Below are 72,089 nucleotides of genomic sequence, written 5' to 3'. Positions count from 1 at the left end.
CTTCTCTCCTTGGTTTTTTTCCCCACATGCATCAAGGCCATTAGGAGACATGGACAATGAGTCAGTCCACCTCACATCTTCACAGAACAACTGTCTTTATTTTGTTCTAAGAAAAAATATGTTTTGATAATTTTTAAGAAAAAAAAAATAACCCGTATCTTCTTTCTACCAATTGTTCCTGCCTGATGATAGCGTGCTTAGGAAAGGGATGAAAATTTGGGGGGTGCAATATGCAAATCTTGCATGTCTTTAATTATAATGTGACCAACAGTAGGGCTATCATAGCTGGTCCGAAAATTTTTCAGGAACTGCTGTGTGGTAATAAATAGATCCAGAAATGTCTAGTTTGATGAAAAGGTGGACTAGTGGTGACATGATAGCAATAGTCCAATATCTAAGGGGCTGCTTAGATATTCTTCAAGGCGCCTGAAGGCAGGACAAGAAGCAATGAATGGAAACTAATTAAGAAGGGAAGCAACCTAGAACTAAGGAGAAATTTCCTGACAGAACAATTGATCAGTGGAACAATTTGCACCCAGAACTTGTTGTTGTTCCATCCCTGGAGGCTGGACAGCCACTTGTCTGAAATGGTATAGGATCTCCGGCTAAAGCATGGGGTTTGACTAGAAGCCCTGCAAGGTCACTTTCAGCTCTGTTATTCTGTTATATTAAATTCTGTTTTGACCTCTAGTATTTATCTGGATTTTTGCTGCCCATATCTGGTAGTTCTATCCAAGGCAAAGGTAAAGATAAAGGTTCCCCCGCACATGCGTGCTAGTCGTTTCCGACTCTAGGGGCCGGTGTTCATCTCCGTTTCAAAGCCGAAGAGCCAGCGCTTGTCCGAGGACGTCTCCGTGATCATGTGGCTGTCATGACTAGATGCCAAAGGCGGATGGAACGCTGTTACCTTCCCACCGTAGTGGTCCCTATTTTTCTACTTGCATTTTTACGTGCTTTCAAACTGCTAGGTTGGCAGAACGTGCAAATGTCTTGGTTTTCATTGTTTGGTTTGGCAAAGAGTCTGAAGACCCCCCCTGAATTGCACTGCTTCAATTCACTCCCAATAAGAAGATATAATGCAATAACCTTCTGGGCCTTTTTCTGATGAGGGATTGTTAGCAACCAGGAGTCTGCAGACTCTTAGAAAGATTTGTAGTGGAAAACAACTTTATCACTAGGAAGTGGTGTCTACCAAACCCACCAATAAAATCTTACAGTAAACCTTATCAAGTTCTCTAACAATGTGGTACAAAAATAGCATTGATGATGTTGCCAAGCTGGGTAATGAAACATTTGCAACCCAAAGATGATTTTTCACGAGGCAACTGGACTATCTTGTTTTCCTCTGAAGACGTTTTGCTTCTCATTCAAGAAGCTTCTTCAGCTTCTGTTCCCCACCATCCAGTCAGGGCTGAAGAAGCTTCTTGGATGAGAAATGAAATGTTTTCAAAGAAAAACAAGAAGAGTCCAGTTGCCTCATGAAAAAAAACCACCTTTGGGTTAACTATGGTCTGGATGACTGAGAATCTCCATCGAAATATCTGCAAGAAAACCATCTGCAAGCTCGGAGAGCACCAAGGACACCACAGGAATTTCTTTCACGGGGGAAGGAACATTTTTGAGAAATACTTCAACACCTCATTGTTTAGTTCCCTATTGCAAAACAGTTTCCAAGCTATTTTCTGCACTTTCAATCTGTAGTTCCAAGGTAGCTAGAGATTGACAGCTTGGGAGAAACTGTGCTGAAGTTCCAAAAATGAGACAAGCTTGATCCTTCATTCCCTTATCAACTGACAGGGCTATCAAAAGTTGGCCATTTCACTCTGCTACATCTTTTACATCTCCCCGACTTAAGTAACAGTTTTCACTTCCAACTCTAAAATGATGCCTCTCGGTCCTGGCAGAAAAAGGTGACAATGGCTTAACTCCAGAAATTGGACTGTCCATCAAAACAAATTGAACTTTATCCTTTCTTGTTCCTCTGCTCCGATCCTGCGGCGCATCTCCTTCTGTGGCTGAAGGATACTAGTTGGCAGATGCCACGGGTTTATCATAAAGCCCAGCATGATTTCCATGGTTTATTTCAGCCCTTCTAACTTCTCTGTACCGTAAGGAATAACAGCAGGTACAATTAACATATGTCTGCAGCAGAATCAACAATTCATTCTGATTGCTCTGGGTTTAGCTCCATAAAGGTAGTCTTCAGCTTACAATAATTTGTTTAGTGGCCATTCAAAGTCATAACAGTGCTGAAAAAAAGTGACTTATGACCATTTTTCTCATGTTAAGTGTGTCATGGTTCTGACAGATGAAACTCTTCAAAGAACTTCGAGGCATTGTTTACCTTAAAGCATCTTCGTTGGAGTAGCATAGCATCGGCACTAACACAATCGAATCCAAAAATTGAATTCCCCTCCCCTGAGCACATAGTATCAAAGCACAATTCCCTCCTCCAGTTAACAGTCATAAATCACATTCCCCAATTAGTTTGTAGCTCAGGCTTCCCCTCCAGCTCTCCAGCCCGCCAATTCTTTATCATCTCTTCTTTCAATAACCTTGGTTCTCACACTAGTTTCAGTATTGTTATGTTTAGCTAGACTCTCATGCACATTCCTCCTCCCTCCAGCATCATCTAACTCTACAAGCAAAAAAGAAGAAAGTGGTTGCATCTCCATCTGTTGTCAATGCAAAAACATCCGATGTTAGCAGCGTTGACCAAGTGAGTTTTGTCGCATTTTACGACCTTTCTTGCTATAGTTGTTAAGTGAATCACTGTAGCCTGTCCTCAGGTGATTACCTTTTGCAACCTGCTAACAAGCAAAGCTGATAGGGGGAGGAGCCAGATTCACTTAACAGCCAGGTTACTAACTGAACAACTGCAATGATTCATTTAACTGTGAATCTGTGGCAAGAAAGGTCATAAAATGGGCCAAAATTCATTAACAGCTGTCTTGCTTAGCAACAGAAATGTGGGGCTGAGTTGTGGCCCTAAGTCAAAAACTACCTGTATGTCTGTCCTTACTGGCCTCTGTGGTCTATTTCCTCTTAGTTGGGATGTAACGTTAATCCCAGCTTTAACGAAAAGAAAACCAAGAACAAGTGTCTATGCCAGGGGTGTCAAACTCAATTTCATTGAGGGCCGCATCAGCATTGCGGTTGCCCTCAAGGGGCCGGGTGGGTATGGCCAGGATGGGCGTGGCCTACTGGGTGGGCGTGGCTAGAGTGCATATGGCCTACTGGGTGGGCGTGGCCAGCTCTACATCGTTCGCATCAAGGGTGCCTATGGAGGCCTGGGCAGGAGTGGGACAGATCTGAGGGTCTCTGGCAGAAGGAGGGTCTCTGGGCCAGGGCCAAGGCAGTGGGGGCCGTTCCCTCACTGTTTCCAGGATGGCTTCACGGGCCACATGAAACCACTTCGCAGGCCGGATCCGGCCCCCGGGCCTTGTGTTTGACATGTCTGGTCTATGGTATTCTGTTCAGGAAGGTGTCCCGAAATATTCAGCGGTGCTCTTGTTCTGATGGGTTTCCATAGCCTACAGAAATGGATTTAGCAGATGCAGAAGTAGACTAAAACATGAAAACACAATTCTTTTGCAGATAAGAACATGTCAGAGCCAGGAAGAATGTTTTGAATGTTGTCGGGAAAACAAATTTAAATAAGAATTTTTAAACAGGATCTATGATGAGGCAATCAAGATGATCAGTTAGAAAAGAAGCTTTATATTGATGTGGTTATTATTTGCAGAAATATTAGGAAAAATGTCTCTATTTAATTGTTAGTTATCCAAAGAATAAGAATAGTATTAATTCAAGGTTGGCAAAAGAATATTTTTGAAAGAGAAAATCAAGCAAAGCTATTATGTGGACTATAGAATTATAGAAACTAATTGTTATTGATTTTTTAAAAATATAAACCCAGACAACATGCTGTTTACCAAATATTAAGGCGTTTATGTTAAAAAAAACAATAAAACATTTTTTTTAAAAGAACATGTCAGGATCAAGTACAGGTAATTCTCAAGTTACAACCCATTGATCTAGAGCAGGGGTAGGCAACTTTGGCTCTTTTATGACTCATGGACCTCAACTCCCAGAATTCCTAAGCCAGCATGGCTCAGCTTGGAAACCTCTCCCTTTTCTCTCAGCATGGCTGGCTCAGGAATTCTGGGAGTTGACATCCACAAGTCATAAAAGAGCCAAGGTTGCCTACCCCTAATCTAGTGATTGTTTGAAGTTACAACAGCCCTGAAAAAAGGGACTTATGATCATTTTTCACACGACCATTGCAGCATCCCCCCATGGTCATGTGATCAAGATGTCAAGGCTGCTAACATCAGATGTTTTTGCTTTGACAACAGATGGAGATGCAACCATTTTCTTATTATGCTTTTACTTCATAGAGTTAGATGATGCTGGGGGGGGAGGAGTGTGCACGAGAGTTTAGCTAGACATAACATTACTGAACCTAGTGTGAGAACCAAGGTTACTGAAATAAGACTGAGTGCCTGTGCATACCGGCATCTCGGACTAACCAGTCCATTCCATCTCTAATGATGGGGGGTGAGGTGTTACCCCCCCCCCCGTCAATAGGGCTTGCAACTTGGGCGTCCTCCTGGATTCGTGGCTCAGTTGTTGTTTTTTAATCCCATTTATATCCCACCCTTCTCCGAAGACTCAGGGTGGCTTACAATCTAAGCACAAACAATGTGCTTAGCAATAGCCTTCAGTGATGCCCTCGACGTGATGTCCCGCTGCCTGGAGGCGGTCTGGGTCTGGATGGGGAGGAACAGGGTTCGACTCAACCCTGACAAGACTGAGTGGCTGTTCGTGCCGGCATCCCGGGAAATTCCGATTATTCCATCTTTGGCCATGGGGGGGTGAGCTATTACCCCCCTTAGATAGGGCTCGCAACTTGGGGGTCCTTCTAGATTCACAGCTCTCTTTGGAAGAGCATATTGGAGCTGTGACTAGGGGGGCCCTTTGCCCAGGTCCGCCTGGTGCGGCCCTATCTAGACCGGGATGCCTTGCGTACAGTCACTCATGCGCTCGTGACTTCTCGTCTAGACTACTGTAATGCTCTCTACATGGGGCTGCCCTTGAGGTCCACCCAGAGACTTCAACTGGTGCAGAATGCAGCCGCGCGAGTTGTCTTGGGGGTTTCCCGATACTCCCATGTTACACCTTTGCTCCGCGAGCTGCATTGGCTACCGGTTGCTCTCCGGGTGAGGTTCAAGGTGTTAGTGATGACTTACAAAGCCCTTCATGGCATGGGTCCGGATTACCTACGGCAACACCTGCGGCCGGCGTCAACTTCCCTCTGTCCAGTGTGCTCCCACAAAGAGGGCCTCCTCAGGGTGCCTCCGATCAAAGAATGCCGATTGGTGACCCTCAGGGGGAGAGCGTTCTCTGTGGGCGCGCCAGACCTTTGGAACAGCTTACCGGTCAAGCTCCGGACGGACCCCAACCTTTGCTCCTTCAGGCGCGATCTCAAAACCTTCTTTTTCGAACAAGCTGGCCTGGTCTGACGGGATGGGGTTGGGTTTTTATAATTAGTTTTAATTTTTAATATGTATTAATTATTACGGGCATAATGGTTTAATCACTTTTTAATTTTTGTATTCTGTTTTTTATTATGTATTGCCCTGTTCACCGCCCTGAGTCCTTCGGGAGAAGGGCGGTATACAAATTAAATTATTAAATTAAATTAATTCTATGTATATGCCTGCTTATTAGGGCTTTTTCCCCTCAAGCGGCATTATTACAAAGTCAGCTTAATTGCCCCCAACAATCTGGGTCCTCATTTTACCTACCTCGGAAGGATGGAAGGCTGAGTCAACCTTGAGCCTGGTGGGATGCGAACCTGCACTAATTGCAGGCAGCTGGTGTTACTTAAGGAGGCATTAGCCCACTGCTCCACCATATAGGACCATAGACCATATAGGAGCCGTGACCAGGGGGGCTTTTGCCCAGGTTCGCCTGGTGCGCCAGTTGCGGCCCTACCTGGACCGAGATGCCCTATGCACAGTCACTCATGCTCTCGTGACCTCCCAATTGGACTACTGCAATGCTGTCTACATGGGGCTGCCCTTGAGGACCACTCAGAGGCTCCAGCTGGTGCAGAATGCAGCTGCACGGGTTGTGATAAGGGGTTTCCTGATACTCCCATGTAACATCTCTACTCCGCGAGCTGCATTGCCTTCCGGTTGCCCTCCGGGTGAGATTCAAGGTGCTGGTGATGACCTGTAAAGCCCTTAATGGCTTGGGTCTGGGATATCTGAGGGAACACCTGCTGCTGGCATCAAGCTCCCTTCGTCCTGTGCTCTCCCACAGGGAGGGTCTTCTCAGGGTACCGCCGGTAAAATATTGCCAGCGGACAATACCCAGGGGGAGGGCTTTCTCTGTGGGTGTGCCAGCCCTTTGGAACCAGCTGCCTGTAGAGCTTAGGACTGCCCCTGACCTTCGCTCATTCCACCGGGACCTGAAGACCTGGCTCTTCGAGCTTTCTGGCCTGGACTGAGAGTGTTAACTGGGGTTTTAATTCTATTTTAATTGTAATTGGGGTTTTTAGTTCAAGGTTAGTGTAATCATTTTAATTGTTTTTAATTTTTGTAACTTGTTGTATTGTTTTTAAAAAACCTTGTGAACTGCCCTGAGTCCTACGTGAGAAGGGTGGTATATAAGTCTAATAAAATAAATAAAATAAAAATAAAATAAAATAAGAGATGATAAGAATTAGCAGGCTGGAGAACTGGAGGGTTTGATACCTCTGGCCTAGATGGAAGTGAGCCGAATAATACAAGGGGCCTTGTGTAATCTTGCAATAATATTTTTCTCTTTTTTTCTAATATTTTATTGATTTTCTAATTTTACTTTTAAGTATTTAAAAAGCAACGTGGTGGCTGGGTTAATCAATAATTCAATAACATAAAAAATATTTAGTACAACTCTCAGACTACCACATCAAATATTTCCTGTCCTTCTCTCTTAATATCTGCTGTCTCATATTTAAACTAATTCTTATTATATTCATTAAGTAAAGATAGTATTGTTACATTTATCAATACATTTTTAGCTTATACATATCCTAGTTACTTTAACATTCAGTATTTATAAACAGTCAATGTCCTGTAGTTAGTTTTTCCCAATTATTAGTTTCCCATCAATATTTAAATTTAACATTTGATATTTATAATTTCCAAATTTTTGGTAACCAAAGTTTCCTTTGTCACTATTCTTAATAAAGTTTAATATTCAAAATACACATCTTATCTATTTGAGTATATTCTATTTCCCACCATCTTACATCATCTAATTAATAATACAATATAACATTTCTTATTTTCAACTAGTTTCCAAATGTTTTAAATTTAATGACCAAAATTTCCCCTATTTCAACATAAAATATTTCCTCTTTTTCTCTTGATGTCTACTATCATATTTAAGCTTACTATTCTTATTATCTCAATTAAATAAAAACATAAGTATTACATTTATCAATAAATTTTTAGCTTATTACATATCTTAATTACTTTTACATTCAATCTTTATAAACAATCAATATACTATTTATTTGTTTTCCCCAATTTTTAATTTCCCATCAATTTTCAAATTCAACTTTTTAGTATTTATACTTCCAAGTTTTAAATGACCAAAGTTTTCCTTATCTCAATTCATAACAAAATCTGGTATTCAAAGTACACATTTTGTCTATTTAAGTATATTCTATTTTAATTAGTAATATAAAATCCTTGCTGATAAATCAAAACCCCAATTTTCTTCAGCCTTATTCTAGCTTTCTTCTTTTGCCATCTCACCCTCCATGTCAGTGCTTTTAGGTCATCAAATAGATCTCCCTCTGTTATTATATATATATTATTTGAAATAAAAGAGACTATCTAGTTGCTATTTTTTTTGGAAGGGCTAATAAATCGTCTCTCTATTATTCCAGATCCCCATAATTGTCCTGGTATGTTTACCTTCCCTTTGGTCTCTTCTTCTTGCTCCTCAAGTTTCGTCTGATTTATATAGAAAATCTTTTCCATTTTCAATGTTGTCAGTCCCTTTTCTGGACTTTCCATTGACTGTATTTGTTGGTCAATTGAATCCTCTGTAGTGTGTTAAATTAAGAGCTTTAAAGTCAGAGAATGAAAATAATTTTATAACTGATTATAGAACACAGCTGAGCTTTTCACAGCTGATAATTGTCAAGGTTGAAAAAGTCTTATCTGTAGTCTGGGCTTCCAGCCGAGTCTTCTTTAGACAAGAACAAGTTGTACTATCAAACATAGCCATAAGATGTCACCAATGCCATTTAAGGTTTCTTAAGTCCAGAATTTTTATAATTCTTTTTTTCAATTTTATTTCTTTCTTGTAAATAAAAACCAAGGTCTTCGATAAATCGTTTGGCCCTCAAATTCTAGAAGCATATAAATCCAGTTAGATTAAGGTTATTCTTTCAGTGTCTTAACTCCCCTGGATAGTCAGTTGCCACTATTCTTAGAGAATTGGGATAAAAGTTCCCTTCCCTCTCTCCTCGCAGGGGGGAAGATACTTTGGGCAGCTTTTGCAGGAGAAAAAAAAATAACTTGGGATTAAAGAGAGGTTCAGATCTCACCCAGTCTTATCCGTGCTGCTTTGGGGGTGCCTAGTGGTAGGTTTGATTTCGGCTGTCTGCAGCCTAGTGACGAGCCATATTTCTATGGCCAGTCTTTCGTCTGCCAGTTTGGAGGGCTGCCCCAGATCGAGTGGAAGGGCTACCGCAATCAAGCGGAGATCCCCTCCTTGCTGGTCACCCCTACAGGGTGACTTTTGATCCTTTACAGGGTCCCCCAGCGGTGCGAAATCGAACACGGAAAACGGAGCTCACCTTCCAGCATCCGCGGTGGCCACGATGGCAAACCGGAAGCCCTTGCAATAATATTTTCAAAGTATGCATAACAAAGAATGTTTGATGATGGTCAACCTTGTTTGGTCACTCATAACATGCCAATATCATTGACCAGTTTCCTTCTTGTTTGTTAAAGAATTAAAGAGTCACCGGACAGATTTTAGAAGGGACAATGCCCTTGTCGTGCTGGAGAAGGAAATATCTTGTCAATAAATCAACTTTCTATTTTTCTAAGAACATTTTTTACAAGAATGTGTGTCTCTCTCTGCTGTAAAGTTAAGACATTCTTTTCTCTGTAGATATGATAATAATGACTAGACAGCATGGGTAGAGATCAAGTTCTCTCTACCTGAATATGCTTTAGGTAAAAAAAAATGGAAGAAAAGGCTGGAGATAAATTCAAATTCTTACCCAGATTACATAAATGAGGATGGACAGCTTTTCTTGAATGCAAGCCCATGCCCAAATGTTGTTCCAGCACAGCATTTGTTTGATTTAGGATTTATTTCCTAGGATGTTTCTATTCTGTTCCTGTGCTGGCCAAAAACTCCTGGCAGTTTCCAAGGACATCAAAGATTGGATCACAAGGTCATTAAAACAGCACTTCATCCTAGTCCTCCTGCACAAATAGTGGAAGTTTGTGATCTACTTCTCAAGGTTAATTCGACTTTGTTAAATACAATCCAAGGGCGGGAAGGTGAATATCCTGGTTACAAGTGGATAAATAACAGAAGTGAGATCAGAGGAAGATGGGTTTATTCCTGGTCACACCTGAAGTGCCTGAGGGCTCCTTATTTTTAAATTCAGGTAAGCCTCTGGTAATGGTAGCCAATGCAATAGTCCTCTTTTGAATCCTGCTCAGATATAGTGACAAGTATACTGGATCACCTTATTAATTGCTCACCATTGACAACAGCACCTTTCCTGGACCTTGGATTTTTCAGATGTTTTAAGACCTAAACTCCCAACCACGCTCACAACACTGATAGGGCAATCCATTAGGACAGAGGTCCCCAACCTTTTGGGTACTAGGAACCGGTTACATGGAGAGAGGTTTTTCCGCGGACCGGAGAATGTGTGGTTTTGTGTGCTGCCTGCATCCCGTGGATGGGGCTTTGCTTGTTTGTGTGGACCAGGGGTTGGGGACCCCTGCATTAGTATATAAAATGAAAGCAAACCCCACTCTCTACTAGCACTGATGATGCTAGCTATTTGGGTTCATTGAAACGTTGCTCTTATACCTTCAATTCTACGTGGGGAAAAACCCGAATGACCAAAGAGATTATATATATATATATATATATATATATATATATATATATATATATATGTATGTATGTATGTATGTATGTATGTATGTATGTATGTATGTATATATATATATGTATGTATGTATGTATGTATATATATATGTATGTATATATATATATATGTATGTATATATATATATATATATATATATATATATATATATATATGTATATATATATATATATATATATATATATGTATATATATACACACACACATACATACACACACACACATTATATATATATATATATATATATATATATATATATATATATATATATATATATATATATATATATATATATATATATGGAAAGTTGACTAATCTGCTGTTGAGCTATTGCTTTTCATAAAATCTAAGCCATGAGAATTCAGCATTTTCTGAGCCATGAAAATAATAATAATAATAATAATAATAATAATAATAATAATAATAATAACAACAACAACAACAACAACAATAACAATAACAATAACAATAACAACAACAACAATAATAATAATAATAATAATAATAATAATAATAATAATAATAATAATAATAATAATAATAATAAAGTTGGAAGGGACCTTGGAGGTCATCTAGTCCAACCCCCTGCTCAGGCAGGAAGCCCTATATCATTTCAGGCAAATGGCTGTCCAGTCTCTTCCTAAAAACTTCCAGTGTTGGAGCATTCACCACCTCTGGAGGCAGGTTGTTCCACTGGTTAGTTGTTCTAACTGTCAGGAAGTTTCTCCTTAGTTCCAGGTTGCTTCTCTCCTTGATTAGTTTCCATCCGTTGCTTCTTGTCCTGCCTTCAGGTGCTTTGGAGAATAGCTTGGCTCCCTCTTCTTTGTGACAGTCCCTGAGATATTGGAACACTGCTATCATGTCACCCCTCACCCTTCTCTTCATTAAACTAGACATACCCAATTCCAGCAACCATTCCTTATATGTTTTAGCCTCCAGTTCCTTAATCATCTTGGTTGCTCTTCTCTGTAGTCTTTCTAGAGTCTCAACATCTTTTTTACATTGTGGTAATTTTATACAGGCTTTCCAGTAGACTGTCTTTTAAAATAGTTTTCATTGATAATATCTCAGTTGACATAATTAGGCTTGTGGCAAACACGATCATCAATATGGGTTTACTGCAACAAAAGGGAAGTCAACGTAAGTCATAGGCGTACTGGATTGAGACAAAATGCTGTTAAGCATAGGATCCAAGCAACTGAAGGGTGAAGGTAAGAGGCACAAATTAAACAAGAAAACATAGAGGGTAACAAGTCTGTGTTCAGTTCTGGTCAGTGCCCATGATGTTGAGATTCTAGAAAGAATGCAGAGAAGAGCAAGAAGATAACTAGAAGATAACCAAGGTCCTTTCCAGCACTAGGATTCTAAGGTAGAAGTTTAACCAGATTGAAATGTGGACATTCAGGATCCTTGCAATATTGTTCCAAGAAGGAGGAGTTATAGCAATAGCATTTAGACTTATATACCGCTTCATAGTGATTTACAGCCCTCACTAAGCAGTTTGCACAGTCAGCATATGAACCCCAACAATCTTGGTCCTTATTTTACTGACCTTGGAAGGATGAAAGTCTGAATCAAACTTGAGCCAGTCGGAATCGAACTTCTGGCAATCGATGAGCAGAACATATATGGGAATGGGCATCTTCTGGGGAAACCAACACTTAACTGACTTATAACCATAATGAAGTCTAGAATTTTGGTTGTAAGACATTGCAATTGTAAGCTGAGGCACCATGTGACCAGACTCGATTTTTTACAACAGTGCCCAGACATGCAGAGGCAACTAGAAGCAACTTTTGAAACAACTGCACGAGCCTGGAGAATGATGAAGCTGCTTTCATGATCTGGTGCTTCTTACACAATCCTCTCTGTTTTGAAGAACCACTTTTGAAGGTCTGCACAGCCTTAAGATATATGCATTTTTCATGGCTTTCTGAAAGTGTTACAGAAAGTATCTGTGGAAAACCGTCCATTCTCTGCCTCTGCTTCCTGTCTCATTGGCCAAAGGGAAATCCTGAATGTTGGGATCCAGGTTAGTTACTACAATTAATAGGACAGGAGCTATAGGTCGCTTTCTACTCTAATCATAAATCTTGGCTTTGGGTGAGCCTCACTACATATCCAGCTTCAATTCAACCACTGTCACCCTTTCCAGGAAAGTCTTCTGAGGATGGCCCTTGAGAATTAGGATAGAAAAACAAATATGGGTGTTATGTACTGGGCTTTTGGAATATCACCACGTGCGTTGCTGGAGAACTAACGATTCTCCAGCAACCCAGACAGGACATCTCCGGTCCTGTAATTGGTCAACTTTGGGTGGCAAACATGGGTTCAATCCGATTGGTTGCTACCAGAGGATCTGGCTATATATTGAGGCAGGGTGACTCCCAGTGCTTTTTTTGTAAAACAAAAAGGTGCCAGAACTCACACATGTTATACAACCTGCCTTGCCTACCCTACAAGGTTCCATCCAAAAAAGGTGCCGGAACTCCGTTCTGAGCATTCTATGAGGAAAAAAGCCCTGGTGACTCCAAATCCTCAGTACAGTTTCAGCTTAAATAAAGAATGAGTTTCTCTGTACTCAACTGCGTGTCTTCATTCCTGCTCATCAGAGCCTACGACATAATAATGGCATTTTTTACTGGGGGCACAGTGGTTAGAATGCAGTCCTACAGGCTACTTCTGCTGACTGCATTTTGGCGGTTCGAATCTCACTGGCTCAGCCTTACATCCTTCCCAGGTCCGTAAAATGAAGACCCAGATTGCTGGAGCCAAACAGGTTGACTTTGTAAACTGCTTAGAGAGGCCTGTGAAGCAGTGTGAAGCGGTATATAAGTCTAAGGGCTATTGCTATTTTTGTCCTTTGTCCTTGAATTCCTCTCCAAAGCAAGAGAAGAGCAAATGCAGTAAAAGCTGCAACAAAACCTTCATTTATGGGGATTAAGCTGCCAATATCTCCTTCTTTTATGCAGCCGGCACTCTAAAGAACAAGGTGTCCTATTTTAGTAATCCTCTTAATTTCAAGGAATGCAGACAATTCATCCTCCCCCCCCCCGCCTCGTCTGCTCTGACTCTTCTTTTTAACAAAATACATCATTCTGTCTTCCTTGAATGAGTTGAATGCCTCTTGACATTCACCACGAATCAATCTCCAGACTTGGAGTAACATAACGGTGGTCTTCAAAAAGGTACGTCAATTAATTTTATTTGTTTCCTGAGAGCAACAACCGGACTAAGTATCAACTGTGAACCAGGAAATAATACAGGTAATCCTCAGCTTTGTTTAGTGGCTGGTCAAAGTTACAACAGCACTGAAAAATGGGACTTAGGGTGGTTTTTCACAGTTAAAACTTTGGCAGCATCCCCGTGATCATGTGTGATCAACATTCAGATGCTGGGCAACTGGTTCCTAGTTATGACCGTTGCTGGGTCCCAAGGCCAAGGGATCCCTTTTGCGACCTTTCTACCACAACTTAGCCCAACATTTTTGTTGCCAAGCAAGATGGTTGTTAAGCAAATTTTACCCCATTTTATGACCTTTCTTGACACACTCGTTATGTGAATCGCTGCAGTTGTTATGTTAGTAACGTGGTTATGAAGTGAATCTGGCTTCTCCATTGGCTTGGTTTGCCAGAAGATTACAAAAGGTGATCACATGATCCCAGGACACTGGAACCATCATAAATATGAACCACTTGCCAAGCGTTCAAATTTTGATCGTGTGACTCTGTGGGGATGCGACATAAGTCTCTTTTTCCAGGGATCTTGTAACCTACCTGTAATGCAAAAATAGATATTTTTTAGCCCCTTGCAAAGGATTTGCACAATCCTAAACTGTACTATTGGGTTCATAACTGTCATCCTGCTTTTGATCCAAGATACTAGCAACTGGTTGAATCCAGTGTGATGGGGTTCTTGCCATCAGTCACTTATAGTACATTTCAGCAGTGCTTGTCTACATATTCAATTCCCCAACTTCAAGTAGGAACTAAGCAAGTGAAAGGCAGCCTACCCCAACAGGATTTCAGAAACTAAAGATATTCCTCTTGTTACGATTGAAATGGTTTTTTTTTTTTGCTTCTCATCCAAGAAGTAGAACTGAAGAAGCTTCTTGGATGAGAAGCGAAATATCTTCAGGGAAAAACAAAGAAAATCCAGTTGCCTCTTGAAAAAGCACCTTGGGGACAACCATGATCTGCATTTGTTGAGGAACTCCATAGACATGTGCTTTTCAAATGAAAAGCAGCCTATACTAACAGGATCTTGAAAACTACAAGTAGTCCTCTATTTATGATCATTTGTTTAACGACCATGCAAAGCTGCGACAGCACTGGAAAAATAGCTTACGACAGATTCTTGCACTTACAACCATTGCTGTATCTCTGTGCTGGCATGATCAAAATTTGGGCTTAAGTTTTTGAATTGCAAAGCCTTGTTGCGAAGACCCTGCAGAAAACAAGTAAGCTGATCTGCAGCTGCATTTCAGTACCCAGATAGGAGGCAGGCGTAGCATGTAACCGTATTAAAAAAATTAGAAAACAAATATTTCTGCTTTATTCCTTTTCTATCCATCTACTATAAATATTACCCAAGCATTTGTTCAAGCCACTATGAAGCTCACTTCTGCTTGCCTAGTTCTAAAAAAAACCCCAAAACTCTATTCTCAGCAATGTTGTAATGGTCTTTGGTATGCTACAGTAACACTATTAAAATTGGGGAAAAAAACTTTAGAAAAAAATCTATGGGCTGCAGTTTTAATTAGGGTTATCTTATTTCTTAAAGTGTCTCTAGAAATCTTGCTTAAAATGAGTGAAGAGTCACTGCACAATGTACAGCATAATTAGTTCAGCTTTGTAGGGGAAACTTTGTACAGGAAAAAAATAAAATAAAAGTGTGATTAAGTGCCTGGAAATCTTTTTAATTTGAATATTCACACATTTTCAGCTAGTCATTTCTGCTGAATTCCCTCTTTAGGCATAGAAATATTATTTTCATATGACTTTGGCAAATTGGTTAACTACAAGAACATCAGTTAAATATTTGGAAGATTATTAAGACCTCAGTGAGATTTAAGAGAATCAGTAATATATCGTGCATTTTCATTGTTCATCACCAGGAATATATCAAAAGGTCCAAAGAGAGATTAAATATAGAACAAAACCAGTTATCCAAGGAAAAATAGGAGGAAATTTCAATTATTATTTATTTCAGATTTCAAACTAGGAATTTTTTCATTTGCTATTCCTAAATTTAAAATTATTTTAAAAAAAACAAACACTGATTATTATTTTCTACATTGCCAAATCAAGCGGCTATATTTTTTGCTTTGCAGAAATATAAAATTGTCACTGCTGAATTTGTCAGAACATGGAACTTTAATTATAAGTAGTCCTTATCTTAGGAGGCCAACTGGGAAGTGCTGCCAAGTGAAGTGCTCATTAAGTGGACCTCATTTTATGAACTTTTTGCCATGGCCATTAAGTGAAACAAATAGTTGTTAAGTTAATCTGGCTTCCCCCATTGACTCTGATACCCCGGGAGGGTATCAAATACTGATCACATGGTCCTGGGATGCTGCAACTGTTTAAATACATGCCAGTTGCCAGGTGTTCAAATTTTGATCACATGACCAAAGAGATGCAGCAATGGACGTAAGCACAAGAAGCTGTTGTAAGTTGGTTTTTCAGTGCTGTCTGTCGCACCTTTGCATGGTCATTAAACAAATGGTCATAAATACAGGACTACTTGTAGTTTCCGAGATCCTGTTGGTATATAGGCTGCCTTTCACTTGATTAAAGTGGACGATCACTTGACTATGAGCCAGCAATGTGCAGCAGCAGCCAAAAAAGCTAATACAATCCTGGGTTGTATAAACAGAGTCATAGAATCAAGATCACATGAAGAATTAGTACCGCTTTATAGTATTTGACCACACGTCAAATACTGCAACCAGTTTTGGTCACCTTATCACAAAAAAGATGTTGAGAGTCTGGAAAAGATTCAGAGAAGAGCAACTAAGATGATAAAAGGCCTGGAGACTAAAACATACAAATAACAGCTGCAGGACTTGGGTTTGGCTAGTCTAAAGAAAAGAAGAAATAGGGGAGACATGATAGCAGTGTTCCAGTATCTGAGGGGCTGCCATAAGGTAGAGGGGGCCAGGTTGTTCAACAAAGCACCAGAGTGAAGGACGAGAAACAATGGTTGGAAGCTGATCAGGGAGAGAAGCAACCTGGAATTAAGGAGAAACTTCCTGACAGTGAGGACAATCAACCAGTGGAACAGCTGGCCTCCAGAAATTGTGGGCACTCCATTGCTGGAAGTTTTTAAAAAGAGATTGGACAATCACCTCTCCAAGATGGTATAGGTCCTCCTGCTTGAGCAAAGGGCTGGACTAGAAGACCCCCAAGGTCCCTTCCAGCTCTATTCTATTCTAAATGCCTGTGGAGTTTCTCAAGTCACCCAGGACATGGTTGTCCCAAAAGTGCTTGCTTTCTAGAGGCAACTGGACTTTCTTTATTTTTCCTTGAAGACATTTCACCTCTCATCCAAGAAGCTTCTTCAGTTCTACTTCTTGGATGAGAAGCAAAACATTGTCAAGCAAAAATGAAGAAATTCCACTTGCCTCTTGAAAAACGCCTTCGGGTTTCACTTGATTAGTTTATACTTGAAGTTGAGCAAACGAATGCACAGATATTCTATCACAGGCAACACGTTAAAAACAAAAGAGGTTGAATTTTAATTACCCCCATCATTTTGACATTGTTGACCCCAACTGCATTTGCGTGTTGTAATAATAATAATAATAATAATAATAATAATAATAATAATAATAATAATAATAATAATAATAATAATAATAATAATAATAATAATAATAATAATAATAATAATTTTATTTGTATACCACCCTTCTCCCGAAGGACTCAGGGTGGTGAACAGGGCAAACATATAAAAATACAAAGATACAAAAGTTAAAAAAGAATTAAACACAATGCCCAAGCTAAAACAATAAATAGATATATTAAAAACAACAATAAAATCCCAACCTGTCCCCCAACTGTCCCAAAGCACTGAATTTTTTTAGTTGAATTTGAACTACTACAATACTCCACTGCCTGAAAGCTCCACAAAGCTTTTTTCTTGCAGATGGGAAGATTTTATATACGGTAGTCCAGATTCCCAGAGTGCATGAGACAACTAAGTTCAGATTGATTGTGTGAGAGAAAGAGGGTGAAGATAGCTCCTCCCTAATCATTCCCAGAATATGTACTTCATGGGGGCGACAGTCTGCTTCGGTTTTGCAAGATTCTGTTTATAGGTAAGGAACAATAAATAAGTCCACTTGGAAGAGTCCCAACATGTCTTTCACCAGAGCACCAGAGGGAAGGAGGAGAAATAATGGCTGGAAGCTGACCAAAGAGAGAAGCAACCTGGAATTAAGGAGAAACTTCCTGACAGTGAGGACAATCAACCAGTGGAACAGCTTACCCCCAGAAATCGTGGGCGCTCCATCACTGGAGATTTTTAAGAAGAGACTGGACATTCACCTGTCTGAGATGGTATAGGTCCCAGGGGGCTGGACTACAAGACCTCCAAGGTCCCTTCCAGCTCTATTCTATCCTAAAAGTTTCTTGAGTTTTCAAGCCTGGCATCAATGTTCTTCTGGAATGCACACCCTCCTTCCTCGCAATCCAGACTGCATTCCATCACATGCACGTATCTCATACATATAAATGGGAGCAGGAGTTCAAATTGACAGATTGCACCCAGTTGTTATTACTGACCACCACAAGGTCCCACCTTACATCACAGTATCTGTCAGGAGCAAACAGTCAAGGTGGCTCTGGAAGCCAAATCAAGAGTGTTCTTTGTTGTTGACTCCCCAATACACACTCTCCAGACTGCCTGCTTTCTCTTGGGAAAGCCAAAAATAGACCTAAGAAATAAGAGAGAGATTATTTTAACCGTGAGCTGTAAATATGGGAGAGATCTATGAAGAGCCAGTTTGGTCATCTCAAAGATGCTTTTTTACCAGGCAACTGGACTTTCTTGTTTTTCTTTGAAGACATTTCACTTCTCATCCAAGAAGCTTCTTCACTTCTGACTGGTAGGCAGGGAATGGAAAGATGGTGGGGCAGGTGGGGCATGGGATTTCGTATACTCCTTGGTTTTCTAACTCAATTATGTCTTTGGGGTTTCTTAGAATGGTGGATATTTTTTTCTGTCTGTGCAGAATGTTGTTTTGATGTTATGTTTGTGGAGGATCTTGCTGATTCTGTCTGTGATCCCTTTTAAGTATGAGAGGAGGGCTTTGCCATTTTCTTGTTCTCTGTCTTGGATTTTTGTGGGTGTCTCTCTTCGGATTAAATTGGTAATCATGTTTCTTTGGAATCCGTTGGCTGTTAGTATGTTAGTGAAAGTGTGTAGTTCGGTTTTTAGGTGTTGTTCGTCAGCTAGGTGTTTTGTTCTGGAGATGAACCTGGGCCGATTGCATCTTAAGCAGTTGTTTTAACCCCTAGGCCACAGGTGCTCTCTTTCTCTCTCTCTGTTAGCTGAGAAGCAAGGAAGATATGTGTTAAATTTACAGGTTCGAATCTCAGAAGGGTATGGCTGACTGATGAGAACAAATAAGTTTGAAATGATCATATCGGTCTCCCTTTATTCTTTGTTAGCAAGTCAAAAACATTTACACAAATATGAGCTGCCACTGCTGTGGCTACTGCCTGTAGATGGCCTTGGGCTAGGCTGAAACAGGAAATAAGATTTGTCCTGTGTCTGGGACTAAGCAAGTATATTCTGAATGCTTAACAAACATTTAACTATTTATATTCTTTTCATTATCGAAACCGCTTCTTCCTAATAATTGCTGTTTTCTCATTTAGGAAGTTAGCAGTCATTTCCATTACTGTTCTTAATTTAAAATGTGTCAACATGCTGGAACCCACTGGGGTTTCTGCAATTTATTTTTAATGTATAAATTGTCATCAAGAATTAAGTGTACCATGATATTCACTCTGCCATCATGGGAGATATGGAACTAAATAATATATTACAGCCAATCCTCAAGAAAGCATTAATCCTGCTCGTAACATTTTTAGGAAAAATAAAATGAAATTATATTTCATCAGAAGTGACAATCTGAATAAGAATCAGAGATGAAAACGAGCGGCTTTCGGAGAACTCAGCTCACAATCACCACAAACGGGGAAAAATCTATCATTGCATTAAAAGATTTTCAGTGTCCCATCAATTCTACTGTCAAGGTATATTTATGGTTCCGAAATACATTCACCCCTTCTAAACAGAAGAGAGAAATTCCTTGTGAATTTTTTCCCTTCTAAATGAGAACTGATTTGAGAATGAGTTTCCTACTCTGACATTTCAACACTCACAGTGAATCCACATCAAAGCTCATGAAGCCACACACACATCGTCCATCAACTATTGTGTTTTTACAGTATCTAAAAGTAGAGGTTTTGTGAGTCTCTGTGATTTAAATTTGATGAACGGCAAGCAATGCAACAATAAATATTCAGCCTGGAGCTTGGAATAGGGGGCAGTGCCTTCCTTCCTTCCTTCCTTCCTTCCTTCCTTCCTTCCTTCCTTCCTTCCTTCCTTCCTTCCTTTCTCCCTCCCTCTCTCCCTCCCTCCCTCCCTCCCTCTCTTTCTTCCTCTTCCTCTTTCATTCTTTAGATTTGTCTTTTACTCTATGTAAAATCTTCGATAAATACATTTTTTAAAAAAAATAACTTTCTTTTTAGCTCTTCTTTCTTTCTTTCTTTCTTTCTTTCTTTCTTTCTTTCTTTCTTTCTTTCTTTCTTTCTTTCTATTTGTCTTTCATTCAATGTAAAATCCTCAATAAATACATTTTTTTAAAAAAACACCACATTTATTTTCTTTTCTTTCTGGGTGGCATTTTTATCACTGTTATTTATCTATCTCAGTGGAGCTGCCTGACTATGAAACAAATCCATTTCTTCTTGCATTGTATTGTGACTATTTGCTGTTAGGTACCTGTAATTGAACCTGGGATTAGGGTTGAGTGCTGTCCAAGGCAGCCATTTTGAGATCTGAGCATGACAGTGAGGGTGCTTATCACAAGGAGGTTGAGGGTTGGGTGAACTGGTGTAAGGAAAACAGCCTAGTTTTAAACGCTGGAAAAACCAAAGAGATCATTGTCGGTTTCAGAAAAGGTAGGCATAGCCACACTCCTCTGTGCATTAATGATTCACCTGTGGAGATGGTTACCAGCATCAAATTCCTGGGTGTGGTCACTCAACAGCGAGACACTGGTGAAGCGGGCACAGCAGCGCCTGTATTTTCTGCATCACATGACAAAAGCACATCTTCCTTCCCCTGTCCTGATCACTTTCTACAGAGGGATGATCGAGAGCATCCTGTCATACAGCATCACAGTCTGGTTTGAAAGCATCCGTGCTTCAGACAGAAAGGCAGTGCAGAGAGTGGTGAGGATGGCTGAAAAGGTCATTGGCAGTTCCTTCCCTTCCATCCAGGAGATGGCATGATTTTCTGGGATGCAACATATCCTCTCCACAATGTTTTCCTTGTTCCCTTCTGGGAGGAGGGGGCTCCGTGGTATCTTAAGCAGAACATCCAGATTTAGTCACAGTTTTGTTCCATACAGGATTAACCTTGTGAACTCTAAAACTTCCTCCTTCCGTTATGTATTCAAGATGGACGGTGATTAATATTTATGTGTTACTTATATGTAAGGGTATAAGTCTATACATATGTTGTATATAGTATGCTTAAATGTGTGTTATATATATGTACACTTTGAGAGGAAGCAACTAAATTTCATTTTTAATGTGTGCCATTGTACCCACAGTAAAAAAATGACAATAAAGGTCTATCTATCTATCTATCTATCTATCTATCTATCTATCTATCTATCTGTCTGTCTGTCTGTCTGTCTGTCTGTCTGTCTGTCTGTCTGTCTGTCTGTCTCTCTGTCTGTCTCTCTGTCTGTCTGTCTGTCTGCCTGCCTGCCTGCCTGCCTGCCTGCCTGCCTGTCTGTCTGTCTGTCTGTCTGTCTGTCTATCTATCTATCTATCTATCTATCTATCTATCTATCTATCTATCTATCTATCTATCAATCTATCTATCTATCTGTTTTGATTCAGTGCCAGCCTGTGCTCCCAGCAGCTTAGTCCGATGAATCTGAGGAGGAGGAGGAGGAGGAGTTTGGAGAGCCTTTGGTGTCAGAGGGAGGCTCTGATGCACTGCAGGACTCTCAGCCTGGCCCCTCCAGTCATGTTCTTCATGAGGCTCAGCTGTGTGAGTATGAGATGTTGGACTCAGAAGAGTCACAGCTGAATCTGTTCAGAGACGCTAGAAGCAGAAGGCAATCCAGCAGAGCAGAGCAGAGCAAATCAATGAAGCAACTCAGTGAGAGGAGGAGAAGGCAGTGAGAAGCCACGCCTTGGGACTGATAATAAAAGGGGAAGGTGTGGGTGGGGCTGGTTGCTGAAGGCAACGGTTTGGAGACATTCTAAGAGAAATCCTGGTCTGTTCTTGATACTTCTGTTTAACTCTTGTTTGTAGACTCTTGTTTGATATTTTGATTCATTTATTGAAGGAAATATTCTGTTGCTTTTTTGTTTGAACTGTAAATAAATTTGGGTTGGGTTTTTCCAGCATATTGACTGTAAAAAGGAAAAGGGGTTGTCCCTGACACACATACAGGGCTGGTCGTAGGCTGGAACAGAACACTATCTATCTATCTATCTATCTATCTATCTATCTATCTATCTATCTATCTATCTATCTATCTATCCATCCATCCATCCATCCATCCATCCATCCATCCATCCATCCATCCATCCATCTATCTATCTATCTATCTATCTATCTATCTATCTATCTATCTATCTATCTATCTATCTATCTCTTATTGTAGTCATTCAGTGGAATCCTGTAGGTTCCAATGCTAATCAGTCATTGATCATTAGTGTCCAAGGAGATAACCTATGATTAGTTATTTGGACAAAAACAAAGGCTTCCTTTACAGGGTGATCTGGGGAGGAGGACCATGGGTACCAGATATAGTTAGAAGATATGCTTGATGAGATACCAAACTACACACAGCATTTCCTGTATTTCTTGATGATCTAACAAGGTGTCCGTTCAGATCAAATCCATTTATAGAGATCTAAATAAATACGTTTCCCTTCTCCTTGACCTTCCTTTCGGCAGAAGATCCTCCCAGTAATAAATGAGAGTCTCTTTTGTGTTTCTTTCTAAGTCAACAGACAAATGATGGATGAGGCGGTGTGATCCAATCAATTTATCAGGTTAGTTCTATTTTTAGCCATGGTCTAACACAATGGATGGACAAAGTTTTTGATGTCACCTATACAATCAACGTTCCATATGCTTGGCACCTGTGTGTAACTGATATGAACAGTAGATCGTAAGCTAGATTGTTCAGGCCGATGCTTTTATTATGGAAAAGAAATATTGATGGCTGAGAATCTCCATAGATACTAAGGAATAACTGTACATCTGTTGAGGACAGCAGAAACATGGTTAGTTTATCTAATCCAAAGCTCTTTATCCTACTTCTATGACTGATTTAATGCCATGTTTATTTTATAATTGAATTGTGATCTGCCTTGGAAACTAATATCAAATCTATAGAGGATGATGTTTGGGTAATGAAACATCTGCAAGAAAACAACCAAGTTCAGAGAGTACCAAGGACCCCTCATTTTGTAATTGTCATAACAGGCTTTATCTTAAACTATCAAACCTCAGTAGGTATTTGGCAGCCATCAGAAGTCAAGAACTGACATCAAAAATTGGAGCCCAAAAAGTTATGCCAAGAATGAAAACAATGTGGTTAAACAAGGAGATCAAACCTAAGAGATGAGCTAAGCTCTGGAGGACAAGGGTCAAGGCAGCAAACAGAACAAGCTAGAGTCAATAATTCTGACTTCTATCAATTTTCATTGGCAAAAGAGGATTTGCTTGAAGGATTGATTCCCTTCTAAAGAAGACAAATGTTGAAAAACATTCTTAACAGGTGCTATGCAGTGTTCTTGAGCTAGCCAATAGAAGAATGTCCTGTCTTTATTTTACTATCACTTGAGGCCTCCAACTTCCTTGGTTTTTCATAATTCCAATAAACCCCAAAGAAAGACATTGTAAAAAACCAGTTGTGCTCTCATCAAAAGAAAGTCCTACCCCAATGGAATTCCTCTCCTGGAGAAATGTAGAGGAACGGAACACCAAATTTAATGGCCACAAGTCTTGTAAAGAATTCTGAAAGTCCATTTGTACCTAGACCCAAGGAGCAGAGTTTTCGACAGAAATCTGGAAAGATCATTTTCAGCTAGCCCTAGAGATTACTGTTTCAACAGCTTGATAAATTTGGAATGAAGCTAATTTTTTTTTGAGAATTTTCTGGTAGTTTTTCTTTGTTCCAGGGCGTGTGACTTCCAAATTGCGATGTTTTTTGCTTCCACTGTAGAATAGTTTGATTATAATTACCAAACCTTTTGATAATCCATAGCTATGAACAGCTTGTAGAGCAGACATGTCAAACACAAGGCCCGGGGGCTGGATGAGGCCCGCGAAGTGGTTTCATGTGGCCCACAAAACCATCCTGGAAACAGTGAGGGAAGGGCCCCCACTGCCTTGGTCCTGGCCCAGAGACCTTCCTCCTGACAGACCCTCAGATCTGTCCCACTCCTGCCCAGGCCCCCATAGGCACCCTTGATGCGAATGATGTAGAGCTGGCCACGCCCACCCTGGCCATACCCACCTGGCCCCCTGAGGGCAACTGCAATGCTGATGCGGCCCTCAATGAAATTGAGCCTTGGTGGAGCAGTGGGCTAATGCCTCCTTAAGTAACACCAGCTGCCTGCAATTAGCGCAGGTTCGCATCCCACCAGGCTCAAGGTTGACTCAGCCTTCCATCCTTCCCAGGTAGGTAAAATGAGGACCCAGATTGTTGGGGGCAATTAAGCTGACTTTGTAATAATGCCGCTTGGGTGTGTGTGTGAAAGCCCTAATAAGCAGGCATATACATAGAATGAAGGCTACTGCTAAGCTTGTAAGCCGCCCTGAGTCTTTGGAGAAGGGCGGGATATAAATGGAATTAAAATAAAATAAAATAAATAAATAAATTGAGTTTGACACCCCTGTTGTAGAGCAAACAGAATAATGGAACTAGAAGGGACCTTGGAGGTCTTCTAGTCCAACCCCTTGCTCAATCAGGAAATCCTATACCATTTAGGACAAATGGCTGTCCAATCTCTTCTTAAAAACCTCCAGTGATGGAGCACCCACAATTTCTGGAATACTTTTATAATGTAATTATAGACTCCTGTGTCTTGATTACCTTTTATTCTGAGTACATTTGCAACTGGGCAGGGAGTCGGGCAGTTTAAAGTCCAGTCCAACATACTATAGGTCTATCTGACCTAATCCTTATTTCAGTTTTGTTTTATTTTGATTTCCTTTGGAATATGGAGCCATTCAGAAATCTCTCTGACTCCCCAGTGCAGGAAAATGGCTACTCTCCTGTCAATCCTTCTTTGCTACAATTCCAGCTGAAAAATAGGAGCAGATAAGATTAATAATTTGGTGTGAAGTGTAATTAGTAAGACCTCTTGGGATTGTTTCATCTCTGCCTATTACTTTATATATTCACTTGTTAGCTCTCTTCAGCAATATCAATTGAGATCTGATTTTTCCCCTTCCCAGATAATTAAGCTATTACAAAGAAAATGAAAATTTGTACAGGGTTTCCTGGCTGAGCAGGGGTTGGACTACATGACCTCCAAGGTCCCTTCCATCATCATCATCATCATCATCATCATCATCATCATCATCATCATCATTATTATTATTATTATTATTATTATTATTATTATTATTATTATTATTATTATTATTATTATTAAAATTCCTCAATTTTTTAAAGAAAAGAAATAAAAGAAGAAGAAGAAAAATCCCAGGATATTATTTGATGTCTGGAAAATCAACTGGCAGTCTGGGAGCCAAATTTCCCCCAGAATCAATTTTATTTGTCCCTTGGATGCCTTTACCGAATTTGTGTTTTTGTTTTTTTTCAAGTAACAGTGAAGTTGGTACTTGCGACTTAGCTAGGCTGGGAGACATAAAGTGAAGAACGGTGTTTTCTTTGCAAAAGCTAATTGGTGAAATGATCCAGATAAAAGAAAAGAAAAGAGATAATGCACCAACCTGGCAATTACAGTGTGTTTAAAGAAAGTAATAAATATGAATATAATAATTATATGCTATCACCTGTAAAAGTTGTAAGTGTCTAGTAACAAAGAAATTATACAAAACAGGAATAAGTTGGATATGATTTTTTTTTACTAATGTATGACTAAACGGTGACCATTAGAGCAACCGCTTTATTGCTGTGACTTTTAAATGACTGATTCTTCTACACAGTAATTATGCTTCTGAGTCCCCCAACTATTGTTAGAGGACAAATCTTCATAATCCATGTCTCCTCCCTAGCCTATCACAGAGGCACATTAAATAATAATTTCTCCCTCTCCTTCTCCTCCTCCTCCTCCTCCTCCTCCTCCTCCTCCTCCTCCTCCTCCTCCTCCTCCTCCTCCTCCTCCTCCTCCTCCTCCTCCTTTAGAAGCCACTACATCCACAGGTCCACACAGTTTTGTTGGCATGACTTTTGTAAGTAGGGCGCCTTTACCAACTGACAGACAATGACCAGTCTAAACTCATCAACTCTCTTTGGTACTTAAAACAGAATTTGAACTCAGGCCTTCCAGACTTCTAGACTTCTAACCGAGCATCTTTCACTACCGGCTTAGTTGCTCCAAATTTTAAAGTAGTGGTTTTTTGGCTTCTGACATGAGTCTTGATGTACGAACAATTTACAATGCCTCATCCATGAGCTATTTATATGGCTGTTTATTTTTCTACTATGACAGTAAAACCAAACACAAATTAAATTTAAAGAAAAAAAAAGAAAGGAGTAAAAAAAATGCAAGGCAAGACGAAAGAAAAAAGTAAAAGACAAATAAGAAAAATAAAAATATAGTAAAAATGCAGCGTGACTTGCAATCTTAATTCCAAGTATAAACAAATTTAGTAATTCTTTACCCTCTCTAATTGCAAATGTTTACCTCTTCATCTCATATTCCATCTCTTTTTTATAAAGAAGTTTGTAAAGCATTTTCTTTTTAGTCCTAGTCTCAGCAGAAAGTTTGTAAAAGTTAGTGGATAGTAACAATATGTCTTTGTCTTTAATTTTGATCAAATAAAGCAACTTTATATTCCTTCCTTTTTCTTCTATCAATCTTTAGTTCATTAAGTGTTGCCGTAGGATTTGATTTCTCTTCATTTCCCCATTGCTCAGAGTTCTTTAAGAAGCCATTTTTGTAAGGTAGGAAAAAAGAGTAGGTAAAAATATATCCAGATCACTCTGTTGGTTTATTATTTGTACTTCCCTTTTTAATTGTAAAACCTCAGCTAATTTCTTTTGTATATCCAGTGGATCATGCTTTTCTAAGTCAGACTCTTAGACTGTCAGTTGTAAATCTACTTAGACTGTCAGTTGCAAATTCAGTTTTGATGCCATCTCTATCTTATCAGATAAAAATTGTTCTACATTTATCTTTTCTGCGATAATTTTGTAGAACATAGCCTATCCATCAAAGCAGACCTCATTATTAACATTGTTGATATCATTGTTTCTGATTCCATTCTTCAAATCTCTCCTTCCATATTTTTAACAATCATAATCTTTTACACCATCTCGCAGACCTGTGTATATTTCCTCTCCCTAAAAGCTTTAGTCCCCTCTAGTGTCCAGTTTTGAAATCATAAAATTATTATGGGCTACCATCTCTTGATGATTCATTTGCTTTAATTGCTCCAGTTCCTCCATGAAAAACTCAAAACAGGGTCTAAGAAGTACCTTTTAATTCTTCCATTCATGGAATGGCTCAGCTGTTTCCCTAGCTCATTTTTTACTGCAAATATATTTAGAATTCTTACTGAATTTCCTTACGTTTCTTGCTATGGCAGAAGTCCCCAACTTCTCTGGCTTTGTGTTCCGGTGGCGGCAGTGGTGATGGGTGGGTGGGTGAAATGGTTCTGTGCAAGCCACTTGCACAAACGGAGCTTGGCTCATGCTAGGGGGAGCTGCGCGCATGCACACACACACTCTCCCTCTGCTTACGCAGCCTGGTTCCAAATGGGCCTAGGAGTTGGGGACCCTTATACGATGGGATCCTATCCTTCTCCTCTTCCTTCCAATTCTCCTTCTCTGCCCTCCCTCATTTCAGACTCTTTTTTACAAGACCTCTCTTTTTTAGAATTATTATTTTTTTGCTTGGCAATCACATTTAGCTGGGCTGGATTTGGCTGCACATTTGCCTCTTGCATAGATGCTAAATACAAAAGCATCACAATATTGTATTCTGCCTCTGAACAGAATAGAATGGAACAGAACATTGGAGTGGGAAGGGACCTTGGAAATTTTCTAGTCCAAACCCTGCTCAAGTAAGGACTCCTATAGCGGGGGTCTTGAAACATGGCCCTTTAATGACTTGTGGACTTCAACTCCCAGAATTCCTCAGCCAGCGTGTCTGAAGTCCACAAGTCATAAGGTTTGAAGACCCCTGCCCTATACCATTTCAGACAATGGCTGTCCAGTCTCTTCTTAACAGCCTCCAGTGATGGAACACCCACAACATCTGGTGTCAAGTTCTTTCACTGATTAATTGTTCTCACTGTCAGGAAATTTCTCAATTCTAGATTGGTTCTCTCCCTTGATTAGTTTCCATCCATTGCTTCTTGTTCTGCCTTCAGGTGCTTTGGAGACTAGCTTGACCCCCTCTTCTCTGTGGAAGCCCCTGAGATATTGGAACGTGGCCATCATGTCACCCCAGTCCTTATTTTCATTAAATTAGACATAACCCCCAAATCCTGCAATCGTTCTTCATATGTTTTAGCCTCCAGTCCCCTAATCATCTTTGTTGTTCATCTCTATGCTCTTTCTAGAGTCTCAACATCTTTCTTATATTGTGGTGACCAAAATTGGATACAGTATTCCAAGTGTAGCCTTACCAAGGCATTGTAAAGTGGTATTAACACTTCATACTTCACGTGATCCTGATTCTATCCCTCTGTTAATGCAGCCTAGCACTGTGTTGGCTTTTTTGGCAGCTGCAGCACACGGCTGACTCACATTTAAGTGATTGTCCACTAGGACTCCAAGATCCCTGTCAAAATTACTACTATTGAGCAAAGTAGCACCCATATTAAACTTGTGCATTTGGTTTTTCTTGCCTAAATGCAGGGCTTTGGTTTCCTCATAGAACGCTCAGAACGGAGTTCTGGCACCTTTTTGGGATGGAACCTTGTAGGGTAGGCAAGGTGGGTTGTATGACATGTGTGAGTTCCGGCACCTTTTTCTTTTAAGGTAAAGGTAAAGGTAAAGGTTCCCCCGCACATGCATGCTAGTCGTTTCCGACTCTAGGGGCCGGTGCTCATCTCCGTTTCAAAGCCGAAGAGCCAGCGCTTGTCCGAGGACGTCTCCGTGGTCATGTGGCCGGCATGACTAGACGCCAAAGGCGCACGGAACGCTGTTACCTTCCCACCGTAGTGGTTCCTATTTTTCTACTTGCATTTTTACGTGCTTTCGAACTGCTAGGTTGGCAGAAGCTGGGACGAGTAACAGGAACCTTACTCTTTCCACCATTGAATTTCATTTTGTTAGATAGCGCCCAGTGTTCAAGTCGGTCAAGATCCTTCTGTGTCTTAAGCCTATCTTCTGGAGTGTTGGTCATTCCTGCCAATAATGATAATAATGTATGATGAACCATAATGATAATAACAGCATGACAAAGTAGCAACAAGGGTGCATTGGAAGATTTGCAAGAAATATCACTTTCCCTCAAGCAAGGATCGGTGGGACCAGAAGTAGAGAAAGTCATAAATAATGGAGAAACTAAATTGCTCTGAGACTTCAGAATTCAAACAGATGAGCAGCTGCCACATAACACCCTAGACTTAACAACTTTTGACAAGAAAGGGGGGGAAAGTCTGGGAAGCAGATGTGGCAGTACCTGGAGACAAAAGAAGAGAAAGAACTGGGGAAAAATGACAAAATATAAAAAATATGAAAATAGACGTAGAGTGACTGCTGCAAAAGTAAGCACCGATAGTATCATTGGTGATAGGTGCCTTGGGTGCTATCTCAAAACATCTGGAGCATCACCCAAAGATGCCTTTTCAAGAGGCAGGTGGACTTTCATTGTTCTTCCTTGAAGAGGTTTCACTTCTCATCCAAGAAGCTTCTTCAGTTTTGACTGAAGATGCTCCTTAGATGAACTGAAGAAGCTTTTTGGATGAGAAGCAAAACCTCTTCAAGGAAAAAAAAAGGAAGTCCAGTTGCCTCTTGAAAAAGCACCTTCAGAACAACCATGACCTGGATGGATGGACTGAGAATCTCCACAGACATTTGGAGCATCACTTCAACATCGTCAACATTGACATAAAACACCATCAGTCAATTGTCAAAAGGCTGGAACAACTTACATTCTGCAACTGTCCCTTGAACATCATCAAACAACAATAGCTACCAATCCCAAGCCTTTGGGAAGGACTCAATAGATGAAAAAAAAATGCAAAATCCAGGCTAAACATGTGGCTGACTTGCACAAGCAACCATAGTAATAAGGTTTTTTGCCACTGGTTTGGCATTCACCATAAGTACTTTTTAATTTTCTGTCAGCTACTGAAATATTCTATCCATTGAGGGGAGATGTTGTTGTTCTTAACTGCGAAGTCATGTCCAACCCATCGCGACCCCATGGACAACGTTCCTCCAGGCCTTCCTGTCCTCTACCATCTTCTGGAGTCCCTTTAAGCTCATGCCTACTGCTTCAGTGACTCCATCCAGCCACCTCATTCTCTGTCGTCCCCTTCTTCTATTGCCCTCGATCTTTCCCAGCATTAGGCTCTTCTCCAGTGAGTCCTTCCTTCTCATTAGGTGGCCAAAGTATTTGAGTTTCAAATTCAGGATCTGGCCTTCTAAAGAGCAGTCAGGGTTGATCTCCTCTAGGACTGACCGGTTTGATCGTCCTGCAGTCCAAGGGACTCGCAGGAGTCTTCTCCAGCACCAGAGTTCAAAGGCCTCAATTCTCTGGTGCACAGCCTTTCTTATAGTCTAACTTTCACAGCCACACATTGCAACTGGGAAGACCATAGCCTTGACTATACACACTTTTGTTGACAGGATGATGTCTCTGCTTTTTATTGTGCTGTCTAGATTTGCCATGGCTTTCCTCCCCAGGAGCAAGCGTCTTTTAATTTCTTGGCTACAGTCCCCATCTGCAGTGATCTTGGAGCCCAGGAAAATAAAATCTGTTACTACCTCCATTTCTTCCCCATCTATTTGCCAGGAATTGAGACGGCCGGATGCCATGATCCTGGTTTTCTTAATGTTAAGTTTCAACCCAACTTTTGCACTCTCCTTCTTCACCCACAACAAGAGGCTCTTTAGTTCTTCTTCACTTTCTGTCATTAGAGTGGTATCCTCTGCATATCTTAAGTTGTTGATATTTCTTCCGGCAATCTTAATTCCAACTTTTGATTCCTCTAACCCTGCCTTTCTCATGATGTGCTCTGCATATAAATTAAATAGGCAGGGCGACAGTATACAGCCTTGCCGGACTCCTTTCCCAATTTTGAACCAATCAGTGGTTCCGTGTCCAGTCCTCACTGTTGCTTCTTGGCCCACATATAGATTTCTCAAGAGACAAATAAGATGGTTTGGTATGCCCATCTCTTTAAGAACTTGCCACAGTTTGTTATGATCCACACAATCAAAGGCTTTAGCATAGTCAATGAAGCAGAAGTAGATGTTTTTCTGGAACTCTCTAGCTTTCTCCATGATCCAGCGTATGTTGGCAATTTGATCTCTAGTTCCTCTGCCTCTTCGAAATCCTTCCTGTACTTCTGGCAGTTCTCGATCCACATACTGCTGGAGTCTAGCTTGTAGGATTTTAAGCATAACTTTACTAGCATGAGCAATGAGTGCAATGGTGCGATAGTTTGAACATTCTTTGGCACTGCCTTTCTTTGGAATTGGAATGTAAACTGATCATTTCCAATCCTGTGGCCACTGTTGAGTTTTCCAAATTTGCTGGCAAATTGAGTGTAGCACTTTTACTGCATCGTCTTTTAAGATTTTGAATAGCTCAGCTGGAATACTGTCACCTCCACTAGCTTTGTTGTTGCTCAGCTTTTCTAAAGCCCACTTCACTTCACATTCTAGGATGTCTGGCTCGAGGTCAGTGACCACCTCATTGTGATTATCAGGGATGTTAAGCTCATTCTTGTATAGTTCTTCTGTGTAATTTTGCCACCTCTTCTTAATCTCTTCTGCCTCTGTTAGGTCCCTGCCATTTTGGTCCTTTATCATGCCCATTTTTGCATGAAACATTCCCTTCATCTTTCCAATTTTCTTGAAAAGATCTCTGGTCATCCCTATTCTATTGTTTTCTTCTATTTCTTTGCACTGTTCATTTAAGAAGGCATTCTTATCTCTTCTAGCTATTCTCTGGAATTCTGCATTCAATTTGGGTGTATCTTTCTTTTTCTCCCTTGCTTTTCGCTTCCCTCCTTTCCTCAGCTATTTGCAAAGCTTCCTCAGACAGCCATTTTGCTTTCTTGCATTTCTTTTTCTTTGGGATGGTTTTGATTGCTACCTCTTGTACAATGTTGCGAACCTCTGTCCATAGTTCTTCAGGCACTCTATCAGATCTAATTCCTTAAATCTATTTGTCACCTCTACTGTATATTCAACAGGGATATGATTTAATTCATACCTGAGTGGCCTAGTGCTTTTCCCTACTTTCTTCTGTTTAAGCCTAAACTTTGCAATGAGAAGCTCATGGTCTGAGCCACAGTCAGCTCCTGGTCTTGTTTTTACTGACTGTATAGAGCTTCTCCATCTTTGGCTGCAGAGCACATAGTCAATCTGATTTCTGTGTTGACCGTCTGGTGATGTCCATGTGTAGAGCCGTCTCTTGGGTTGTTGGAAAAGAGTGTTTGCTATCACCATCATATTCTCTTGACAAAATTCTATCAGCCTGTGCCCTGCTTTATTTTGTATTCCAAGGCCAAACTTGCCTGTTATTCCGGTTATCTTTTGGCTTCCTACTTTAGCATTCTAATTCCCCATAATGATAAGGACATCATTTTTTGGTGTTAGTTCTATAAGGTGCTGTAGGGCTTCATAGAACTTGTCAATTTCATCCTCTTCAGCACTGGTGGTTGGGGCATAGACTTGGACTACTGTGATATTGAATGGTTTGCCTTGGATTCGAACTGAGATCATTCTGTCATTTTGAGGATTGTATCCCATTATTGCTTTTCCTACTCTTTTATTGACTATGAAGGCTACTCCATTTCTTCTGAGGGATTCTTGCCCGCAGTAGTATACCTGATGGTCATCTAAATGAAATTCACCCATTCCTGTCCATTTTAGTCCGCTGATACCTAAGATGTCTATTTTCATTCTTGTCATCTCTTGTTTGACCACGTCCAGCTTTCCTTGATTCATGGATCTTACATTCCAGGTTCCTATGGAGAAAAAATCTTTACAGCATCGGACTTTCCTTTCACCACCAGACACATCCACAGCTGAGCATCCTTTTGGCTTTGGCCCAGTCACTTCATTCTTTCTGGCACTACTAGTACTAGCCCTCTGCTCTTCCCCAGTAGCATATTGGACACCTTCCGACCTGAGGGCCTCAACTTCCAGCGTCATATAGTTTTGCCTTTTGGTACTGTCCATAGGGTTTTCATGGCAAAGATACTGGAGTGGGTTGCCATTTCCTTCTCCAGTGGATCACGTTTTGTCAGAACTCTCTGCTATGACCTTTCCATCTTGGGTGGCCCTGCACGGCATAGCTCATAGCTTCACTGAATTACACAAGCCCCTTCGCCACGACAAGGCAGTAATCCATGAAGGGGTGAGGGGAGATGCAGTGTGACAAATCCATAGTCAGATAAAGAGATGACTTGTAGTTATAATAGCATCTCAAACTAAATTTTCTTCTTTGGCAGAACTCAGGAGCATGTTGACCCACAGATGAAGTGAACATCATGACCTTTGCAATGCTATATTCCAAACAGGACCACAGATACACACAACATTCACAAACTATTACTTGTAGTGAATGTTATGATTTTTTTTCCAGAGCAACCAGGTTCCCAACTTACGGAGCTGTCTTGAGTCATAATAATGAGTTTTCTGAGAAATATTGGAGTTGGTTTCTTATCTAATGTATATCTCAGGGAATCTGGGTATACCCTAGTAATGAATGTAATATAATTTTAATGAGAAATTCGCTTTATGGCTCAGAATGCATGAGGACATAACTTCTCATAACATAATTACATTTGATTAATCAGCAGGAATGATTAGGTTCGGATGAAATGCTGGATTTCTCCTTCCCCCCCATTCCCCTCCTTTCTTTGAATATGTAATGAAATTAATTAGTTTGAGAATAGTAGATATAGAATCTCTCTGTGTGGGTGTATGTGAGAGCACATGTGTATTCATTATATATATATATATATATATATATATATATATATATATATATATATATATATATATATATATATATAGACACATATATATGTTTTCTGAGGTTTTCGCGGGTGTTCGTATGTGGATCTTTGGTTATTCGGGTTTTTCCCCGCGTAGAATTAAAGGTATAAGAGCAACGTTTCGACGAAATCTCATCCGTCATCCTCAGGCTGGTGGCTTCAGCTTTGTTCTTCTGGGAGAGGTGTGTGGTAGTGGTAGTGGAGAAAATGCTATCAATATGGCCTCATACAGGGTGATTGTCATCTAGCTTTAATCCTATTTCTTTTACGTACTTTTTATATGTGCTATAGCTCTATGGCCTATTTTATACTTATTTTACCTGCTCAGTGTTGAACACTACAAGTATATGTAAAAGAATAACAGAGTTGGAAGGGACCTTGGAGGTCTTCTAATCCAAGCAGGAAAACATATACCATTTCAGACAAATGATTGTCCAATCTCTTAAAATCCTCCAGTGTTGGAGCATCTACAACTTCTGGAGGCAAGTCGTTCCACTGATTAATTGTTCTAACTGTCAGGAAATTCCTCCTTAGTTCTAGGTTGCTTCTCTCCTTGACTAGTTTCCATCCGTTGCTTCTTGTCCTGCCTTCAGGTGCTTTGGAGAATAGCTTGGCTCCCTCTTCTTTGGGGCAGCCCCTGAGATACTGGAATACTGCTGTCCTGTCACCCCTTGTCCTTCTTTTCATTAATTTCTATATATCTATAATGGTCTCTAATTTCTACCTGTCTGTTATTTGAAGGTGCTTCTTACATGAATAAAGAACCATAATATTTAGTTGCCCAACAACAGGACTATACATGCCCCAGCCGCCTTCTGAATGTGGCTTTTGTGCATGAATGCTTTTCTTATTTTAAGGTCATCTGCAGCATTAAATTTCATGGAACAATTTGTTCCTGCGCTGATGAAGTGAGCAGAACATTTCAACCCACTGATATTTTTCTTTCTTCCTTTCTTTCTGCAGCTTTCTGGGCTTTTTTTTAATGGAAATGTCAATGTTGCCTTAATTATTAGTACAAACCCAGAGCAAGAGATTATAGCACCACTGTATTAGACAAAAGAGGGGGGAAAAAGAGAATAGCATGTAAAATGAAAAGAATTGTTTAGATTCAGAATATCTAGAGATTGTTCTCTTATTCAGCTTTAGAGTGGTAAATCCACTCGAGTAACAACAGGAAAAAAACGAAAATGAAATTGTTAGGACTTTCAGGTCTGAACTGCAAAAAACACACACAAAAAAACCCTAGATCAGACATGTCAAACACAAGGCACGGGGGCCGGATTCGGCCCGTGAAGTGGTTTCATGCAGCCCGCGAAGCCATCCTGGAAACAGTGAGGGAACGGCCCCCACTGCCTTGGCCCTGGCCCAGAGACCCTCCTCCTGCCAGAGACCCTCAGATCTGTCCCACTCCTGCCCAGGCCCCCATAGGCACCCTTGATGCGAACGATGTGGAGCTGGCCATGCCCACCCAGTAGGCCATATGCACTCTAGCCACGCCCACCCAGTAGGCCACGCCCACCCTGGCCATACCCACCTGGCCCCCTGAGGGCAACCACAATGCTGATGCGGCCCTCAATGAAATTGAGTTTGACACCCCTGCCCTAGATGATCACTAGGTGGTCACAAAAAACTCAACCTTTCTGCATCTGGTACATAAGATTTTGAATTCCATCCTTCCTTTCTTTCTAAGCATTTTTGATTGACCAACAAGGGGCTTGTTGATTATTATTGGGCAACAAATCTGTGTACAGCCCATTTTTCCATTGCTCTGTTCTTTGATCCTTATGTCCCTCTGAATTAGAATGGAGCTGGAAGGGACCTTGGAGGTCTTCTAGTCCAGCCCCCTGCTCAAGCAGGAGAACCTATACCATCTCAGACAAGTGAATGTGCAGTCTCTTCTTAAAAATCTCAGGTGATGGAGCACCCATGATTTCTGGGGGGTAAGCTGTTCCATTGGTTGATTGTCCTCACTGTCAGGAAGTTTCTCCTTAGCTCCAGGTTGCTTCTCTCTTTGATCAGTTTCCAACCATTGTTTCTGGTCCTTCCCTCTGGTGCTCTGGTGAACAAAGTGACCCCCTCTTCCTTGTGGCAGCCCCTCAGATACTGGAACACTGCTATCATGTCTCTCCTACTTCTTCTTTTATTTATTTATTTTTTTTATTTATTTATTTAATTTATATACCGCCCTTCTCTCAAGAGACTCAGGGCGGTTAACAGGGCAATACATAAAAGACAGATACAAAAGTTAAAATTAATTAAAACATGATTAAACAATGCCCATAGTACAGATTTAAAATTAACGTCATAATAACAAAACCCACCCTGTCCCATCAGGCCATCTTTTTAGACTAGTCAAACCCAAGTCCCGCAGCCGTTCTTCATATGTTTTAGTCTCCAGGCCTTTGGTCATCTTAGGTGCTCTTCTCTGAATTTCTTCCAAACTCTCAACATCTTTTTTGTGATACGGTGACCAAAACTGGCTGCAGGATTCCAGGTGTGGTCATACTAGGGTTTTATAAAGTGGTAGTAGTATCTCACATGATCTTGATTAATTAATCAATGCTCTGAGTTCCACTCATCTTTCTTTGTGATATTATACAAATGAACTTATTCTGATCCAGCCTCAGTGCTTTTCCCATTCCTGTGGATAGCACAAACGGTCAACTGATGTTGGGTTAAGGGCTATGCATATGCCTTGTGCCAAGTCAGAGATCCCAGTGATGTAGCAACAGGAAAGAGAAGGAAAGGATAACCACCAACAAGGTGGAAGGGCTTGGTTACCATGGCAATGAGTGTACCTTTTAAAGTACTGAAAGGCCAAGATAAGTATAGATCACCGTGCCGACACTGATTTATGGCACCTATTAATCAACCAACCAACCAACCAATCATTTTGTAGTTTGCCACACAAGACTGCCACATGCAAACCAAAAGTTTCTCTGTTCTCTTTTGACAGGTCCTGAAATGCTACTTCCGTTAAGAAAGTCCTTCAAAGGAGGGAACGAAGAATCTTGTGACGAGGGCAAATATCTGTAGCTCGGGTGTAGGATGAGGGTGAAGCTTTGTTCTCCAAGCTTGTGGGTTGGTTTCCGAATGTTTCGTTACCAGGATAGGTAACATCTTCACCAGAAGTTAAGGGATGTCTGTTTCTGTGCTCTTCTGCTTATAAAGGCTATGTGTGGTCAGTAGGTCTTGTGATGGGTCAGGTGTGAGTGTGTCAAGTGAGGGTATTCTGATGGGTCACAAGATTCATGCAACCCTCCCCAACTCATGCAACCCCCCCCAACCAGCACTTTGCCTCTCAGTGACCCTCATCTGACATGACCTCCCCATCACAAGAGCCTCACTTGACACACCCTCACCTGACCCATCACAAGACCCACACCTGACACACCCACAGCATGACCCATCACAACACCTACTAACCACACAAAGCCTTTATAAGCTGAAGAACACAGACATCCTCTAAACTCTGCTGAAGATGTTATCTAGCCTAGTAACAAAATGTTCGGAAACCAACCCCAAAGCTCAGAGAACAAAACTTTACCCACAAAGAATCTTATTGGAATCTGAAGACATATAGCAAGAGGCAAGTTAGAAGAGATGTCTGTCTTTTGATTTCCCTTAAGTTTGATTTGAATTTATCCATTGATCTCTCTCCGATTCAGTATTTTAATTGTAAATAGCAGCTGTTGTTCATGTTGTCATATAGATCCTCACAACCTCAGCCTAAACTCTTTTTAGCTGAAAACTCCAGAGGATCTTCTGGAGCTCAAATAACAGTGTTTCACTGAACCATGGTTCCTTCTCCCCAAACCATGATTTGCAAGAATGCTAATCACTTGCCGTAGGAGATTAGACGGATGAGATTAGATAGATAATCCACTTCATGTCTATGATTCCACCTTTTAGGGTTTTAATAATTTTGCAGGGGTATGTGATTTGTATGTAGTAGTTTGCAGATTTAGTCTTAATTTCAAGATAAGGGTTAATTTATAGACATAACTGCAAAAAGAAAGTTACATAACAACTCACATTCTAATATTATGCACCATCCATCTCTCCTTTTCATCTTTACAGGAAAAAAGTCACTTAATTCATCAGCTATTTGAATAAAGATGTAGCAAGAGAAAAACTGAATATTTCATTTTGAAATGAGGTGCCAGAAGAAGCATATTTAATTTCATCAGCACCAAGGGTCAATGAGCATATGTTGAAGTTAAACACAAATTAATTGCCTAGCTTCTTTTATATGCAACCAGTATTTTATATGAGCCAATGGTTCTTGCTCCAGGACAGTCAATATTTCTGAAAGCCTCACTATCATGCATGCTTGATTCAGTGATTTGTTCCACAGATCCAATACTCATTAAAAAAGAAAAAACTTTGAAAGAATGTGATCTGGAAGACTTACTTCCTTTCTTTTAAGCAGATCTAATTAAGCATATCTAATTTACACCACACAATCCATCTCCCCAAGGATAGAGGTAGCTGGGGAGAGTGAAAGAACACGAGTAGGACTCAAAATAACAGAGTTGGTTACCCACTGCTTAATTGTTCTCATTGTCAGGAAATTTCTCCTTAATCCTAAATTGGTTCTCTCCTTGATTAGTTTCCATCCGTTGCTTCTTGTCCTGACTCCCGGTGCTTTGGAGAATAGCTTGACTCCCTCTTCTTTGGAGCAGTCCCTGAGATACTGGAAGACTGCTGTCATGTCACCTCTCATCCTCCTTTTTATTCAGTCACTAAATCAGGGGTTTTCAAACATAACCCTTTTATGATTTGTGGACTTTGGCAAATAAGTTGACGCCCTCTTCTCTGCGACAGCCCCTCAAATATGGGAATAGAGCTATCATGTCACCCCTAGTCCTTCTTTTCATTAAACTAGATTACATTATTATTAGCATTTATTATTGTTACACAATTACTCTATTGGAATTGTTTTTGTAGGTTCCATGAATTTCAGCTGAAGGTCTGAAGTGCAAAGCTTTGTGGAACGAAGATTCCCATTCTATGAACAAAAATTTCTCCAGCCATTTCTGAACCACACAGTGATGTCCTTTGAGTGAGTAGACCTGTTTCGGAACTTCAGTCCTAATATGGAACCCATAATCAGTCAATGAAGATGAAAAATGTGATCAAGCAATGCAGGTTTAAGGCATCCTTGGTGCTCTCTGAGATTGGGTGAGCACCAAAGACCTGTCATTTCAACCCTGAGCTACAAACACCCTCCTCTGTCGATAATACAGATTTAACTGATTAGTAGAACACAAGGGGGGAAGGGACTGCATGTACCTCTCCAGGGAAAATGGGTCCCAGAATATGAATGCCATTACAGATGATCTGTCCCTAGTTCAAATTCTATGTCTTGCAGATGGACATGGTGATTTTTGTAGGTCTATCTCAGATCTTCAGCTCAGCTGAGCAGAAATGATTTTGGCAAAGTAGCTCCTGACACTTTATAGCAGGCATGTCAAACTCACGACGTATTACAACTTTTTCCCCATTGCCGGCAAAGGGGAGGGCGCGGTTTCGTCATGATGCATCTGGCCCGCAGGCCGGCAGTTTGACATGCATGTTTCACAGCATTACAATGTAGACAGAGGCAGACCTTGATTTATGACCACAGTGGGTCCCAGAATACCCATTGCATAGCAAGGTGCTTGTTAAGTGAGTCAGGTCCAGTTTTGTGACTTTTTGTGGTATGGTTGTTAAGTGTATTACATAGTCACTAAACAAATCTGGCTTCCCCCATTGACTTTGCCTGTCAGAAGCCATCTGGGAAGGTTGCAAATGCTGATCAAATGACTTTGGCATGCTGTAACGCTCATATTTATGCGCAACTGGAATTTTGATCACATTTCAAAGAAACACATCATAAAGGATAGGATAGAGACTGCAATGGAATGGAACGGAACGGAACGGAACGGAACGGAACAGAACAGAACATAACAGAACAGAACAGAACAGAATAGAATAGAATAGAATAGAATAACAGAGTTGGAAGGGTCCTTGGAGGCCTTTTAGTCCTGCTCACTGCTCAGGCAGGAAACACTATACCATTTCAGACAAATGGCTGGCCAGTCTCTTCTTTAAAACTTCCAGTTTTAGAGCATTCACAACTTCTTGAGGCAGGTTGTTCCACTGATTAATTGTTCTAACTTTCAGGAAATTTCTCCTTAGTTCCAGGTTGCTTCTCTCCTTGATTAGTTTCCATCCATTGCGTCTTGTCCTGCCCTCAGGTGCTTTGGTGAATAGCTTGACTCCCTCTTCTTTGGGACAGCCCCTGAGATACTGGAATACTGCTGTCATGTCACCCCTCGTCCTCCTTTTCATTCAGTCACTAAATCAGGGGTGTTCAAACTTAGCCTTTTTATGACTTGTGGACTTCAACTCCCAGAATTCCTCAGCCAGGCACACTGGCTGAGGAATTCTGGGAGTTGAAGTCCACAAGTCATAAAAGGGCCAAGGTTGAAGACCCCTGCACTAAATGAATGGCTGTGAGTCAAAGACTACCTGTAATTACCAATACATAGAATTTTCCCATTTTTATCCAAACACAGACTCTGGGATATTGAAATTGAATGAGCCTTATAAACCCAGAAACCCTTAGGAAAAGCAGTGTGTCATTTTACACAATTTTACAGCTGACAAGCTATTACAACCTTTCCCATCCACCCATGATGAATAGCTTAACATTGTCTGGGGTCTGCACACACATATACTCTGAGAAACAATTAATCTACCATGTAGAGTTTGAATGATGAGGCTATAATTGAGATAATGTTACTGCCAAATAATCAATATTAAACACAGTGGAGAAAGGTCAAATGTCAACAGAAAGAAAGGGACTCTCTGATACACCAGTGAAAGCCATTTTCACCCAGAAGACGTAAAAAGCTCTTTACTAGGCTGAATGGAGACGACACACTCGATTGAAACAAACATTTTTGTCACTCTATTATCCGAAATTCAGAATTCACTTGACCCGCCACAGCCTGGAAAATGATCGTGAAGTACTTTCCTGGCCTATCATTTTAGCTCTTCTAGAAACTCAACAAAGACTCAAGAAGAGATTGGATCTTCTTCCTTTGCCTAATGTCAAAGTGCAGGAAAAGAAAATCTCTGGAAAAAGAAGAAGACCTTGAAATCTCTCCAGCCCTTCAACCCCATCCAAGGTGACTAAGAGGCTCTACAGATTTATAAGTGTCCCTTCTCATTGTGAGATACTCATTTGCATGCACTGCTTTCTCTGTGTTTTTAATCATTTTTTTCTTCAGTTTGAGGGAGAAGGAACGGCTTTCATATTATTTTCTCCTAAAGGAGAAGGACATAGAATAACAGGATTGAAAGGGCCCTTGGAGGTCTTCTAGTCCAATCCCCTGCTCAAGCAGGTGACTTTATACCATTTCGGACAAATGTTTGTCCTCTCACTTCTTGAAAATTTCCAGTTATGGAGCACCCACCATTTCTGGAGGCAAGCCATTCCACTAGTTAATTGTTCTCACTGTCAGGGAATAGCTCCTTAGTTCTAAAGTTGGATCTCTCTTTAATGATCTTCCCCCTATTCCAGGTCAACCCCCCCTTCTCTGTCAGAACCCCTCAAGTAGACTGCTATCATGTCACCCCTAGTTCTCTTCTTTGTTAGAATAGATGTATCTATTCTATTTATAAGGTGGATGCATGCAAGTATCCTATCCTTCATGGGTCAATTGTCTCTCCAGGTTTGGATACTTCAAGAAAACAACAGTAAATATATATAAAATATATTAAAGGGAGAATTAAAGGGAGACTGATATGATCATTTCAAACTTATTTGTTCTCATCAGTCAGCCATACCCTTCTGAGATTCGAACCTGGGCCAATTGCACCTTAGGCAATTGTTCTAACCTTTAGGCCACTGGCTCTTTCTCGCTTTGTTAGCTGAGAAGCAAGGGAGATATGTGTTAAGTGTTTGTTAAGTATTTAGAGTACCTTGCTAGGCCCCAAACTGGCTGACTGATGAGAATAAATAAGTTTGAAATGATCATATCAGTCTCCCTTTAATTCTTTGTTAGCAATCCAAAAAATTTACACAAATATGAGCTGTCACTGCTGTGGCTACTGCCTGTGGATGGCCTTGGGTTAGGATGAAACAGGAAATAAGATTTGTACCATGTTTGGGGCCTAGGAAGTTACTCTAAATACTTAACAAAAACTTAACACATACATACATACATATATATATTTATGTATGTATGTATGTACAGTTTAAAAAAGAGGAACAAACAGCCACATGCTTCTCCCAGAAGAAGGAAGCTGAAGCCACCAGCCTGATGATGACGGATGGGATTCCGTCGAAACGTTGCTCCTACACCTTTAGTTCTATGCGGGGGAAAACCCCGAAATATATATATATATATTTCCTGGAATATATATAAATATATATATATATATTTCCTACACTTTCCTGGAAATTCAAATACTTAACTATTTACATGCAGTCAACAAGATTCAAAATAAGATAATTTTGAATCTTGTTGACTGCATGTAAATAGTTAAGTATTTGAATTTCCAGGAAAGTGTAGTGTTCAGCTTTGTACTTAAGAGATTGTTCCTAGATCTGTTTACTCAGAGACTCATTAAAGTGTACAATTTGACTTTTGCTTGAAACTATGTTCCTTTCACAATTTATTAAATCATTATTTAGAGAACCATTGTATTCCTGTTTATTTTGCTCTGTTACATTTTGTTACAGCTTATTTAGCTCTTGTAGTAAAAACTACTTAAAGTCTATGCTGGAACTGGTCTAAAACAGCTATGTTCCTTGTAATTAGACCAAGTAGCAAAAAAGTCAACTAAAGCAATTGGTTATTTGTCTGCAGAAGTGTCAGGACTGAAATAAATGGTTTTATAGAACATGCTAGTGTTACTTCAGATCCTGGCAACAGTAATTGAGACAAAATGTTGTTCCTATATACCAGAAAACCAAGAAGAAATTTATACTGTGGCTGAAAAAAAATCCAGCAAGCTGCTGCAAAATTCTGTGAAGTGGACTTTTGCAGTTCATGGAGAATATGGTCCTGGCTGGTGTAACTTGGTACTGAATACTATACGGGAACTAGTTCTTTTAGATGTTATCCTTATTATAGCTTGCCTTATGTTACTTGCAAAAAGAAGGGAAAAGCATTGCAGTTCTGTTTTAACTATGCAACAACTGGATTAAGGACATGGCTGACAATGCAAAGCACAAATAAGAATGTAGAACAGTTGTCAGAGCATGCACAGTCTTATTGCACTGAAATAACCTAGGAGTAAACAGAGTAAATAGTGGTCTATATTAAATGGTGGTGTATCTTACACTATCTACAATATTATACACCAGGAGCAATATACATACACATGCTAATACAGCAGTCTCCAACACACAGCAGTTACAGCATGTTGTGATTCCGTGCCAGCCTGTGATCCCAGCAGCTGAGTCCGGGGAACCAGAGGAGGAGGAGGAGGGCCCTGGGGAGCCATCAGAGTCAGAGGAAGGCTCTGATGAGTTACCAGACTTACAAAGTGAGGAAGAACCTGGCCCCTCCACTCATGAGTCAGTGAGTCAGTGGAGATTGCATCTGCATGTGTGTGGGTCTACGTGGGCTACAATTTCAACAGCCACCCTGGAGATGTTGAATCTTTACCTCTTTATCACACTTTGACATATGCCCGTATTGGCTTATTTAGAAGCTGGAGGACCAGACAGTTGTTTCTGAATCTAATTCAACGTATGACATGGGAAACTCTCGGAATCGTTGCCTGGAAGAGAGCAATGGCAGCTGAGTCTGGGGAATCAGGGGAGGAGGAGGAGGGGCCTGGGGAGCCATCAGAGTCGAAGGAAGGCTCTGATGAGTTACCAGACTTACAAAGTGAGGAAGAACCTGGCCCCTCCACTTGTGGTCAAGCTGAAAGACAGCTGTGCTGGGAGGCAGAGTCAAACTTGGGGGATGCACAGCTGGAAGACCTCAGAGATACATGTAAAGGTAGACAGGTCACACGAGTAAATCAGAGGGAGGCAATGGGGCGACTCCAGGAGAGAAGGAGAAAGCAGTGAGAAGCCACACCTTGGGGGCTGCATAACAAAAAGGGAATGTGTGGGCAGGGCTGGTTGCTGGAGGCAACCGTTTGGAAAGAACTTCTGTGTCAAGAGATGATCGTCTATTTATGTTACCAGTGAGTTATTTCCTGTTGGCTCATGCTCTGTTTTGTTTATGGACAAGATCTATAACTTCAATAAAAAGGGTTTATTTATCCAGTCTTCTGCTAAATTTGCCTTGTGAAGTAACAAGGACATAGTAGACTGGGACAGAACAAAGCAAGAAAATGAAAGAGAGTGCACACATCTGTGGAACCTTCCCTTTTATACAAAGCTCTTAAAGAGACACAGACTCAGCTGGCTCTTAAAGGGACATAGACCCTGCTGAGTCATTCCCAACATTACATCAGCTGGTTAGCTTCTAGATCATTACCTTAACAATGGTAATTAAAATTATTTTTTTGCATAAAGAAAAGGAAAAAAAATATATGGAAATTATAGATTTCTATGTCTTTACTCTGTTATATTTTCTTACATTTTATTCACTCTCTTGTCATTTTAAAAAGAAAAAGCTTCTTCTCATTTTCTCTTGTTTTACTCATAGCCATAGAGATAGTCCTTGACCTACGACCAGTCACTCTTAATGATTGTTGGATGTTACAACAAACCTCCCAAGGGCTACCTATGACCCAGATTCCAAGTTCTGATGGCTGCCTCCCCTAGTGGTCACATGGTTGCATTTTGGGTGCTTGGCAACAGGCCCAATTTTATGACCATTTGTAGCATCCCCCAGTCACATGACCACAATGTACATCATTTCTTTTCCTGGAAACTGGCATTTATTTCTGGTTCCTGGTAAAAAACACACATTATGGACAATGGGTTCAGTTAATGACCACGATGTTTGCTTAACAACTGCCATAAGAAAAGCCATAAAATCAGGTGCGGTCACATAGTGATCCACTTAATGGGCATAATTCTGCACTCAATTATGGCCATAAGTTGAGGACTACTTGCATTGAGCTTTGGACCATCTTGTTTCCCCCTTCTTGTTCCTCTACTTTTGAATTTCTCTGATTTTCCATTATTATTTTTTAAATTAGGGGTCCCTGGTGTTCTCTGAGCTTGGTTGTTTTCTTGCAGATGTTTCATTACCCAAACTTGCTAACATCACCAGTGCTCAGTTACATCATCATTAGGATTGATGAAGTTACCTAGTTTGGGTAATGAAATGTCTGCAAGAAAACAACCAAGCTCGGAGAGCACCAAGGATCCTTCATTGTCTTCTGAGCTACAAATATTCTTCTTTATTGGTATTATTCTAATACATTCTCATCTTTGCAAGATCTTCCCCTAACCATCTTTCTTAAAGATGGAGCTCAGGTATGACTGACTTTTAGTTGACTAAAAACACACATTGTTAGAAATTCTTCCTGTTTACACATCTCAAGATGTTTGTTGTGTTCCTATAATAAAATAAATACCATAAATTGCATCTACCACTGTACTTAATGGATGTTAATAGCTTGGCCTCCTGGCTACTGAACTCATCAGGATGTTCCCTCTGCCATTATTTCTATGGTTTCCTCTCTTTTGCTTGGATTGTCTTATTGACCTTAAACATACCGATGTACAAACAAGCATTGAAAGACTTTTCAAAGAAGGAAAAGGAGGCCGTAACAAGGTAATGTGGATGGTAATTGTGTTTTACTTTTCCAAGTTAGTTTAATGAAGAGAAGGACAAGGGGTGACATGATATCAGTGTTCCAATATCTCAGGGGCTGCTACATAGAAAGGGGAGTCAAGTTATTCTTCAAAGCACCTGAAGGCAAAAAAAGAAGCATCAGATGGAAACTAATCAAGGAGAGAAGCAACCTAGAAGTAAGGAGGAATTTCCTGACAATGAGAACAATCAACCAGAGGAACGACTTGCCTTCAGAATTTGTGGGTGCTCCATCACTGAAGTTTTTAAATAAGAGATTGGACAACCATTTGTCTGGAATGGTGCAGGGTTTCCTGCCTGAACAAGGGTTTGGAATAGAAGACCTCCAAAATCCCTTCCAACTCTTTTTAATAATAATAATAATATTATTGATCGTAGCACAGTCAGCCAGATGTTCAGACTGGATTTGGCATTTTTGTCTACCTATCGAGTACTTACCAAGGACCTGGGATAGGCAGATGTGGATGTTTGATGGTATTACATATATCGCCGCAGGATGGAAGCAGTTCCTAGTAAGGCTGCCTCTTGCAATTGACTAATGGCGAATTTGTCAATGCCAATGGTGTTCAACTGATGCTCCAGTTGTTGTTGTTGTTGTTGTTGTTGTTGTTATTATTATTATTATTATTATTATTATTATTATTATTATTATTATTATTATTATTATTATTATTATATCATAGAATTTTAAAAGTCAGGTCCCATCACCAGCTGACCATGGCTGTTCCCAAATAGCCAAAGACAATGGACTAGAGGTTTGGAATAGAAGACCTCCAAAATCCCTTCCAACTCTTTTTAATAATAATATTATTATTATTGATCGTAGCACAGTCAGCCAGATGTTCAGACTGGATTTGGCATTTTTGTCTACCTATCGAATCCTTACCAAGTACCTGGGATAGGCAGATGTAGATGTTTGATGGTATTACAGATCTCGCCGCAGGATGGAGGCAGTTCCTAGTAAGGCTGCCTCTTGCAACTGACTAATGGCAAATTTGTCAATGCCAATGGTGTTCAACTGATGCTCCAGTTGTTGTTGTTGTTGTTATTATTATTATTATTATTATTAATATCATAGAATTTTAAAAGTCAGATCCCATCACCAGCTGACCATGGCTGTTCCCAAATAGCCAAAGACAATGGACTAGAGGTAGTCTCCAACTTACGGACACAACTGAGCTCAAAATTTCTAAGCTAGACAGTTGTTCAGTGAATTTCACCCCCTTTTATGGCCTTTCTCGCAACAATTGTTAAGTGAATCACTGCAGTTGTTAAATTAGGAATGCAGTCGAGGTGAACCTGGCTTCTCCATTAACTTTGCTTGTCAGAGAGTCGCAAAAGGGGATCACATACAGTAACCCTGGGATGCTGCAACCGTCATAAAGACGAGTCAGTTGCTAAGCATCTGAATTTTGATCACGTGACCATGGGGAGGCGGCAATGGTCGTAAGTGTGAAAAATGGTCAAAAGTGCTGTTATAACTTTGAACGGTCACTACTGTGAGTTAAGGACTACCGGTACCACTAGACCTTTATGAAATCCCAGGACTGTAGTTTAGATCAAGAAATTGGAAAAAAAAATTATCTCAGAAAAAAGGAAGCATATCTCATCTTCATACTCTTTTTTTTTATTGAAAAGTTTTACAGTACATTTTGACTTTGACAATCCCCCCCTCCCCCCACCCCTACCTAACCCTCCCTATCCCTCCCCCCCATTTCCCCCTCCCCCCTGACTTCCCAGAGCTAAATACAAGGTATAAAAACAGAGAACAATCATAAGCATCCATATGCTAACAACAATAAACTATTAATTCTATCGCCCTCTAGCTCATATAAAATGACTACAAGCAATATTAATATTACATATAAAAAGAAAAGAAAACAGAAAACAGAAAAGAAAACTTATTCAAATGCTAAATGAAACTTCTTAGTCCCATATTTGTTCTGGATATAATCAATCCACTTTTTCCACTCCATAATATAACGTTCTTGCGAGTGATCTTTCAAGTAAGCCGAAATCTTTGCCATTTCCGCCAGGTCAGAAACCTTTAGAGTCCATTCTTCTATAGTCGGCAGTTCCTCCTTTTTCCAATATTGACCTATTAAAAGTCTTGCTGCTGTAGTTAAGTTCAACATCAACTTAGCGTCCACAACAGTAGCATCTGTAATTATGCCCAACTAAAACAATTGCGGACAAAACTTTATCCTTTGCTTAAAGATCTTCTGCATATTCCACCAAATTTTTATCCAAAAAGCCTTAACCTTTTTGCAGGTCCACCATATATGAAAATACATTGCATCTTCGCCACCACACCTCCAACATTTAGGCTGATAATTCGGATACATACTTGCAAGCTTTTTAGGATCTAAATGCCATCTATAAACTCATCTTCATACTCTTGCCAAGAAATGAACTTAGCCGGATGGCTCCCAAGAGCTTTTCTGGAGGAAATCTTGGTTTTACTAAATGGAAGATAGTGGAGACCAGAGCAAGTGATAATCTCACCTTGTACTGGACATCTGGACATCCCAACAACCTAAGATGATCAAAGACCTGGAGACCAAAACATACGAAGAACGACTGCAGGACTTGGGTTTGGCTAGTCTAAAGAAAAGAAGAAATAGGGGAGACATGATAGCAGTCTTCCAGTATCTGAGGAGCTGCCACAAGGCAGAGCGGGGCAGGTTATTCATCAGAGCACCAGAGGGAAGGACAAGAAACAATGGTTGGAAACTGATCAAAGAGAGAAGCAACCTGGAATTACGGAGAAACTTCCTGACATTGAGGACAATCAACCAGTGGAACAGCTTACCCCCAGAAATCATGGGTGCTCCATCACTGGAGGTTTTTAAAGAAGAGACTAGACATTCACCTGTCTGAGATGGTATAGGTTCTCCTGCTTGATCAAGGGGCTGGACTAAAAGACCTCCAAGGTCCCTTCCAGCTCTATTCTATTCTACTATTCTAGCACAAGGTGGATTATTAACTATCTTAAATCCTACTTTAAATGCTCTGCTGTCAAATTATATGGAAGTTACCATGTATTCAAAATTCTCTTCTTGGAGAAATTTGTTAAGTTCCCATCAAGACAAGGATGAACGCAGCTAGATACTTTGTACTGAAAAAAAAAGAGAGAGAAAATTATTTGTAGCTCTGGGTTGAACTGTGGGTTTCTTGTGCTCTCTGAGCTTGGTTGTTTTCTTGCAGAAACTTCATTATCCAACTAGCAAACATCATCAGTGCTACAAGGAAGCGGGGTGGGTGGGGGTGGCTTGCTCTATGTTTGTGTACAAGTGACTTGCCCTGACTGTGTTGGTAGGAGTATTCTCAAAGAATCCTTGATGAGGTTGTGTTTTATTGTTAGCTTGTTTGTCTGACTTAGTTGGTAGTTCCTTGTAACTCTCTTTACTGCATTCCAGAACATAGGAGTCCAAAAGGAACTGAAAAAGTGGGAAAGATCCTTCAGAATGTAAACCTTTTACACACTCTTGTAAGTACCCTGTTCTCAAAAACAAAAAGACTTTGATTTCCATTATCATAAAGTCATCAGTTCTTCTGACTGGACACATTCCTGTTGCTCCAGGGTTGTGCTGGGGGAGGGGAGGACACTTGATCAGGAGGGAGAGTTTTAGAGCAAAGCCCCCCTCTCCCCAGTGTCTATGCATAAGGTATAAAGGTGTGTGCGAATAACCTTGGGAGATGAGGAAAAACGAAGACCAGGGTAACAGTATGATAAGCAGGAATTGAGCCTGCAGAAGGATTGGCGGTACAGCAATATAGCAATAGGACGTAGACTCATATACCATCCCATAGTACTTTCATAACACTTTCTGACATAGAAAACAATCAACCAGTAGAACAGCTTGCCTTCAGAGGTTCTGGGTGCTTCATCACTGGAGGCTTTCAAGAAGAAACTGGACAGCCACATGTCTGAAATGATATAGGGCTTCTTTCTTGAGCAGAGGGTTAGACTAGATGATCTGCAAGGTCCCTTCCAACTCTGTCATTCGATTCACAAAGGCAACATATTGCCTCCAACAATCCAGGCCCTCATTTTACTGACCTCGGAAGGATGGATGGCTTACTCAGTCTTGAGCCTGTCAGGATCGAACGCCTGACAGTCAGCAGCAACTTTAAGATTTAAGCTGGCTGAGGAATTCTGGGAGTTGAAATCCATCAGTCTTAACATTGTTGAGGTTGCACACTCTTGATTTAGAGTACAACACTTGTAAGCCCAGCAGATCCAGGTTTCTGGAGAGCTTCAGGTTGGGAGCTGTGAGTTAGTCTAGAAATTCAAATTTTGGTACCAAAAATACACTGCAACTAATGATATGGCTCCAGTTTTGATACCATGGCAACTGAAGGTTTCAGATGACCTACAGACTTTTTTTTTAGAAGAATTATTTTTGCTCTAGTAATGTATGTAATGAAGTCTCTAGTTAGAAGGTTAACTGGGTTACATATTTTAGATTTAAATATGAACAGACAGCTAAATCAGAAATCAGAAACTTGTAAATATTTGAATGTCTTTAAATAAAACTTTGGAAGACAACTGATGAATTTCTCTTTCCTAATCTAAATGTGAACAATTCTCATAGACAGATTCCTCATGAAAGGAAGGGAAGGGGAAGGGGAAGAGAAGAGAAAGATGGGAAGGAAAGGAAGGAGAAAGAAAGGGGAGGGAGGGAGGGAGGGAAGGAGGGAGGAAAGAAAGAAAGAAAGAAAGAAAGAAAGAAAGAAAGAAAGAAAGAAAGAAAGAAAGAAAGAAAGAAAGAAAGAAAGAAAGAAAAGGCCTGACTGCAAAGTGCAGGTCTGAATGCAGCTGCAGAACTTTGGCCCCAGAAGAAGTGGACTGGCTGGGTGGGGCTGTTGGTGATGGAGGTGAGGTAAGGCCTGCCCCAAAAATAAGACCAAGTGCCTCTTAAGAAAATAAGAAAAAAAGAAAGAAAGAAAGAAAAAAAGAAAGAAAGAAAGAAAGAAAGAAAGAAGAAAGAAAGAAAGAAACAGTATACAAGTAGCCTTCCAAATTTCCATCAGATCTATTAGTAATAAAATACGATGAAAGGGTTGTTGTTTTTTTGTAAAGAAATGAAAAATTATCTCAAGAGTGTAGCTTTTCTTTGGATCCTTAAACACAAGCTCACACAAATACATGCACACGCCTACATTTTTATGAAATATTCTCTCCGCAAATCATAAATAAAATATCTATGAATAATATATAATTTGGGGGCAGTTGATTCATTCAAGGACCTAAGAAAGCCAGAGTTACTGGAAAACAAAATATTTCTCTGATTTTCTATAATGCATAGAAGAGGCGATAGGAGGCGGAAATCTTCAACAGAACTTGCAACGAGAATCTCCTATAATACGATCCAGACCTTTCTTATATCTTCCTTTCTCTGCTCTTCAACTTTCGCTTTCCAATCAACTGAGCAATGCAGTGAGGAGAAATCAATGGGCCTGAGATTGATTTTCATTGATTCTTCTCCTTATGATCCTTCCGAAGCTGCTCAACTAATTAGCAAAGATATAAACCACCATTGACTGGAATTAGGTTCATTCCAATTTCACTCATGCTTCCGAAAGCAAGCAAATTGGGAATTAAGTTACACTAACTTTGCAATGGAAGATATAAAACTGTAGGAGATTACCACCGGGCAGGATTTGTGTGGGATTCAGGATGAGGTCAGAGGGGGGAAAAAGAGCTTGGTCAGGCAAAGCAGGATATAAATTTAATAAACAGATAAAGCTCTCCTGAGTCCAGATCCTGGGATGTGAGGTAAGCTTATATGGGCTTGGAAAGTCAAGCCAAGCTATTATTTTTCAGCTGACTATAAAACTGACTGTCCCAAAGGTGCTTTTTTGAAAGGCAAGTAGACTTCGTTTTTCCTTGAAGATGTTTTGCTTCTCATCCAAGAAGCTTCTTCAGTTCTGACTGAATGGTGGAGAATGGAAGGATTTATATTCCTTGCAGTTATCTGGTTATTAGGGCTCTCTCTGAGAGTCGTTGAGGCCACTTGGAGGTTTATCTGTGCCCTGGGGTCACTTGAGTGGTGCAAATGGGTGTGGAGCCTTCTTAGAACTGCTGAAAGGACTGTGTTGTAGACAGGAGATAGTTGATGTCATACCCCTCCCCCTCTGTTGACAGAGGGCTGTTCAGTTTTGACATAGATGGCCTCTTTGACCCCTCTTTCAAACCAGCGGTTCTCTCTGTCCAGAATGTAGACTTTGCTGTCTTCAAAATAATGACCTTGATGAGTTTGTTCTCCAATAAATCCTTCCATCCTCCACCATTCATTAAGAACAGAAGAGGTTTCTTCGATGAGATGCAAAACGTCTTCAAGGAAAAACAAAGTCCAGTTGCCCTTTGGAAAAGCAACTTCAGGACAACCATGACCTGGATGACCGAGAATCTCCATAGATATCTAAAACTGACTAGACATTCACTAGAATAATTAAGAATGGGTTGTGGAATCCTTGGTGCTTTCTGAACTTGGTTGTTTCCTTGCAGACATTACATTACCCAGCTAGGTAACATCCTCAGTACTAAAAGAAAATGGGGTTTGCTCCTATTTTACATTCTAGTGGCTTGCCCTGTCAAAGTTGGGGTCCCTTGGTATTCTTTGATTAGGCTGTTGCTTTCTTTTTTATACATTTTATTTATTTGTTAAATGTATTTGGTGCTACTCTAGGCGGCTTACAATACTAAAAAGGAACAAAATGAAAGGAGTGTAAACAGAAGTAATATAATAGAACCATCAAGTAAACAATGAAAAAGAACACAGGGAGAATAATGCATCAATATGATAGCCCAAAAGGTGGATGGGTGGAGAGCAGAGGGCAAAGAGGGTGAGATAGAATCTGCCATCAATCAATCAATCAATCAACCTCCAGCATGGAACTCCCCCATTTCAACAGAATAACAGAGTTGGAAGGGACCTTGGAGGTCATATAGTCCAATCCTTTGCTCAGGCAGGAAATCCAATACCATTTCAGACAAATGGCTGTCCAATCTCTTCTTAAAAACCTCCAGGGTTGGAGCATTCACCGCCTCTGGAGGCAGGTTGTTCCACTGGTTAATTGTTCTAACTCTCAGGAAGTATCTCCTTAGTTCTAGATTGCTTCTCTCCTTCATTTGTTTCCATCCTTTGCTTCTTGTCCTGTACTCAAGTGCTTTGGAGAATAGCTTGACCCAGTGGTGGGATTCAAATACGTGAACACCCGGTTCTCTGTGTGGATGCCGCTTCCAGAAGTCCATTCTGGGCCTGGGCAACAAAAAATTAGCTACAGGTTCTGCCAAAATGGTGCGAACTGGCTGAATCCCACCAGTCGATTGACACACCCACCCCCTCTTCTTTGTGGCAGCCTCTCAAATAAAGGAATATTGATATCATGTCACCCTTAGACCTTCTTTTCATTAAACTAGGCATAGCCAATTCCTGCAACCGTTCTTCATATGGACTCCAGACCAAACAGCAAAGTCAGGTCTTCAAGCACTTGCAGAAGGATATGAGGGTGGGGGCAGATCTTATCTTGGAGCAGAAGTGTGGAATGATGGCTCCTTTATGACTTGTGGACTTCAATTCCCAGAATTCCTGAGCCAGCATGGCTGGCTCAGGAATTCTGGGAGTTGAAGTCCACAAGTCATAAAAGGGTCATCATTCCCCACCCCTGTCTTAGAGGGTAAGATGCTTCAAAGGGTGGGCATGCAGTAGAGAAACCTCTTCTTCTGGATTCCCATAGTCTGAGTTTGTTGCCTGAGGAGATCTGAAGTAGGCCCTGTCTACCGGTACGAATTAGGACGGGTTTCTTCTATTGGGATGAGATGGTTCATCAAGTGGTCTGGACTTATGCCATTAAGGCTTTAAAGTTCATAACCAACACCTTGAACTGCTTAATTGTTTGTCCGAGCTGATTGGGATATTGCTTATTGCTTGATTGTTGGTCTGGTTTTAATCAACACTCCTGTGTTTACAGACATTATCTTCTCTTTGTAAAATTGGTTTTTCTGGTGGGATCTAAAGGCCTTGGGAATGGACATTAACAGCTGGGAAATCTTGACATCTGATCGTTCAGCTTGGAGGCTGAAGACGCAGCATGGCCTTCTCCAATTTGAAGAGACACTTGTGGGGCAGGCTGAGGCAAAGAGGCAGTCCTGGAACCAGCAAAATCTGGGGGCTGGACAGGGGACAGACTGTATCTGCCCTCAGTGTGGATGGGACTACCACTCTCGCATTGGCCTTTTTAGCCACACCAGATGCACGATACCATAGTCTCTCAAGACTGAAGGATGCCAACGATGATGGTTGGTCTGGTATTAATCAACACTCCTGAGCTTACAGACATTATCTTCTCTTTGTAAAATTGGTTTTTCTGGTAAACCTTGATTATATGAACAGGGAAAATCAAGCCGGGTGTTTTCTGCAGAGACACCTCTGTGAATCTGTCTAGTAGGATTAAAATTGATTTTGCCGACCTAGTTCCCTGGGAAATCTCCTAAACAATTTGATCTTCAATCAGGGGGAGGGAATGCAAGTTTCACAAATGCGAAAATGGATCCACACCTAATCCCTAACAAGCTCCAGCAATATGATTTCCAGGTACAGAATCAAAATGGATTTTTTTTTACCTGAATGAGAGTGTCATTTTTCCCCCCGTCTCTTGTGCAGAGGTTAAGAAACAGAAATTCCTCTAATACATAAAAATGTATACTGTGTTTCCCTGAAAATAAGACCGGGTCTTTCTTTCTTTCTTTCTTTCTTTCTTTCTTTCTTTCTTTCTTTCTTTCTTTCTTTCTTTCTTTCTTTCTTTCTTCTTTCTTTCTTTCTTTCTTTCTTTCTTTCTTTCTTTCTTTCTTTCTTTCTTTCTTTCTTTCTTTCTTTCTTTCTTTCTTTCTTTCTTTCTTTCTTTCCTCCCAAAGAGGGACTTGGTCTTATTTTTGGGGTAGGCCTTACCTCACCTCCAGCACCAACAGCCCCACCCAGCCAGTCCACTTCTTCTGGGGCCAAAGTTCGGCAGCTGCATTCAGGCCTGCACTTTGCAGTCAGGCCTTTCCAGAAGGCCTAAGCATCCAAGTACCAAGGTATGGATTCAGTCCATAGCTTGTTGCTCGGATGCTGAGGTCTTGCAGAACTGGCCACTGATTGAATCCATAGTTCGGTTCTTGGCTGCAAAGGCCTTCTGGAAAGCCCTGTGACTGAGAAATGTAGGCCTGGCTGCAGAAGAGGATTCAGAAGAAGTGGGCCAGCACAGCTGCCCCCTCCATCCCTGGCCTAGCTTGATTTTTAGGTGTGTGCCTTGCCCCCAAACCTGGGCTTAATTTGGGGGTAGGGCTTATATTAGGCCCACCTCAGAAAATCAAGCTAGGGCTTATTGTTGGTGTAGGCCTTACTTTTGGGGAAACACAGTATATATAGGTGGTCCTCAACTTACAACCACAATTGAGCCCAAAGTTTCTGTTGCTAAGTGAGACATTTGTTAAGTGAATTTTGCCCCATTTTACAACCTTTCTTGACCCAGTTGTTAAATGAATCACTGCAGTTGTTAACTTAGTGACCTGGTTGTTAAGTGAATCTGGCTTCCCGATTGACTTTGCTTGTCAGAAGTTCTCAAAAGGGGATCACGTGACCTTGGGACACAGCAGTGGTCATAAGTATGAACCAGTGGCCAAGCATCTGAATTTTGATCACATGACCACGGGGATGCTGCAAACGTTGTAACTGTGAAAAGTGATCATACTGTAGGTCACATTTTTTCAGTGATGTCGCAACTTTGAATGGTCACTAAATGAATTGTTGTAAGTCGAGGACCACCTGTACCAAGAAGAGAGGTGTTAGCCAATTATACGCATAGTGAAAATGGACGGATGTTACAGAGGACTGCCTCCAGCCTTTAGTCTAAATACAGGTAGTCCTTGATTTACAACAGTTCCTTGAGTGACTGTTCGAAGGGTGGCAACAAAGGTTGTAGCATGAGGCAACACTCACTTAACAAATGTCTCCCTTTGCAACAAAAATGTTGGGCTCAACTGTGGTCATAAGTTGAGGGCTACCTGTATCGGACTACAGAGCATAGCTGCCTAGTATGGATCTTTATCATGAAAAGAATTTGCATCCTTTAAGTCAGAGGTCCCCAACCTTTTGGGCACCAGGGACCGGTTCCACGAAGAAAGGTTTTTTCCCGCAGACCAGAGAGTGCGTGGTTTTGTATGCTGCCTGCATCCCATAGATGGGGCTTTGCTTGTTTGTGCAGACTGGTTGCTGGCATGCTGCGGCCCAGTACTGGTCCATGGACAGGGGTTTGGGGACCTCTGCTGTAAGAGAAGTTTCCAGGTCTTTTCTTCTACAGGACAAGTCCCAAGTTGCGGTCAGACGACACTAGCTAAGAATTTTGCTGCTCCTCCATCTCTTGTTCTTCTTTCTCAACACAGATCGTTCGAACAATCTGCTCAATTTTCTGCTCTGTTCCTTGTTCCCAGTGGAAAGACCTCCGATACAAAGAGTAGAGAGCTCAGAATTTCATTTGCCGGCATGACGAAGATGGACATCGGACTCAGCTGTCTCTGGACATGCTGGTAGCAGCTGCAGAGTCACAGTTTTCACTGAGATACCAGGCTTTGTGTGAAAACAGAAATCATTGCCTTCCTTTCTCTTGCCTTGCAGAGTCTTGCTGCACTTAAAAAAAAAGCAACCCTATTTTTACAGGCGCTTCTCTGCATGTTTGTTCATATATTACAGGGCAACCTTTACTGCCAAAACAGACCCGTGTTGATTAAGCAATTTAGTCCCTTGAGGATGGGTTTGGCTTGTTTAGTCAAGGGGCAAGTAACCTTTTACCGATCATAAGTTATGCTTGCTGCTTTTTCAGCTTATTGGTTAGGATAAAGAAATACAGTATGAAAACTGCAGAAATGAAAAGGAGGGAACGACAATTTGTCCATCTTATCAGGTAGACCAGACCAGGAAACACCACCCAGATATCAGAATAACAGAGTTGGAAGGGACCTTGGAGGTCTTCTAATCCAACTGCCTGCTCAAGCAGGAGACCCTATCCCATTCTGGACATGTGGCTGTTCAGTTTCTTCTTGAAGACTTCCAATGATGGGGCACTCATAACTTCTGGAGGCAAGCTGTTCCACTGATTAATTGTTCCATTAGGGAAGTTCTCCTTATTTCTAGGTTGGTTCTCTCCTTGATTAGTTTCCATCCATTGCTTCTTGTCCAGAGGAAGCAATTCTAATTTGCTGTAAAGCTATAACAACAGACTCTTGCAAGTGTGAAAGTACAATTCTTCCCTCATCTCCTTTACAGCCTGAGAAACTAGGTAGGGTCCCTTCTGAGCTTCTTTCTCCACCCATTATGCAGCTATGGGCTATGCTGTCTCTTATCTGAGCATTCCGTAGGCAGCATCTCTTCACCCTATTTCCCAAGGTCTCCCCCACATATCATTACTGCATCCTGGGGAAAAAAAATCCAACTCCCTACCCATTCTATTAAAAATTGAGAGCTTCAGTATGGATGAAGTGAAGATGAGTGAAAATATTTCAGTGTTAAAAAGATAAAATATTACACAACCTATACACAATATTTATTTATTTATTTATTTATTGAACTTATATACCGCCCTTCTCCCATGGGACTCAGGGAGGTTCACAAGGTAATCAAAATAACACTACAAATACAAAAAGTTAATAACAATTAAAATAATTAAATTATCCTTGAGTAAAATATAAAACGCCTATAGCTCCAATTAAAACCCAATTACAATAAGTTAAAATTAAAATTCTCAGTCCTGGCCAGAAAGCTCAAAGAGCCAGGTCTTCAGGTCCCGGCGGAACGAACGAAGATCAGGGGCTAGATAATATGAGCTAGATAATATAGTATCATAACTACATTTATGTCCCTCTCTGTGAGAAAGATTGTCCAATAATCTTACAAGCTGAAAAGTTAAATGTATATATTCAATTTTGCAGCTACTAAGATTGTTGGACGAGCAGACCCAAAAACAGCCAGGGAAGTGATCGAAGCCTATTGTCTATAGAGATTCTCAGTCATCCAGTTCATAGCTATCCCACAGGTGCTTTTTCAGGAGGCAACTGGACTTTTTTGTTTTTCTTTGAAGATGTTTCATTTCTCATCCAAGAAGCTTCTTCAGCTCTGGCTGGATGGTGAGGAATGGAAGGATCTATATTCCTTGCAGATCTTAATGACTGTTTAAAACAGGGGTGTGAAACTCGCAACGTCACGTGCCGTGTCACGATGTAGCATGGCTTTTTTTCCATTGCCAGCAATGGGGTGGGCATGTTTTCAGCATGATGCATCTGCCCCATGGACCAGCAGTTTGACACCCCTGTTCTAAAAGAATGCAAATGACCAGTTGTCTGCAAGGAGTATAACTCCTGCCATTCCCCATCATCCCGTCGGAGTTGAAGAAACTTCTTGGATGAGATGTGAAACATCTTCAAAGAAAAACAAGGAAGTCCAGTTGCCTCCTGAAAAAGCACCTTTGGAATTGAAGCTTTGGGATTGAAGGTCTGGTTCCACTGACCGACCCAGATTGGATCCTGGAACTTTATCCTGGCACAGATATATTTGCCTTCATTCATGAAGCTGTTTTCTAGCATTAATAAATATTGCATTATCTTTAGACTTTCTAGCCTTACTCATATCCTGTTATTGAAGCAGAGATTCTGTGATAACTTACAATAATTTATTTATTTGCTGCTCTTCAAGTTTCAAAGCAAATCTGAGCTTTGTTTATTTTATTGTAGTGAACTCATGGGTAAACCACCAACTATTGATAAGTATAAAACTTCAGACTGATTTACTTTTCCTTTTGTGTCTTAGTTTGCAGTTTTAGATTGCATTTTAACTTTGTTGAGTTTCTTTTTTTTAAAGATAAAACATAGTTTCATGAGAAAAATTAAAGATATTCAATCATTAAAAAAAGACTTAGCCAAAGTAAAGAAAGAGGTTGAAATCTGGAAATCTTATTTCCGGCTGCTTTATGCAGAGGAAACAAGCAGATGGTGGCTGCAGGGCAGAAAATCCTCAACCTCCACCATTCCTGCAGAATATTTGTCAGGTCCTTCACATGTGTGTTCTTTTCTTTTGTTAGCAGCAACATATATCTCACAATGTTCTCAAGTCGGTTTACAAACAAAAAGTGCTAACATCCAATTAGAGCCAGAACAAAAGCAGCAAAGAAATCCCAAGGTTGTGCTTCTAATGCTCAAACACACACACACACACAAACACAGACAAGAAACCAAAAAACATCACAAAGAAACCCCCTGATACAACTGGAACCATTCCAGATCTTTAAAAGGCAGCAAAGGAACAATTGCTCTGGGACCATGGAACCCACCCAGGGGAGGGCAAAAAAAATCAATACGTAATCACACTGTTGAAGCTTCACTCCTACCTACATTGAACGTGGAACACACCAAAACAGAGAGAGAGAGGGGGGGGGGCGCTTTGAGTGTGAGGATATAAATCCCCCCTGCTCAATTTTATTAGTCCCCTTTCCTGGCACCACTTGAAGAGAGACCCCATGGAAAAATCCCACTGAAATTACAGTTCACTGTTCAAAGTGAGTGCTCATGGAATATAATTGTCAGGTTACATTTTAAGACATAATTCTTAAAAGTTACAATATTTAAGAATTATTCCATAATAATAATAATAATAATAATAATAATAATAATAATAATAATAATAATAATAATAATAATAATAATAATAATAAAGTTGGAAGGGACCTTGGAGGTCATCTAGTCCAACCCCCTGCTCAGGCAGGAAACCTTATACCATTTCAGGCAAATGGCTGTCCAGTCTCTTCTTAAAAACCTCCAGTGTTGGAGCATTCACCACTTCTGGAGGCAGGCTGTTCCACTGGTTAATTGTTCTAACTGTCAGGAAGTTTCTCCTTAGTTCTAGATTGCTTCTTTCCTTGATTAGTTTCCATCCATTGCTTCTTGTCCTGCCTTCAGGTGCTTTGGAGAATAGCTTGACTCCCTTTTCTTTGGGGCAGCCCCTGAGATATTGGAACACTGCTATCATGCCACCCCTCACCCTTCTCTTCATTAAACTACACATACCCAATTCCAGCAACCGTTCCCTATATGTTTTGGCCTCCAGTCCCCCAATCATCTTTGTTGCTCTTCTCTGTACTCTTTCTAGAGTCTCGACATCTTTTTTACATCGTGGTGACCAAAACTGGATGCAGTATTCCAGGTGTGGCCTTACCAAAGCATTGTAAAGTGGTATTAGTACTTCACTTGATCTTGATTCTATCCCTCTGTTAATGCAGCCTAGCACTGTGTTGGCTTTTTTGGCAGCTGCAGCACACTGCTGGCTCATATTGAAGTGATTGTCTACTAAGACTCCGAGATCCCTCTCACAGTTACTACTATTGAGCAAGGTACCACCTATACTATACCTGTGCATTTTATTTTTCCTGCCTAAATGTAGAACCTTACTTTTTTCACCATTGAATTTCATTTTGTTAGATAGTGCCCAGTGTTCGAGTCTGTCCAGATCCTTCTGTATCTTAAGGCTATCTTCTGGAGTATTGGCTATTCCTGCCAGCTTGGTGTCGTCTGCAAATTTGATGAGTTCCCCATCTATCCCCTCATCCAAAATTGTTAATGAAGATATTGAAGAGCACTCGGCCCAGAACAGAGCCCTGGGGCACCCCACTACACACTTCCTTCCATGTAGATGCGGTTCCATTGAGGACCACACGCTGAGTACGGCCTGTCAGCCAGCTACGAATCCATCTGGTGGTAATGCTATCTAACCCACATTTTTCTATCTTATTAAGTAGTAGGTTGTGATCTACTTTATCGAATGCCTTACTGAAGTCCAAGTAAATTTATTTATTTGTTTCCCACCTTTATTATATTGACAAATAACTAAAGGAGTGTGGGAAGTCAGCCCCCTCCCCAGAGAAAGAAATATTTTTGGAAATATTTAAAAGGCAGAATATATTTCCTTAAAGGATTTTAAAAGCAGAAATCAACACCCACCCCAAATCTCTCTGTCCCAAATAGAAACCAAGTCTGCAGAATTGCAGATGTGATAGTCTTGTCAGAAAGACTGGAGTCAGGAAACTGGGATTAGGAGGAAAAATCCCTAGAATGAACACCAAAAATCTAAGAGGCATCAGCCACAGCTCCAGGGAAGCAGGATTGACTGTGGGACATAATAGGATTAACTCACCACCATCAGAATACCAGGCGCACTCAGGCTCAGGTCAAAGTTCATGCCACAGGAACAACTCCAAACAAAAGGCTCAAGAAGGTATAAAAACCCGCTCCCTAGTTGTGCTCGCTCTCTTTTCTTCCAGAGCCATCTTTCTGTCTGGCTCTCCTCTTCAATAAGCTGCAACCTTCTTTCTCAAACAGTTGCCATGTTGTTTATTCTCTGTTTGGACTGAACCGTGATGAAGACTTTTCTTTCAACAGGAGGCAAACATATCCAACACACCTTCCTCCCCCAATTTTCTCTACTACATAACACCCTGTGAGGTTGAGTTGGGCTAAGAGGGATTCACTGGCCCAAAGTCACCCAGCCGGCTTTCATTGCTAAGGCAAAATTAGAATTCACAGTCTCCTAGTGATTGGAGCAAAGTCACCCAACCGGGCTTTTAAGCCTAAGGTGAAACTAGAACTCACAGTCTCCTGGTGATGGAAGCAAAGTCACCCAACCAGGCTTTTATGCTTAAGGCGAGACTAGAACTCACAGTCTCCTGGTGATTGGAGTAAAGTCACCCAGCTGGGCTTTTATATCTAAGGAGAGACTAGAACTCAGTCTCCTGGTGATTGGAGCAAAGTCTCCCAACCTGTTTTCATTGCTAAGTTCATTAAAATAACCTGAAGACAACACAGCAAATAAATGTTGCATAGCTGTTTACTAATCACAACACTCAGAAAAATGAGTATTTGGGTTTGTGGACTGCATATTTACTGATAATCTATACTTCTGCTTTGACATGTCTGCTACATGGCCCACTGTTGATTTTTGCTGTTGTTGTTGTTCTGATTCTATCACTTGTAGGCCTCAATACATATTAATTTATGAAATGACCTAATGTTTAGACATTTTGTAATTTCAGAGCCTGTTTCCATCTTTCTGACTGCCAACACAATCAGGGCTTGTTTAAAATGTACTCTTTAACTCCTTTTCTCATTTTATAATACTTTCATGCAAAAAGCTGCATGTGGCCGACTTATCACAATTGAATTCATGCCAGGGAATGTAATAGATTTTGTCCTAATAGCCACCTTTGGTGAGGTTTGCGGTGTCTTAAATCTCAGAAAATTAAATTGCTTGTACACAGATATAAACACGTCACATACAATCACAACTCTCCAATACAACCATCCAAAAAGGCAAATAAACATTGGTAAAATGATTATACCCCTTCATGGATTACTGCCTTGTCGTGGCGAAGGGGCTTGCGTAATTCAATGAAGCTATGAGCTATGCCGTGCAGGGCCACCCAAGACGGAAAGGTCATAGCAGAGAGTTCTGACAAAACGTGATCCACTGGAGAAGGAAATGGCAAACCACTCCAGTATCTTTGCCATGAAAACCCTATGGACAGTACCAAAAGGCAAAACGATATGACGCTGGAAGATGAGCCCCTCAGGTCGGAAGGCGTCCAAAATGCTACTGGGGAAGAGCAGAGGGCTAGTACTAGTAGCGCCAGAAAGAATGAAGCGACTGGGCCAAAGCCGAAAGGACGCTCAGCTGTGGATATGTCTGGTGGTGAAAGGAAAGTCCTGTTCTGACTCAGGGCCAGCCTGTGGGTCCGACAGCCGGCTCCGACGTATCGGAGGACTCAGATGAGGGGGAGGAGGGAGACGAACCGGCTGATGATGGTTTGGAGGCTTTGCAGAGTCCTCAGCCGGGGACCTCTTCTCAGCTGCGTGAGCCCGAGAGTGCGGAGGATGATGACCCACAGCTGGCCCTGTTCAAGGACGCCCGACGCAGGAGGCAGTCGAGCAGGAACAAACAAAGAAAGGCTATGGGACTCCTCGGGAGGAGGCACAGGGAGACCACGCCCTGAGCTCTCTATAAAAGGAGTGTTTGGGGAGGGGCTGGTTGCTGAAAGCAACTTTTCCGCTTGAGAAGACAAGCTCTAGTGTTTTTGTTAACTGCGTAATTAAATCTTGGCAGAAGCCTTTTAGCCTTGGACGCTCTCCAGTCTCTTCTTTCTGATAAGGGGTTTGTTAGAAGAGGGCTGGTTCAGAACAAGTCCGATGCTGTAAAGATTCTTTTTCCATAGGAACCTGGAATATAAGATCCATGAATCAAGGAAAGCTGGATGTGGTCAAACAAGAGATGACAAGACTAGACATCGACATCTTAGGTATCAGCGAACTAAAATGGACAGGAATGGGTGAATTTAATTCAGATAACCATCAGGTATACTACTGCAGGCAAGAATCCCTCAGAAGAAATGGAGTAGCCTTCATAGTCAATAAAAAAGTAGGAAAAGCAATACTGGGGTACAACCCTCAAAATGACAGAATGATCTCAGTTCGAATCCAAGGCAAACCATTCAATATCACAGTAGTCCAAGTCTATGCCCCAACCACCAGTGCTGAAGAGGATGAAATTGACCGGTTCTATGAAGCCCTACAGCACCTTATAGAACTAACACCAAAAAATGATGTCCTTATCATCATGGGAGATTGGAATGCTAAAGTAGGAAGCCAAAAGATAACTGGAATAACAGGCAAGTTTGGCCTTGGAGTACAAAATGAAGCAGGGCACAGGATGATAGAATTTTGTCAAGAGAATACGATGGTCATAGCAAACACTCTTTTCCAACAACCCAAGAGACGGCTCTACACATGGACATCACCAGACGGTCAAAACAGAAATCAGATTGACTATATGCTCTGCAGCCAAAGATGGAGAAGCTCTATACAGTCAGTAAAAACAAGACCAGGAGCTGACTGTGGCTCAGACCATGAGCTTCTTGTTGCAAAGTTTAGGCTTAAATTAAAGAAAGTAGGGAAAAGCGCTAGGCCAGTCGGGTATGAATTAAATCATATCCCTATTGAATATACAGTAGAGGTGACAAATAGATTTAAAGAATTAGATCTGATAGACAGAGTGCCTGAAGAACTATGGACAGAGGTTCACAACATTGTACAACAGGTAGCAACCAAAACCATCCCAAAGAAAAAGAAATGCAAGAAAGCAAAATGGCTGTCTGAGGAAGCTTTGCAAATAGCTGAGGAAAGGAGGGAAGCGAAAGGCAAGGGAGAAAAAGAAAGATATGCCCAATTAAATGCAGAATTCCAAAGAATAGCTAGAAGAGATAAAAATGCCTTCTTAAATGAACAATGCAAAGAAATAGAAGAAAACAATAGAATAGGGAGGACCAGAGATCTTTTCAAGAAAATTGGAGAGATGAAGGGAACGTTTCATGCAAAAATGGGCATGATAAAGGACCAAAATGGCAGGGACCTAACAGAGGCAGAAGAAATTAAGAAGAGGTGGCAAAATTACACAGAAGAACTATACAAGAATGAGCTTAACGTCCCTGATAATCACAATGAGGTGGTCACTGACCTCGAGCCAGACATCCTAGAATGTGAAGTGAAGTGGGCCTTAGAAAAGCTGAGCAACAACAAAGCTAGTGGAGGTGACAGTATTCCAGCTGAGCTATTCAAAATCTTAAAGACGATGCAGTAAAAGTGCTACACTCAATTTGCCAGCAAATTTGGAAAACTCAACAGTGGCCACAGGACTGGAAAAGATCAGTTTACATTCCAATTCCAAAGAGAGGCAGTGCCAAAGAATGTTCAAACTATCGCACCATTGCACTCATTTCTCATGCTAGTAAAGTTATGCTTAAAATTCTACAAGCTAGACTCCAGCAGTATATGGATCGAGAACTACCAGAAGTACAGGCAGGATTTCGAAGAGGTAGAGGAACTAAAGATCAAATTGCTAACATACGCTGGATCATGGAGAAAGCTAGAGAGTTCCAGAAAAACATCTACTTCTGCTTCATTGACTATGCTAAAGCCTTTGATTGTGTGGATCATAACAAACTGTGGCAAGTCCTTAAAGAGATGGGCATACCAGACCATCTTATTTGTCTCTTGAGAAACCTATATGTGGACCAAGAAGCAACAGTGAGAACTGGACACGGAACCACTGATTGGTTCAAAATTGGGAAAGGAGTCCGGCAAGGCTGTATACTGTCGCCTTGCCTATTTAACTTATATGCAGAGCACATCATGAGAAAGGCAGGGCTAGATGAATCAAAAGTTGGAATTAAGATTGCCGGAAGAAACATCAACAACCTAAGATATGCAGATGATACCACTCTAATGGCAGAAAGTGAAGAGGAACTAAAGAGCCTCTTGTTGCGAGTGAAGAAGGAGAGTGCAAAACTTGGGTTGAAACTAAACATTAAGAAAACCAAGATCATGGCATCCGGCCCTCTCAATTCCTGGCAAATAGATGGGGAAGAAATGGAGGTAGTGACAGATTTTATTTTCCTGGGCTCCAAGATCACTGCAGATGGGGACTGTAGCCAAGAAATTAAAAGACGCTTGCTCCTGGGGAGGAAAGCCATGGCAAATCTAGACAGCACACTAAAAAGCAGAGACATCACCCTGTCAACAAAAGTGTGTATAGTCAAGGCTATGGTCTTCCCAGTTGCAATGTATGGCAGTGAAAGCTGGACCATACGAAAGGCTGAGCGCCAAAGAATTGAAGCCTTTGAACTATGGTGCTGGAGAAGACTCCTGCGAGTCCCTTGGACTGCAAGGCGATCAAACCGGTCAGTCCTAGAGGAGATCAACCCTGACTGCTCTTTAGAAGGCCAGATCCTGAAGCTAAAACTCAAATACTTTGGCCACCTAATGAGAAGGAAGGACTCACTGGAGAAGAGCCTAATGCTGGGAAAGATTGAGGGCAAGAGAAGAAGGGGACGACAGAGAATGAGGTGGCTGGATGGAGTCACTGAAGCAGTAGGTGTGAGCTTAAATGGACTCCAGAAGATGGTAGAGGACAGGAAGGCCTGGAGGAACATTGTCCATAGGGTCGCGTTGGGTCGGACACGACTTTGCAACTAACAACAACAAAATGATTATTAAAAAAAACGGGGGGAAGACTCTCTTTTTGCAATACACATATATTCTGTTCAATTAATTTTTAAATATCAGCTTTTTGTCACTTACCTACCAGAAGAAATATGCTAAAATTTATCTGAAATGTCAAGCAGATTACATAAGTGTTTGCCTCTGCGTTTTCATTGAGGGGGAGATAAGATAATCATGTTATAGTTTATTTATAAATTTAATATTTAATGTTTTAATGTTTGAACTTCTGTTTTTATGAAGTTCATAAGCCACCCAGTATCTCTGTTATTGAGACGGGAGGCCTATTCATTTAAATAAAGAATAAACAAATTAAATTAATGTTCATATTTGCAATATGAATATTTTTAGCTCAAAAATAATCCTGTAGGATATGCTGAAGAGCTGGATGTTTTATTCTCTTAGTTGGTTCCCTCTTCTTTCTAAAGATCCAAATGTCATGGTTCTGATAGAGGAGATCAATGAAAAGAGAACTCTGAGGCTTGAGGTTTCCTCTAAGAACATGTTTATTGGCTACAAAGTATTGGCACTGTCAAAAGTGAAACCAAGACTAAAGTTCTCTCCAAAAGTTACAATACACAAAGTTAAATTTCCCACCCTATTATTATGCAATCAACTATGTTTCCCAATAGAATAGCTTGGCAGGCTTTCTAACAGGAAGCTCAGACTCCCAATTTAACAAACAGAAATGACCTTGGTTCCCGCGGGACAGAGAATTGTTTAAGCTAGCAGAAAAAATCCACCACCACCCCTCCCATTCTGGTGGCAACTGAAACTGAGCCAAATGGCTTCATTCAGGCTTGTTTCAGAGTTGACACCAAGCTATTTTTGATGTGTGAAATATCTGCATACATCCTCATCTAAACTGAGATCCTAGCATGAGGCCATGACAGAGGCCATACATATCTTATTCTCTTGATTGCTTAACTATCTATACCAGGGGTAGGGAACCTTGGCTCTTTTATGACTTGTAGACTTCAATTCCCAGAATTCCTGAGCCAGCCATGCTATGCTATGCTATGCTATGCTATGCTATGCTATGCTATGCTATGCTATGCTATGCTATCCTATGCTATCTATCTATCTATCTATCTATCTATCTATCTATCTATCTATCTATCTATTTGTAGATTTTCATGGGTACAGGTATGTAGGTCTTGGCGTATTTGGGTCTTTTCCCATGTAAGATTGATAGTGTCTTGGTGACGTTTCGACGAGGTCCCACTCGTCATCTTCAGGCTGGTGTCTTTGGCTTCGTGCTTCATGCACAAGCACAAAGCCGAAGACACCAGCCTGAAGATGATGAGTGGGACCTCGTCGAAATGTCGCCAAGACACTATCAATCTTACATGGGAAAAGACCCAAATACGCCAAGACCTATACATATATTGCTCAAAAAAATAAAGGGAACACAAGATAAGACATCCTACTATTAAATACAGTACATTGTGTTGTTTAAGTGTTCCCTTTATTTTTTGAGCAGTATATATATGCTAAGCTATGCTATGCTATGCTATACTATGCTATGCTCTGTGTGTGTGTGTGTGTGTGTGTGTGTGTGTGTGTGTGTGTGTGTATCCTCAGGAATTCTGGAAGTTGAAGTCCACAAGTCATAAAAGAGCCAAGGTTCCCCATCCCTGTCTATACTGTGGCCATGAATAAACCTTCATCCATACATTCTATCTCCAAGCTATGGTTCCTCCAAACTTTGGGGACACTGCAAAACACAATTGGACAGTTAAATACCAGCATTTACAGAATGCAGAATGACAGAGCTGGAAGGGACCTAGGAGATGCTACACAAATGCCTATACCATTCAGGACAAATGGCTGTCTACTGTCTTCTTAAAAACTCTAGTGATGGAGCATCCACAACTTCTGAAAGGAAGCATTCTACTCATTAATTGTTCTCACTGTCAGGAAAATTTTCCTTAATTTCAGGTTGTTTTTTCTCTCTCTGATAAGCTTCCATCCATTACTTCTTGACCTATCCTCAAGTGCTCTGGACAATAGGTTGCCCTCTTTTCTGTGACTTCCCCTTAAACATTGGAAGGCTGCTATCAATTCATCTCTAGTCCTTCCCTTTATTCAACTAAACATTTCCAAGTCCCACAATTGTTCATTGTACAGTTTAGCCTCCAGTCCCCTAATCATCTTTGTTGCTCTTATCTGCACTCTTTCCAGAGTCTCAACCTCTTTTTTGTATCTTGCTGACCAGACCTTGGACACAGTATTCCAAGCATGGTCTTATTAGTGCAGTATAAAATGTGGCTAACACTTCACATGATCTTGATTTTATCCTCCTGTTGATGCAATCCAGGACTGGCTTTTTTTGGCATTGAGATCATTTTAGTTCCAGGGCCGGTGAAAGCTTTTAAATCTTCATTGCCAGAGAGGTAATTTTGCATTTACACTGAGATTTTATTTTCTTAGCCAATCCAGACAAGAATTGTCAATTTATTACCCTGCAAGCTAAATACATCTCTAATCCATTAACCTCATGTAATGTCTTTGCACCTTATTATGATTTGGGGGGGGGAATTCTCCTTAACTTTAATTCAAGCATTATCTGGATTTAGTTTCTTTCCTATAATTGGAGAGATATAAGCCCAGCCTCTTCATTAGGCCATGTTTTGGTACCCAGAGTCTGTGGGAGATCATTAAGCTGCTTTTGTGCTGAGAAAGCTTTGCTAACACGTGTGGAGAGGCAATTAAAGCCAATAGCAAATGCTTTCTTGTGTCATGGTTCCAACAGATGAAACTCTTCAAAAGAAGTTTGAGGTATTATTTACCTTAAAGGATCTTTTATTCGAGTAGCATAATATTGGCACTACATAATCGAAGCCAAAAACTGAATTCTCCTCCCCTGGGCACATAGTATCAAAGCACAATTCCCTCCTCCAGTTAACAGTCATAAATCACATTCCCCAATTAGCTTGAAGCACGGGCTTCCTCTCTAGCTCTCCAGCCTGCCAATTCTTTATCAGCTCTGGGCTCAATAACCTTGATTCTCATGCTAGGTTTAGTGTTGTTATGTCTAGCTGGATTCTCATTCACATCCCCCTCCCTCCCAGCATCATCTAACTCTAAAAGTGTAAGGGAAAAAGATGGCTACATTTCCATCTGTTGTCCATGCAAAAACATCCAATGTTAGCAGCGTTGACATCTTGTACACAAAGACCACCAACATATCTTAACCGATTGCTTTTTAAAAAAAAAATTAGAAAAAGGAAATAATTTCTTTTTTTCTTGAATTCTATTTTGCAGCCAAAGGAATATTATCTTGTTTGAGGGAAGAATTTTAGACTGGAATCAAAAATAAAATCCCCTTTTCTCATCTTATGCATTGGGGAGGGGGGGAGGAAGAGGGAGGGAGAGAGAAAAAAGAGAAAGGGAGAGAGGGAGGGAGAGAGAGAGAGTGGGGAGGGAGAGAGGGAGGGAGAGAGAGGGTGGGAGGGGAAAAACAATTTCAAATAAATCTGTGATTAAGTCTCAGTTCCAATCCTGAGGTCACAATTCATTTATGTGCTGAGGCATGCTGAGAATCGGCACTCATTAATTGCATCTGGATTGACATACTCTTTTTTGGTTGAGTTCTATCCATCACTTCAAATCTTCTAGATTTGTTCTTCATTGGTTTGAATTTTTTTTAAAAAAACCCTCAAATATATGAACATCCAAAAAACCGAGGACATTTTTCAAGGTTTACTTTTTGTACTGACTTCCCTTCCATCCACCCACAGGCCCGCAAAGGCCACTCTGCAGATTTTACTTTCAACGTGAAGAATAACGTTGGATATTTCAATTACGCTGAAGTGACATTTAAGACAGAAACTCCATATTTGCTCCAATGTTGGTTTTAGCCAAATGGTCCTGTTTTAATGACCTGGAACTTCCATAGCTATTTCTGAGGAAAGTTTCTGTTTAGACACAAGCAAAGTAGATATGACATGGATTATGGGTGTGCATTTTCCAAAAGTCTGGATTTTTATGAGCAATTGCAGCACGGTGGTCAGAACGCAGTATTGCAGGCTAATTCTGCCGATTGCCAGGAGTTCGATCATGACCAGTTCGACACAGCCTTCCATCCTTCCGAGGTCAGAAAAATGAGGACTCAGATATATTGACTGTAAACTGCTTAGAGAGGGCTGCAAAGCACTATGAAGCGGAATATAAGTCTAATGGCTATTGCTATTGTTATGTGAATAACCATTAGATGCTGCCAATTATTGCTCCCATATTGAATTTGCCTTTGGAAACATTATTTGTTTGGTTCTGATAGACGAGGACTCAGAGTGGTTTTACAATGAACGAGTTTATTGAATACACATAAGTCAACTGTCAACTGTCAAATGTTGCAAGCTTTTATAGTGGAACTGTTTGAACTGTAACCAATCATCAGAGTCTCTTTTCCCGCTTCTTGCTTATTGTGACCAATGATTGCACCGGAATCTCCTGCTCTAAACCCTGCTTATTTGCAATCTACTATTCTCCTTGTTTGCAACTATATACAGACACAACACCCCTTACCCCCCAGTTGTTGCTATTTATGTACAAAATCCATTAAATATTTTGGTGGCCTATGGACTCTTGAAGGGTATCTATTGCTCTGGCTGCTAGGGACACTTCTTTCTGGTTGTTTGCTTGGCTGATTGCCTCTGTTGGGCCTGGACTCTTGGCTACCTGACTCTGACGCTTCCCTGTTGCTGTTTTGTGGATTTGGTTGTGTTTGAATGTTAGCTGTCGCTGGCCTACTCCGAAGGGGTATTTCCCAATCAATTTGGCTAAATTGTTGTTGTTGGTTACCAGGGAATGAGTTATTTTGTGTTTCTGCTACCCCACTATCTGGCGTGTTGTTATCACTGAACCTAGATGTAAAGTTCCCCCCAAATATACTTTGATCCCCATCTACTGGCAAACATCCTATAGTTCTCTTCCTCAGCTGATCTATGTGTCTTTTGCTGATCCTATTCCCTTCCCCCTCAATAGTGTAAGACAGGGGGCCCAATATTTCCGTAACCACCCCAGGAATCCATTTGTCCCCTTGTGCATAGTTCCTAGCCCAGATTAAATCCCCCACTTTGAATGTTCTATTTGGAATGTCCAGTTCAGCACTTGGAAGCAGTCTGTCTGGGTGTAATCTGTCCAATTTGGTGGTTAGTCTCTTTCCCCACCTCATTTCTGCAGGGCTTTTGCCGGTAGCTGTACAAGGGGTCGTATGTTGGGTCAGCAAAAATTCAGCCAGTCTTTGATGCCAGTTGCCCCGGATGATTCTTTTTAAAGCGTCTTTGGTGGTCCTCACATTTCGTTCAGCCAAGCCGTTGGTGGATGGGTGGAAGGGTGCTGATGTCTTGTGTTTAATCGAGTTGGCCCTGAGGAAATCCTGGAATTCAACAGAGGTGAATTGGGGCCCGTTATCAGACACAATCACGTCAGGTAACCCATGAGTGGCAAAGAGGCCCCTTAATACCTGTATTGTTTTACCTGAGGTTAATGAACTGACTGGTACTACCTCTAGCCATCTAGAGAAGCTGTCCACTACTACCAAGAAGGTTAACCCTTGGAAAGGTCCAGCGAAGTCTATATGAATCCTGGACCAAGGATTCCTGGCTAATTCCCACTTATGTGTCCTAGTGTGTTGTTGTTCCGGCCTGGAACGTTGGCACAAATAGCAGTTGGCAACGCATTCCTCAATGTCATTGTCTAGTCTTGGCCACCACAAGTGGCTCCTAGCCAACGCCTTCATACGTACTATTCCTGGGTGCCCTTCATGTAACTCTGATAAAATGGCTGGTCTGTGGATTTCGGGGATGACCACACGGTTTCCCCACAGTAAGCATCCCAAATGAACTGACAGTTCATCTTTCCTTCTAAAATAAGGAATGTACTTGGCATCAGGGTTGGCATTTGGCCACCCACTCAGGACCCAGGCCATTATTCTTTTTAGAGTATGGTCATTGTTTGTTGCCACAGCTATATCTTTAGCAGTTAAAGGCCATTCCTGAATGTCCAGGATGGACATTATTTGTCCCACAGGGGCAGGGTCTTCCTCGGTTATATTTAATGGCAGTCTGCTGAGGGCGTCTGCATGTCCCATGTCCTTGCCCGGTCTGTATTGGAGAGAAAATGAATATGCTGAGAGGAAAATGGACCACCTCAGCATTCTGGGTGACATGATTTGGGGAGTCTGTTTGTCCGTAGTAAACAGTCCCAATAGGGGCTTGTGGTCAGTGAGTATGGTAAAGTTCCTACCATAAAGGTAGTCATGGAACTTTTTTACTCCTGCCACGATTGCTAATGCTT

Source organism: Vipera ursinii, assembly GCF_947247035.1.
Source record: "Vipera ursinii genome assembly, chromosome: 3".
Classification (NCBI taxonomy): domain Eukaryota; kingdom Metazoa; phylum Chordata; class Lepidosauria; order Squamata; family Viperidae; genus Vipera; species Vipera ursinii.
This window is presented reverse-complemented; position numbering follows the sequence as displayed.